This window comes from Macrosteles quadrilineatus, unplaced genomic scaffold, assembly GCF_028750875.1.
Source record: "Macrosteles quadrilineatus isolate MER2022 unplaced genomic scaffold, UCM_ALF_1.0 Scaffold_1__1_contigs__length_201487025, whole genome shotgun sequence".
NCBI lineage: Eukaryota > Metazoa > Arthropoda > Insecta > Hemiptera > Cicadellidae > Macrosteles > Macrosteles quadrilineatus.
In genome coordinates, this window is record NW_026542594.1 from 149,246,693 (window position 1) to 149,302,502 (window position 55,810).

Sequence of the window (55,810 nt, forward strand, 5' to 3'; positions counted from 1 at the left end):
ATTTGACACATAAGTCTTGTAGATCGGTCCAGTAGTCACTGAGAAAACAGACTTACAACTGTGTATTAAATATATGGATTAATGTTTTAAGTAAATAAGCGAACAACTGATTTTACGGCCTTAGGGCTCTACAAACCTGTTTGGCCCCCAAATGACGATGAAAGCTGGCATTTCAGCTCTGGACAGTAATACGTAGCTTTCAGCATCCAAATAACGTTTGTAAACAGCTAAAACATCGTAGTTCGGTGAAAAAAATCATTCAAATGAACAAAATTCCACTCAGTGTGACACTGTTAACAATAGTTATTTGTGTAACTAGTGGTGAAAGTGGCACTTTGCTGAACACGAGAGCAATGTTTACGCACGAGCCGCAGGTGAGTGCGGAATGATCTCGAGTGCAGCAAAGGCCTTTTTCACTCGTGTTACACATTATATTTTTCCTACAGTCACTATAAAGCATTTAAATAATTAGTCTTTCAAACACTATACAACACGTTTTTAGGTTCAGCTGGCAACACAAATGGTGCCCTAGAGAAAGTAGTACCCGCGGTCCGTATCACTCCGCTATTTTTCCTCGGCAAGAAATGTGCTCCACGTTTTGAGAATATAGTTCCGTATGTTTTTGTAATTTGAAGTGGTTTCCGTGCCTAAAAAATGCTTTAAAGGTATTTTCTTGTTTATTAAGATCGTAGGAATGTTTTAAAAACGTTTAAAAGATAAGTCCAAAAAGTTCAGAAATACCGAAACTATAAACACGAAATGACAGGTTAAATCGTAGTTATGATAGTCAATCAGCTGCTCATAGTATTATTATCTTTAAGTGTTGCCAACCTATTTCCAAGCGTATACGGATTACGTGCATAATAGAACCACGCTGTTTTGTGTCGTTTCGTTGGAATCCTGATGTGCGGCAAAGTATAAACCGTGCGGCAAAGTATAAACCGTACGGCAAAGTATAAATATGCAGCAATTAGCAGCTTTCTGTACTATAAACAGTACAAGGAAGCCAACTTTGTCGGGTGACTGTAGGAAAAAGTTATTTTTGCACACAGTAACTTACAGAGAGTAAAGCGGTATTTTTTTTGGCGTGCACTTGAGTTGAAAATACACTTTAAACGTAAAGTACACATTAATTTCTGTCTACAGTTGTTGGTGACAAAACTGTAAAATGTAAAATGTGACAGTTGAAATGTATCAACAGAACTGCGTTATTGGTTCATTGTCAACTTGGAAATTCAGCAAACGAAAAATAATTTCCATTTACATATTGTAATTTTCTTCTTTTTTATCTCACCGTGAGACAATAGGTCTATAGTGTTAATGAAAAACGTTTTCATCTAAAAGTTCTTTTTATGTTTATTCGCACCATTTAAAATGCACAAATTAGTGATTTAATGAAGATTAGGATCATTTCCTCTTGATTTTTCCATTAAAGTTGATGTTAAAATTTGTTAATAACATGTTAATAACTGGGAACATATTTGGCTAGATTTTATGGAATCTCCACATCCCAGCACACTACTACAGTGTGGTTTTTGGTAAAGGTATTAAATAAGAAACTGAGTAATTTTAAGGCATTTAATTCCTCTCTAGAGAGGCAAGTGTTCACTGTCAAACAACGTGGACTTTCTCTCTAGGACTAGATCATGTTGTAACAGGTCAACAGGTCGCTCAGTTCAGTAACACAACCAACATACAGTAAACAAAAGTTAACATACAGATAATCAATACAATAACTAACCATGTTTACACCAGTGAGAGGAAGCACTTTCCAACTAAACTTTTCCAAACAATATACAATCAAAATACAATACAAAGTTATGTGCAATGAGCTACTGTCAAGGATGGAACAAGGATGTACAGGATACTTTTATCCTTAAAACTGTACTGAACATTTTGAATCAAAGTTTTTTGCAAAGTATATTCAACAAAAATAATTTTCAATTATTAGAACATTTTAGGTAACTTTTCCATTTTAGGCGTTAGCCCAACTTGATGTTATGCTATGAAATTCAAAATATTGTTACGAGTTTTAACACATTTAAACTTAAAGTTATAGCTGTTATTTCGCTATTAAATTGAAAACAACATTTAGACAGTTTGATGGCAAGTAACTTATTATTTTTTAAATCTTCATATTACAGTATATCATTAGGAACCTAAATCCAAAGAAAACAAAATTGATGTAAACATCCATATAAAGGGAACGGGTTGCCCTTTTTGAAATTTTGATAAAATCAATAAGAATTTGGCAAGAGGTTGTGGCCTGCCAGAAGACAATAGTTGAAAATGGTCGGAGACGTTAAATTCTTCATGGGAGGCCCAGGGACGGGAACCAGTGCTGGCATTGTCCTTTATCTGAGAAATTTATCATTGAAACTCTTGCACACGTCCTTGGAAAGTGTCCATTTAATAGTCTTCTATGGAATACCCATCACTATACAAAAAGATCAAATCTGATCAATTCCGCAAAAAAAGTTACGAGGTCTACGAAGAAGTCACAGCTTTAGAAGAAGACGGCTCTGTGAGGTGGAGTGATATTATTACTATTGGCAAGGGAAGAGAATACGGTTTCATTATCGACCCAACAATTCGTCTCGAGACAAACGAAAGTCAGCCAATGGAAGTTTAAGAAGAAAAAGTGAGGATATATAAGAAAACTATACCCTATTGTTCAGAAATATATAAAGTATCACAATTTGAAGTTTATGGATTACTTAAATTGGTTCAAGAGGAACATGTCCAACAATTTTGGAAGAGATTCAATTTGGAAAATCAAGTGTTGATATTTAATATCTTTGGCAGCCATAAGATTTTCAATCAACACTATAAGAAACTACCTTTGTAGTAGTAGTAGTAGTAATAATAATAATAATAATCATAATTAGGTTTGAACAAACTTGTAAAATTTTTATGCTATTATATATTATTCTTTGATTTTCAGCGGACTAAAATGTGCAGTAAGTTGACAATTTAAAAACGTTTAAAAAAAATGAATTTGAATTTATATGTACAGTATTTGGAGGAGTTTTCGGTTTAATTCTAATTTGTCAAAACTGCTTCAAAATTTGTTAACTAAAAGAAGCACTTCTGTTATGTTTCTGCGCGAAGCATTACAACCAACAACACACATCTCCTGAGTACGAGTTTGCACAAAGTTGGTTGTAGTTTTTTAATAAAATTATCGGGAGTTAAAATTATATTTTGGTCTGCTTTCACTCCAGTAAATTGATTGTGCCTGAATATGTAGTACAATATCCCTCAAACTAGAAAAAAGGTGATCAATTTTTAAAATCCCAATTTGCTCCGGGTTCATCAGGATTTGATAGGTACCACTTGGTAAAGTTTATAAAACATAACATCAGATCAGGAAAGCAAGGAACTAACTCGATATAACAATCGTCACTCTCACACGTTTGTAGAGATAACAAATCATCCCTAGCTCACTAAATTTAAGTTTACGTCTTTGGTGTACAGCAAAACAAAACAAAACTTCACCCAATCATACATTCATATCTCAGTAATTAAAAAAAAAAAACTCAGATACATCGAAATAAAAAGCGTACCTATCACTCAATAACTTAAACGTCGAATCTTAAGATTCATAACAACACAAATCTTCTTATCATGTCTGTTTACAAGTTATCCACTGCCGTTTAAGATCAACACCTATCCATTGATTATGAAAAGATAAAAAACCTACCATTCTATATTCGCCCAACGGACACACATTACCACCAACCATCCGTTACCTAGACAGTGAGGAATGTTATAGCCTAAGCGTATCTACCGAGTCTTCAGCCTGTGTACTGCATACTGCAGACTGCAGAGTGTTTGCCTACAGAGTACAGCAGAAGGTGTAAACTATCACAAAACTATGCTTGTGGATTAATATCACGTCAGGTTCAAAGTTCAGCTGAAGAAAATAGAATGTAAAAGTTTCTGCAGTAGAACTAATTTCAAACATTTTTCCGTCTCGAGTTTTTAAAAGAATAAAATTAGGATTTGATTCCTACTTTTACAGTGGTAGCTATTACTCATACCATTGTTTCCTGCACTTAATTGACAGAAAAGTGAAATTAATGAATTAATAAAGAGTAATTGTATTTCGTGGGAGTAGGAAACCCACACAATAATATGTCATCTCATTTTTATTCTGTCAAGATGTGTTTGGTTTAATGTATTAAAAATAAACAAATGCAGTTCATAAATTCAAAAATATCTCCTCCTGACAATATTATAATTCATTTTATAACCTTGTTAGTAGGATGATTATGGATTTATTATATGCAATGAGACAACACTTAACAGCCTCCCAAATTTGTTTACATTTGTATGAACAAAGAATGTTCATATCTCATTTTATGAAATTGATAAAAAAAAACTCGATACCGTCAATTGATTGAATCCACAAGCACAATTTTAGAATTAATAGTATATATAACTCTTGAAATGGGTAATATTACAGTAGAATTAACCCACGTCTAGCCGTTACGCAAATAAATAAGTTTGAAATAGAGAAATACCCACATTGTGATTCTCGGCCCCAAAACTAACTAATCTTCACGATTATCAGGCATTCTGATGTTACATGAGAAGTAACTCGTATCTGTTATTCACAATGAAGGTACGATCCTTCAATTATTAAAACACATACGTTTCAATGAGCTATAAAATTAATGAGTTATTACAAGGATAAAACCGACGAGTAAATCATTAATAATATAAAAATATTTAGTTAAAATTGACGCTCGGTTATTTCTCCTGCGCTGATCACAAACACCACCGAGCCAGGGCAGCCACTTCTTATATAATATAGTTATTTACAAACATTCAAAAACTATCATCGCTTTTGATTTTCATACAAATTTAAACCTCAGGAATATCCTACGGTGCGATTTTCTATCTTAAAATTCCTTTAGAATACAAATTATGTACATCGCCAAACAAAGTTTATAAATTGTCTACGACTCCTAAATTAGTACAAACGTATTATATCGAAAACTATATATATAAAAGAATACGATGCCTGAGGTTTAAATGAGGATATCACAGATTTTCAACTTGACCCTGGCGCGAGGTGTGTGGCACTTGAAGGTCTCCAGCCCGTACTACAACTATCGGTGACTGTGCAGGGCTAGCGTCTGGCACCCTCCCTAGCCACTGACACTGACTATTGAGCAATTAAGCACCTCTTCTGACTCATGGTCTACGACAAATGCTAATCTGCAGACCTATACAACTAAGAAAACCAACAATTCTTTGACCATAAAAGTTAGTCAAAGGAATGGGACGGTATTTAGCTTAAAATACCAATAGGCTTAGATCTTAAACAAATAAGAATTCAGCAGTTTCCCCTACCAGTCGAGAGACCTGTCGTTGTGGTGAGACTGTACAGTGTCAGGGAGAGTACCAGCTAGCGGCGCGGCGCGGAGGATATTATCACAGACTGCCCGTGCACAGTGCCCTACGAGCCTACGTTTATTGGAATTGATTTAGAGATAAATAAGTGGAGCAGGCAGGTGGAAGCGAGAGATGAGAGAGGAGCCCGGCCGCGGCCCAACGCCCTCAGTCGTCGGTGGAGGTCTTGTCGTGCGGTCGCAGGATGGCACGCACTGTTTGATAGTTCTTCCTAAAGCCTAACTTGTGGTAGAGACTCTGCGAGGCGTCGTTCTCGGGACGAATGACGACGAACGGGACGTATCCTCTCGAACGGACGATTTTCGTGAGACACTTTGCTAGGTGGATGCCATAGCCCTTGCGGCGAAACTCGGGACGGGTCTGCATGGAGAACATGGCACCGTAGTAGGACTGGACCATCCACGCGGCCAGCTCACCCGAGGAAAACACCCCGAAGGCTGGCAATGCGGTGATGAGTCTTTCAAACACTTCCACCGCCTCCATATCGTTGGCTGGGTAAAGCTCGTGGATGGCTGTGGCGTGCTCCTGTCGTAGCTCCTCTATCTTCACCTCCTCTGGTGGCACCAGTCTGTAAACAAAATAGCACATTTACATTATATCCTCCACTGCCTACACAACAATGACTGCATAAGGCTTGTGGATAGCACATAGCACATTTACATTATACACCCTAATGCCTACATAGCAATAGCTGAACAAAGCATTTTGGCCGATTTTTTTAGTACAAAACTCATGGATTAAACTGAACCCCCTTGGATATTGGAACTACTTGTGAAACACCCAAATACAATTTGAGCCAAGTAATCATCGATCCAACCCATTTTGCTCTCGTCTAGCTAACCCCTAACGACATCAACATTTGATCCACATATAGTCCAGTCAAATGGTAGTTGAACGTTACAAAAAATAACTGTTACGAGATTTTTCCTTATCTTTATGTTTTTTGGGGCGCTGAATCCGAATCTGAAGAGATCCAACAAAAATTCCTTGTGCGTTTTGAGGTAGACGCAAAAAATATGAAAATCTTGGCACTTTTTTTAGTTTCTTGCTTATAACTCGGAAACTATACATTCTACTAAATTTTACCAAATGTGAAAATGAAAGATCATGAAATTTCCTACAAAATACATATGTATCATTCTTTATCAAACACACAATTAGCCCGCTAGAGTGCGCTCCAAAAAGAGAAAAATATCACATTTTTGTAAAAAACACGTTTATTGCCAGATTGTCACATTTATTATTGAAAGTACGCGTTTATTGAAGGTGGACTATGTAAGTAAATTAAGTTGAAATATTTTACATGTAAGCCCCAATTAGTGTACAATTAAAAAATATCTCATTTATTTCAGAACAAATAGAAGCAAAGACAATAATTGGGACCCGCTCCAAAAAGACAAAAATTTACATTGTTGTAAACAACCTTTTTTCCATATTTTCACATATATTATTAAAAGTACAGCGTTTCCACTCATCTTCCCTTCTGTAACTTATTTCACTATCTATTTAACTTAATTCTAGCTTCAAAAAAATCACTCTCAAATAATTACTTTCACCAAAAACACCTAAAATTTATCATGAACGAAAGGACAAATATTCTGTTAAACATAACTTGCCATAGTTAGACATTTATTTTTACAACTATACAGTAGCCTATGGTTGGTTAACCTCTAAGTTGAATAATAAAGCATTATCGTACACAGTTTTAACATAAACAGTTAATTATAACATATTCTCTTTTTATTTTTTACAAACATTGACGTGATATAAATCGTCAATTTCACTTGTGGAGACGCCTTCACAGTCCGTCGTCCCGATAAACTATGGTATGGCACCTTCATATACAAAACAATAGAGCAATTCCTCATGAGAAGTACTAAAATTGAGGGTAGATTTAGAATGTATAATATTTCTGATAGCATATCCTTTAGATGATTAATTCAAATGCACACATCCATAATTCACATTACCAAAGAGATGGAAAGGTTTTGTGGTGTTCACTTCGAAATCTCTGAGCAGCATGTAGGCAGTGTAGACAACAGAGAATACCGAGTTCAGAGGGACGACACAGAATCCATGAAAATCTTGAAATGGGAATTCTCATGTTGAATGATATTTATAATACTTAAATGTTCATTAATACGTGTCTCACATCACCTAACATTCCTTTTACATTATGAAACAATTATCCCAAAATGCGAATACCATATAATACTAGCTGTTACCCACGAGCTTCACCCCGTTTTACATCATAAGTATTAATAAAACTATTGATTGGTTACTTTAAGCTAAAATAAACAAAAGAGAATACAGTAATACAAACAAATAATCACATCTAATTTTAATAAGGTAAACAATTGAAGAATAACAAACAAATAAGTAATTTAGGGATCGAAGACAAGGAAGCTCTCGTCATATTATTTAAGTAACTTCCTAATATCCTTTCCCTTGCCCGTCAGGGCTTGGGGATGCTTAAAGTGTGACAATCAGTGTTTAAAACAAAACTCACGCGGCAGGGACGCCTAAAGCGTCCTCCGACAGTTTTTTTTTTATATTGACAACGCTCATTTATGCAGTGAGCTATTTTCTTATTTGTTATTTTTTCTCGATTCAATTAAATAATTTTGTATTCCAAACTGTTAACATAATTTCTGTCTTTGTACTGTTTTGTTTAAATATTAAATTCAGCATATAACCAGTGAACAACTAAATCCGTGTCTTAAATTTCAATTGTCCACCGATAACTTTAAACTCATTAAAATAATTTCATTAATAACTACCCAGCTATCAGCACACCAACCACAAGGAAAAGCAAGATATTACTGAACCGTATTGTACAGAAGAACACCAACCGCATTTGAGGGACTCCAAGCAGCGGTCTTCCACTGCAGTGGAAAAAGTCACTAAAAATAATATTGTCTTTGCTCTTATATGTTCTGAAATAAATTAGATATTTTTTAATTGTACCCTAATTAGGGCTTACATGTAAAGTATTTAAACTTAATTTACTTACATAGTCCACCTTCAATAAACGCGTACTTTCAATAATAAATGTAAAAATCTGGCAATAAACCTGTTTTTACAATAATGTGATATTTTTCTCTTTTTGAAGCGCACTCTAGCGGGCTAATTGTGCGTTTGATAAAGAATGATACATATGTATTTTGTAGGAAATTTCATGATCTTTCATTTTCACATTTGGTAAAATTTAGTAGAATGTATAGTTTCAGAGTTATAAGCAAGAAACTGAAAAAAGTGCCAAAATTTTCATATTTTTTGCGTCTAGCTCAAAACGCACAAGGAATTTTTGTTGGATCTCTTCAGATTCGGATTCAGCGCCCCAAAAAACATAAAGTTAAGGAAAAAACTCGTAACAGTTATTTTTTGTAACGTAAGGTAGATTTCCACGACGAATTGACTGGACTAATAGCCCAATGTTTAGATAATGTGCACCACTACATGTTGACTTACTCAGCCATCTGGTCGTCAGCTGGAGGCTCGTCACACACGTAAACGTCCCCGCAGACCTTCTCGATGGTCCCACGGTCCAAGTAGAACTCCTCCAGTCGCTCCATGATCTTGCAGTGGGTGAAGTTGAGGTAGATAGGCCGAGACCAGTCAATGAGCACATCCTCAGTCTCCACCAGCTCAAGATTGTCCAGACTGTCCAGGGGACAGAAGATGCTGAAGCTCTCGTACAATTTGCCGTTCGGCTGCAAAAAACATAGTATTTTGTAGAGCAAGGTTGAGCCGGTGCAGTAAAAGGAATAACTGTACTGATTAATATCAATAGAAAAAATCGACCCGCGAACCCACGACATCGCTGCAATGGACTCGTAGTCCGTCGTGCCACCGAAAACTGACAACAACTATATTATCCATGTCATACCATTAGGGAATCTAGAGCTTGGCACGAGATTTTAACTAATATTTTACAAAATTACACTAGCTATGTGAAAATCAGTAGAAACACAAACAGATATACTATACTATAATGGAAGTTTCGAAGACAAGTGGTGTGTATTAAAATGTGTTTCACTAGAACTAAAAAAAATTTGTATGGATTTATGCTAGAGAAACATCGCAGCTCATATTGTTATTATCATATCTAAAAACTCTTAAGTATTTATAAATTGTTCCGGGACCTACATGATATTATTTGCGCTAGTGTAATCAACATTTCGTGTTGAAAAATGGCACAAGAAATTCTATGTCAGATTCAAACACCCGATGCTGTAATTGAATTCCAAAGTGTAAAGTGTAAACTGTGGAGTCCGCAGTAGCCGTGACCTGACTGCAGTGTCCTGGCACAATTTGCCACTGTACCGGCGCCGCCGCCGCCGCCGCCGACACGTTATGTGCCATGTTGAGATATGCATTCCGCAACAACCAAACTTGTTATTACTGTATTGTGTTGTGTACTTAATACAACTGTTTCACGTTATACACTGTGATTTTTGTGATAGAACAAACGTCAAATTACTCGGTGGTTTGGTATAGTCGACCTATACTGTTTGGTACATGGTGGGTTAATATTATACCGTTGCGTGCAACTTATAATGGAAATATATGTGCACGATGATATCTAACGTTCACACTGGGATAGTGTATATAACGTTATGTACTTTCAAAATAATTATCTGGGTACTAAAGGGTATAAAATGTAGGATGAACATTTAATAACACGATATATGAGAGCGAAACAAAACAATTGTGACGTACTGACATTTTGTACTGTTATGCATTTTTGTCAGAAGTAAAAAACGAGTTATAGGATTACAAAATATATGGATGGTAAAAATATATATATAAGCGTATAATATTATTTTGAAGATTGTATATAGAGCATTTATTAACAATTTATGCTTGTACATAAGTTTCCGTGGATATTAATAATACTACAGTAGTATCAGTGTAATGTATAGCAACCTAACTGCTATACATTACATTTATTAAACATTAAAATAACATGTTTCACCATCAAAGCTGTTCTAGTTATCGTACCCCAAACTGAAAGTAATACATCGTTGAACGTCAGTCGCCATAAGTCAACAAGTTTTAGGTGCAAACCCTGCTTTGTCACATGAGAACTAGATCTAGTTCACTGCGTCTATTGATCTACTCCTACTTGACTGGTGAAAGTTTTACTCCTGAGCACCAGGTCTCCAGCGATTTGTTGAATAGTTGTAAAATATAATGAGTGTTTACTTTATATATATCGTTAAGATGAACTTTTGATAGCATTGATAATGAAAACTTACGGTTATTGATTACATTGATACAATGTTGTTTACTCCAAAAATATTACAACAATAACAACTTTTATTGTTATTGAGAAACGAATAAACGTCGAATTGTGTGTTGAATGGTGGTTAAATGCTGGATGGAATTAAGTAACAATAAAGTTTAATGATTGAGCTACATTGAACTTAATTGTTAAATAACGTTCACTTGCATGTCAAATCCGGTTAGTACAATTAATAAAAAGGCCTCAAATGTTCCAGACAACTGGGGGATCGTGCCCAGCGAGGTCTCTATTTTGCAAGAGTCTATAAATATACAAATAGTATTTATAAGCGCTTTACGTAAATTTATATTGGTAAACGCCAACTAATTACAGCCCTATCTCTGTTAGGCTCGTCTCTGTCAGCCATCAGAGAGTATCCAACGTGTATACAATACTAGCTGTTGTACCCGTGCTTCGCAACGGAGAGGGCACTGAAGCTAGTCCAGTCAAGGAATGAGGTGTAGAGTGCGTGAGCAGGTAACTAAGCGATTCCTTCAGAAACTTGTTCAGGGGGCTTAGGGTGTTAACATACCAAAAGTCCTGACTCCTAGGTGGTGAGCCAGGGGGTGGAGAGGGGAAAAAGGGGGGGGGAGAAAGGTACGCATTTTGGGTTTTTTGATTATATCTCGAAAACTATCAACTTTTTGTATACTATAGTAAATTATAAAATTGAAGAAGATTAAATTTTCTACTAGAAAAGTATAAAATGTGTTTATTTTGGTTCAACAGATTACGAGTTATAACTTAATTAATTGATATCTTATTAAAATCTTCTTCCATAAGAAATACATGTAAATTAGTATGCAAAATGGGGCGAATCCTATCCGCCCAAAGGAAATATAAATGATATTCTGGAAATCTTGACAAAATTTCCAGTAATTTGACACTTTAATCATTAAAATTGATCCAAAATTAAGGCGAGGGCGAGGTAACAAAATTTCGAGTTTTGGTGTTTTTTTATTGGAAATATAAAAAAACCTTAAATCATCCCATTTTTAAACGCTCACCCTCGCTTTATTTTTTGACAAAATTTCATGATTAAAGTGTCTAATTACTGGAAATTTTTTCAATATTTCCAGAATATCAGTTATATTTCCTTTGGGCGGATAGGATTCGCCCCATTTCGCATACTAATTTACATGTATTTCTTATGGAAGGAGTATTTTAATAAGATATCAATTAAATAAGTTATAACTCGTAATCTGTTGAACCAAAATAAACACATTACATACTTTTCTTGTAGAAAATTTAATCTTCTTCAATTTTATAATTTACTATAGTATACAAAAAGTTGATAGTTTTCGAGATATAATCAAAAAAACCCAAAATGCGTACCTTTTTCCCCCTCCACCCCCTGGCTCACCACCTAGGAGTCAGGACTTTTGGTATGTTAACACCCTAAGCCCCCTGAACAAGTTTGTGAAGGAATCGCTTAGTTACCTGCTCACGCACTGTACACCTACTTTTGGATCATTCATTGACTGGACTAAGCGAAAAAATTTGATCTTCAATTCTGTTGTATAAAATAGTTACACATCCCCCTTTGGTTTCAGGAACATAACTCAATTGAAACTCTTAATTTGAAAAAAATATCTTTCTTTAAGGCTAGGCTAACTTATATGGCTACTTAGTACGAATTATATGAGGCGGTGATGCATTTATGGAAATAATTTACCCATACGATTCGATTATGATAAAATGATAAGCTTACTTAAACATTTATTTCGTTGATAAACGTACATATAAAGTAAATAAGGAAAAATAATCGCAAAACATAAAGCACTGTAGTAAAAATACCGTTGTACCGTGTACCGTGTATGAAAAAACCCGTTTATATTGATTTCACATATAATTTATATGTTTTACCGTAGCTAATAAGCTTTTTTCAAAGTTCAATCAGATCAGTGTGTATTTATCACAACAAAAAACAAAAATAAACTAATGGAAAACTTGTATTACCATTTTCCCCCAATTTTACGACCAATTTTCCCAAGCTGGCGTGGATGTGCGAGAAGCCACGAGAGTGCCTGGTTGTCGGTTTCCAATAAAAACTCTTTGTGCTCCAAAAAGCGTCTGAATTTATTGACTCCAAACACGACAGCCAAACACTCGAGTTCATACACAGAAGAGCTTTTCTTTTCGCAGGGACTCAAAGTGCGTGAGGCGTACGCAATTGGCTGCCTAACACCATCCACCTCTTGTGACAACACAGCCGCAATTGCGACGGAGGAAGCATCTGTTTGCAAGACAAAGTTTTGATTGAAATCCGGCATCGCCAAAACAGGGGGCTGCATGATAGCCTCCTTGAGAAGATCAAAAGACGTCTGCTGCGCTTCACCCCAGACAAACTTGGCGCCCTTCTTCCGAAGCTCATTGAGAGGAGCCGCCAATTCAGCAACATTGGGTATGAAGCGTCGGTAAAAACCTACCATGCCGATGAACCTAGCAATACCCTTGACATCTCTGGGAGGAGGAAACTCCCTGATAGCCTGGGTTCTAGCGGGGTCGATGCAGACGCCTCTATGAGAGATAAGATGACCAAGGAACGAAATTTCCGGCTTTGCAAAACTAACCTTGTCAGGATTCACGGTAAGGCCAGCCCTATTCAATCTACTCATGACTTCTTCAAGATGAATCAGGTGATCTTCGAAGCTCTCACTGTACACCAAGAGATCGTCGAGGTAATTGAACACAAACTTGAACTTGACATCATGAAAGATGGAATCAAGGAGTCTGGTGAGAGTCTGGACCCCCACAGCAAGACCCATCGGAACTCTTGTGAACTGATACAAATTCCACGGAACGCAGAAAGCAGTGAGAGGTCGAGACTCAGGTTTCAAAGGAATCTGATGATAGGCCTGATTCAGATCAAAAACAGAAAAATACTTGGCCTTACCGAACCAATCAAACGCAGAATGCAAATCGGGGAGAGGCACAGAGTCGATTTCAATTTGCGCATTCAATTTGCGATAGTCCAAAACCATTCGGGACTTGCCATTGGGTTTTGGGACGAGAAAAGCTGGACTAGCGTAGCTCGAACGGGAAGGTTCAATGACACCATAGCGTAGCAGAACAAAAGTAAAGAACAATTAACAAAACTGCTTTGCAAAAGGTAAAGCATAGAAACAGATGTTAAAGGATAAATTTGTTCTGAAAATCCTCTGCGAGGCAAACGGCTCTGACGTCGCTGAACCTATCAGTTGCTGGCGGAAAGAGTAAGAAAAAGCCAACCACTATCATTGTTAATCAGGGCACAAATTTCATCAGTTTAAATATAAATCAACAACGTAATACAAAACAGTAATTATTTTAACTAGTTCCATAGTTCAAAACGTATTTGCATTAATTTACGTCATTATTTAAAACATCGAGTAAAAAAAAAAAAACATTACGTTACAGATTGTAATTGATTTTAGATACAAAAGTTAATTGCGTGCAGCTTAGTTTTGTCATATTCTCCATAGTCAAATTAAAGCAGCGTAAATTAAAGGAGATTTCTGTAAATTTAAAAAAGCGAATGTGAAGTAGATGATATAAGAAAATATAAGTAGTAGCTACCTCTGGACAGAATAAAAGTAGGTATAGTTGGAATTTAGTTTGTAAATTGAATTAAAACACAAATAAAAGTTTAAAAATTGAGTCAGTCAAATTTTTAAAACTGTACCGTTACATATCTCTTAGTTTTTAAAATCTATTAAAATCCCGATCCAAACATTTGTTTATTGGTTCAAATTTGTAAACATAAAGCTAGCATATCAAAATTATTCCAAAAAAATTATACATTGTAATGATTCTGTTTCCATGAAAATAAGTATATTTTCATGAAAAATTTAATCAAACTATTCTCATAATAATAAAACTTTAGAATCTTGGGAGCAGAACCTGTTCCTCTTAACCTCTGCTGTTTGAACTGTCAAATTATAGTATTTACAGCTTACTTCAATTAATACTTTTTACTATTAACATTCTTCCAATATGTAAACATTGAAACTTTGGAAGCCCATGGGGCGTAGCCCAAGGGAAATATAATAACAGGAATAGGCCTATATGTTAACCAGGTATATCAGCTATCTTCATAAAATATTATATTTCAATCGGTTCAGTGGTTCTTGCATTATTAAGTAACAGACAGACACACACACAAACACAAACCATCTCATTTTTATAATATTAGTATATGTGTCATTGACATCTACAATACTATGCCCAATCTCTGTATTATACATAAATAGATACTTGTGTGAGAAGAGCTTGTCATGGAAGGTCATACTCTCAGAAAAGTATCTGACAGGTGACATGGCGTGTGTATACCCAATCTCTGTATTATACATACATAGGTACTTGTGTTAGAAGAGCTCATCATGGAAGGTCATACTCTCAGAAAGGTATCTGACAGGTGACATGGCGTGTGTATGCCCAATCTCTGTATTATACATACATAGGTACTTGTGTGAGAAGAGCTCGTCATGGAAGGGCATACTCTCAGAAAGGTATCTGACAGGTGACATGGCGTGTGTATACCCAACATAGATACTTGTGTGAGAAGAGCTCGTCATGGAAGGTCATACTCTCAGAAAGGTATCTGACAGGTGACATGGCGTGTGTATACCCAATCTCCGTATTATACATACATAGGTACTTGTGTTAGAAGAGCTCATCATGGAAGGTCATACTCTCAGAAAGGTATCTGACAGGTGACATGGCGTGTGTATACCCAATCTCTGTATTATACAATACATAGGTACTTGTGTTAGAAGAGCTCATCATGGAAGGTCATACTCTCAGAAAGGTATCTGACAGGTGACATGGTGTGTGTATACCCAATCTCTGTATTATACATACGTAGGTACTTGTGTTAGAAGAGCTCATCATGGAAGGTCATACTCTCAGAAAGGTATCTGACAGGTGACATGGCGCGTGTTTACCCAATCTCTGTATTATACATACATAGAGACTTGTGTGAGAAGAGCTTGTCATGGAAGGTCATACTCTCAGAAAGGTATTTGACAGGTGACATGGCGTGTGTATAAACAATCTCTGCATTATAAATAAATATATATATATATATATATATATATATATATTCTTGTGTAAGAAAAGAATAGCACAACATGGAAAGTCATACTTTCACAGTATCTGACAGGTAACATGGCGTGTGTGTCTGTCTAATACATGCATTTTGTATACAGATACTTGTCTGAGATACTCGTTCGTGATGATACTAAACGGTTTTGAAATATGTTACAATTATCAGGAGAGTTGTTTGATGGGGTAGTACAGTACTATAATTAACTGTAGTTAATACTGTACTATCTATGTCAAAATTCTAAAAATTCTTGCAGGCTACAATTGGCAGGGGAGCTATGTGATTATCTAGTATTAGTACGTTGTAATGTTCTAAAGAGTTTTACAGCAGGCTACAATTGGTAGGAGAGTTATGTGGTTAAGTAGAGTATACCAGTACTATGTGAGGTTCGAAAGAGTTTTACAGCTACAATTGGCAGGAAGGCTACGTGATTCTGTAGTATAAGTACGTTGTTTGGTTCTTGAGAGTTTTACAACAGACTATAATTGGCAGGAAAGTTATGTGATTGAGTGGTACCACTACTATATGACTTGCAGTAAGCTGCAATTTGCAGGAACGTTATGTGATTGAGTAGTATCAGTACGTTTTGAGGTTCTAAAGAGTTTGACAGCAGCCTACAATTGGCAGTGGAGTTATTTGGTTAAGTATGCTAAGAAAAGTTATGTGATTGAGTAGACTAGTACTATGTGACCTTGCAGTATGCTGCATTTGGCAGGAAAGTTATGTGATTGAGTGGTATCAGTACTATGTGACTTTGTAGTTTGCTGAAATTTGCAGGAATGTTATGTGATTGAGTAGTATCCGTATGTTGTCAGGTTCTAAAGAGTTTTGCACCGGGCTACAATTGGCAGGAGAGGTACGTGGTTGAGTAGACCAGTACTATGTGACTTTGCAGTATGTTGCAATTTGCAGGAACGTTATGTGATTGAGTAGTATTAGTACGTTGTGACGTTCTAAAGAGTTTGGCAGCAGGCTACAATTGGCAGGGGAGTTATGTGATAAAATAGGGGGTCACGTGATCGCTGCCAATATCAGCACCAGACATAACACCGAGTCTGCAGTAGCCTTGACCTCCGCACGCCACCCTCGTACCCACTCCCTCTTAACATTTTTATCACCCCTAATTTCACTCTAATTTAACTTGTATATTCAAATTCAGCTTAATAACTTCTTGATTACTATTTTACTGTTATTAAATTTAAAAGTAAATAAAATACGTCTTATAACACTCTTTTAAACATATATTTACACTTACACTGGTAAAATAAACGATGACAAGAGGTGATTGATTTCGATTGGACACTCCAGTCATCCTCAGATTTAATAGGCAAATGACAAATTTGACAAATGTCATTCACTATTAGTAAAGCAACTTTAAGAGGCTTTCCAACAGAGTCATTATATAACTGTCCCAATTCATCACTATATTCTTTTAGGATTACGTGTTTTATAGTAAAGAGGATCCAAACCAACCCTAAACGATGACAAGAGGTGATTGATTTCGATTGGACACTCCAGTCATCCTCAGATTTAATAGGCAAATGACAAATTTGACATATGTCATTCACTATTAGTAAAGCAACTTTAAGAGGCTTTCCAACAGAGTCATTATATAACTGTCCTAATTCATCACTAGATTCTTTTATGATTACGTGTTTTATAGTAAAGAGGATCCAAACCAACCCTGTTGATATAAACTAAATCAAAATACTTACAACGGCTTATTTGCCTCTTTGATTTCTTTTTTCTAATTTAGATTTATCCATCCGACAGTTCTAGATACAAAACGGACAACACCATGTGCAATGCTGGATAGCAAATAGAAGATTCACGGAGGTAGATGCGATTGTTGTGGAAGTTAAATCACATGAGGCAGGTGTGTTATGTAAATGTAATATCTGTCGTGTTATTTGATAGAATATGGACAATACGTAATCATAGAATGCAATATTTATAAAAGAACCTTGTCAAGAACATGAAGTGAGCGAATATAATACAGTCATCGTACCTGCAGTACACCCTGTCACACAAATTCAGTTTAGTTGTGTGGAATTACTGCGCTGAGGAAAATATCATCTTTGGGATTAAGAAGGGAGGCTTTAAGACGTCTTTTTTTCGGATTCGTGTAAGTGATCTGTGTAAAAATAGGTATAAGAAGAAACGCAAGTGAATTCGGGAGTAAATAGGAAGACGAGCCAACGGCCAAGGTACTGGGTATTTCATCAACATATTTATGAAAGAACAAATATTTATGAAAAATTATAGTGCTGCACCCTGTTGGTAAATCTTATAACTTTTAATGCTTTTGCATATCATAGAGCCAATTTTGCGTTTGCAATGGGGGAGGACACAGTTTTTCATAAAATTTGCTTCTTTAAATTAACGGTATGATATAGTATTACACATCTACCATAGCCATAATGTTCTACCACTTCACACAAACAATAGGAAAAAAAAATATTAAATATACGCAAAATATCACAAATTATTCGTAAAATACAAAAAAACATAACCATAACTGTAAACAGATAGTTCTCATTGTTCTCATTCTCTCTAACTGTTGGTAAATCTTATAACTTTTAATGCTTTTGCATATCATAGAGCCAATTTTTTTAGTTGAAACAACTGACTAAATTCTTTAATTCCCTTCGAATATGAATACTCATAAGATTAACATGGGGAACTACAGAGCCACTGAGGCGGAGTCCGAGAGGATTTTTGAGGTAAGAATATGCCTAAACTTTAATCGGGAATGTGAGCTATCATCATGCCAAATTACAGCCCAATCCGTTAAATAGTTTATGCGTGATTGAGCAACACACAAACGCACAAATTCGAAAACTTTTCAGATTTATAATATTAGTAAGATTATTCATGAAACTAAAAACATAAACGTAACTTTGGCAGATCTTTTTTCGGATTTGTGTTAGTGATCTGTGTAAAAATATGAACAATAAGAAACGCAAGTGAATTCGAGAGTAAATAGGAAGACGAGACAAGGTAGGCTACTGAGTATTTCATCAAATATTTATGAAAGAACACATATTTATGAACAATTATTTTTATTTATTTTTTTTGTCCTAGGACGCTAAGCACGAGCCTGGGATTGTTTTTCACATTACTTCAGGCTAGACCTAGGGGTTGCAGCATTACCACTTAGATAAAATCCATTGGTGACTTGGCGGGGATCGAGCCCCTCAGGGTCTGAAGTCCCAGGCTCCTAACCACTATGCTAGCTCGCTCCCCATGAACAATTATAGTGCTGCACCCTGTTGGTAAATCTTATAACTTTGAATGCTTTTGCATATCATAGAGCCAATTTTTTTAGTGGAAACAACTGACTAAATTCTTTAATTCCTTTTGAATATGAATACTCATAAGATTAACATGGGGAACTACAGAGCCACTGGGGCGGATCCCGAGAGGATTTTTGAGGTAAGAATATGACTAAATGTTAATCGGGAATGTGAGCTATCATCATGCCAAATTTTAGCCCAATCCGTCCAGCAGTTTATGCGTGATTGAGCAACACACAAACTCACAAACTTTCAGACTTATTATATTATTAAGATTGGTGAATGTAGACCCACAATCATATTTTGAAATGATGAGGATAACCGTTCCAAAATGTGATTCGTTATTGGATATCGTATCACTACTGGTATAGAAAACTTGTTCACCTGTTGCTCGAATTCGAGAAAATTGTTTGCAAAGTATTACAGGCCTTATTTTTTTCAAAACAAATAACAGTCATAATTTTCAACAGCTTAAAATAGCCAACTCAAAGATAATGTAATCAATCACACAACTCCCAGTTATCGAACTATGTGTTTACTATTAACAGCTGTTTTAGTATGCAATCAACACAAATTATTCGTCTGTTTAAGTAAACTAAATCTTTTCTTCATAAGAAATACGTTGAGATTTTGATGGCCTATGGGGCAAAGCCCGAGGACTTTTATTACGGAAATCGGTGAAAGGGGGCGTCTACACAAAAATACTTAATTTTGACACATCGTTTGTAAAAATCCGTCCATTATTAACGGAGGAGTAGTGTTTCGTATAAATCGCCTTCACGTATTATATAAGGAATAGTGCACCTGTTGCTCGAATTCGAGCAATTGCAAACTATTACAGGCGTTATTTCAAAACGAACAACAATCATAATTTACGATGCCTTAAAAGAGTCAACTGAAAGATAATGTAATCAATCCAGTTATCGCAACTGAAAACGAAATCACTCTGAAAACGAACGCATTTGTGTGTATCATGTGTTTACAATGAACAGCTGTAATTAATACAAATTATTCGTCTTTTTAAGTAAACAAAATATTTTCTTCATAAGAAATACATTGGGAATTTGATGGCCTGAGGGGCAAAGCCCGAAGACTTTTATTACAGAAATTGGTGAAAGGGGGCGTCTACACAAAAATCAATCCAGCTATCGAAACTGAAAACGAAATCACTCTGAAACGAACGCATTTGTGTGTATCATGTGTTTACAATGAACAGCTGTAATTAATACAAATTATTTGTCTTTGTAAGTAAACAAAATATTTTCTTCATAAGAAATACATTGGGAATTTGATGGCCTGAGGGGCAAAGCCCGAGGACTTTTAGTACAGGAATTCGTGAAAGGGGAGTCTACACAAAAAATACTCAATTTTGACACATCGTTTGTAAAAATCCGTCCATTATTAACGGAGGAATAGTGTTTCGTAGAAATCGCCTTCACGTATTATATATAAGGATACCTCCACCGCAGCAAACCTGCAGACTAAGCAAATTTCCAATTTCTTGATTTGATTTTCACTTAAATATACTTGTATTACATATATTTTAAAAGAGGAAGGATTTACTTCTATATACCCGTAAACAATTTGTAGAGTTGGACGTGTAATACATGGAACATGTAAAAATAAATTAAACTTAGAATAAGGCTCATTTAACATGCAGCATATCAAAACTTTGAACAGCTATAACTTTTTCAGAATCATCCATTTTTCATTTTTATTATGTCGTTGTGTTTGTCTCATCAAGACCTTTAAAATGATATGCATAACAACCCATGCTTAATTTTAAAATTTTTCACCGACTCTCGGAAAGACCTATCAGTTTTCAAACATAGCGATTGCATTTTAATTTTTCTCGTAATGTATTTAAGTGTACAAATTAAGTGTCTTATGATTATTTTTGGAATAATAACCCAGGAACCACATTTTACATACACACGGATTAATTGTTTTGTAAGAGGACCAGCGAAGGAATAAATAAATCATATGTATTAACTAAAATCAACGATCTGTTTCTACAGTGAGTATACAGCAATTACTGTTTCTAAATGCAAAAACGAGGCCAGCAAAATGATGACTTAAATGACGGCCAATGTTATTTACATTCATGATAACGCGAAACCAATATCGAGATTGTCAAGGGCTGACATAATATCACGAAAGTTAATTGCAGTCAACGTCAATGTTGGTCATAACTACATTACAAATACGAGCACATTTTTATGGATGGATATTATAAACTCCATAACCAATGTATAAGGTTTGGACCACAGTGTCCGTCCTATGTACCATGTACGTTTTTCGGGTAAAACTATTTCATAAACAACGAATGTCAAAAAGTCCAATCTTTTTTTTTTGTTCTAGGACACTTGGTACGGGCGCGTAATTGTTTTTCACATTACTTAAGGGTAGATCAAAGGGTTGCGGCATTATCACGTAGATATAATCCATTGTTGATTTGGCAGGATTGAACTCGGGACCTCAGTGACCTATTTCCGTGCTCTAACCACTACCAAAAAAGGTTTGTAGACGAGCTCGCTCTCTCAAAGTCTTCGTCGGGAAGGGAGTGATAAATCATACACTCGTCCAGAACATGAATAAGCGATTCACGAGACTCATTCGCAGGGACGTGTATTGAAGGTCCGATTTACTAAAACATAAACCATATAACACGAATTTACAAAAAGCGCTTAGTGTTTAAGTGGTTCACTCATCGAATTATACAAAGTCATTAACCAAAAGGTTTTAGCGATAGAAATAATTGTAGAAAACAATGTAAACGATCAAACAAGTTGGCATTTATTTAATCAACCTAGGCTTCTTTAAGATCTTAAACATTGTAAACACAAACGAAATTGCCGCAGTTTTGAATTTGAAATTATTGCCATCACTTATTTGCTAATGAACATGTTTTGACAATCAAAGTTCCGTCGAATTTGGTTGTAAAAGTGCTTCAAATGTAATACCGTGCAAGGTTTTGGTTTAGTCGCTCGTTTTCAAGGATTTCGAAGTTTGCAAATTTACAGGTCGCCATTTAAAAACATAAAATCAGATTAAGTTAAATTTTATATCTACAATACGTCTCTGATCTCTTTAATTTTTTACATGGATGCTATTATCCATTAAGATCGGCCAAAATGACTTAAAAACATAATTAATAAAACAAATTGGAGGATATTTAGTAAATGAAACGTTTTAATGACATTTTAATTGTTTATTTATTTTGAGCCATGAAACCATGTTTAGGAGATTGACACCTACTGGAGACACTTTATATATGTGAGTACGTCGCTGCAATGTGTAATGATGTAGTAGCTGTTTGCTTAGAATTGCTTTGTAGCTAGGCTGTATGCAATGACAGCAGTTGTATATAGACAAGTAACCAGCAGCATTGTGTAATGACGTAGTAGCTGTTTGCTTAGAATTGCTTTGCAGCTAGGCTTTATGCAATGACAGCAGTTGTATATAGACAAGTATCCAGCAGCATTGTGTAATGACGTAGTAGCTGTTTGCTTAGAATTCCTTTGCAGCTAGGCTGTATGCAATGAGAGCAGTTGTATATAGACAAGTAACCAGCAGCATTGTGTAATGATGTAGTAGCTGTTTGCTTAGAATTTCTTTGCAGCTAGGCTGTATGCAATGACAGCAGTTGTACATAGACAAGTAACCAGCAGCATTGTGTAATGATGTAGTAGCTGTTTGCTTAGAATTCCTTTGCAGCTAGGCTGTATGCAATGAGAGCAGTTGTATATAGACAAGTAACCAGCAGCATTGTGTAATGATGTAGTAGCTGTTTGCTTAGAATTTCTTTGCAGCTAGGCTGTATGCAATGACAGCAGTTGTACATAGACAAGTAACCAGCAGCATTGTGTAATGATGTAGTAGCTGTTTGCTTAGAATTGCTTTGCAGCTAGGCTGTATGCAATGACAGCAGTTGTATATAGACAAGTAACCAGCAGCATTGTGTAATGACGTAGTAGCTGTTTGCTTAGAATTGCTTTGCAGATAGGCTATATGCAATGACAGCAGTTGTATATAGACAAGTATCCAGCAGCAATTGTAATGCTTTAGTAGCTGTTTGCTTAGAATTGCTTTAAGCTAGACTGTATGCATTGGCAGCAGTTGTATGTATAGAGAAGCCTGTCGTACGGTCACTGGCTTTGGAGGCTTCCTTTAATTGAGGTCGCAGAACAATAAAGTGTTTTCCGTTCACAAATTTGATTAGCCTGGAAAGGCTTAAGAATTTGTGACTATGTATTCATTCTTTAAAATTAATATTTTAAGAGTTACTTCATTTTCTTTCAAAGTTCCTGTATAACGTGATTTCACGTAAGGCAGCGATAGGGTCTTCAGACTCCATATGCCAACTTTTAGAGGTGAAATTTGTCTAAAAAACCAGTACAGTATAGTTCTTGAGCTTATCCATACGACATGCCTAATACCTTGTTATAACCTATGCCAGCGTTGTATAACATACCTGCCGAATGGCGAGTGACCTGTAAAATATTCAACTAAAATACAGTACTGCATGGTTTTGAGTGTGATGTTGAAAATATTCCACCTAGGTCCTTAAATTGCTTTTGTTATTGGTAGTGTTGAGTTTATATGGTTTGATTATTACGGAAATTTTAAATAGGTATTGACGGATTATTTCACTGGTATAGCGGGGTTCACAATAAATGTCCGATGAAACTTTGATGGAAATGCCTGAAATCAAATATATTAAAAAATTTGGTTTTTCTTTTACGAGTTCGTTTGGTTCTTCTACCCTACCAATTTCATGATTGAGGTCTCAAATTCACGCACAGATTTCGCATCAAGCATCGATACTTATCTACTGTATTTATCTATATTTATCTACTGTATTACTCGACCAAAATATTTTTTATTTATTTTGAAATTCTTACTTCAATTTAAGATGTATTTAATCAGTTACAATTATATAATTCTATATACTTTTGTTTAAGAACCTTTAGTAAACAAGATTTACTTAGAAGATTTACTAAGAATTACTTAGTGACAAGATGGCGGCAGGTGAAGATGAAGCTATATGTCCTAAGTGCAATTTTATCGTAGAAAATAGTGGTAAAGGCCTTCAGTGCGATGGTTACTGTGACAAGTGGCACCATTCGACATGTGTCAATATTGACACGAGGGAATATAAGAAAATCCAAGAACTTTCTACTAAAATCAAGTGGATGTGTGACGACTGCTCAGGTATGCATGAAGTTATGAAAGCAAAGACGCTAGGCCACCTACTAAAGCCACAGGACTGTTCAAACCTAGTTATCAACATTGAAAACTTAATTAAGGACCTTTTTAATGAAACTCTATTAGTCGGCATCAACAAAAGACTAGATCTAATTGAGTGCAACTATGAGAGGTTAAATTTACTGGATAAAGATAAGCTCAGATCGATTGAAGATTCGTTATCGACTTCGCAAATCGATGTATCGACCAAGCAGGTATCGAATGGGCAAAAATCGGTCCAAATCCCACCGAATGAAACTTCTATGCAAAACTACCACACTATGAGCGTGAATGATGAAGATAAAAACGCAGCACAGTCTATAAGCACAATTCAGAGCGAAGAAAAAAGCTCTAATATAAACGCAAGACGTAGTTACACAGAAGTTCTAAGATCAACTAAATCCAAAAGTGTCCGTGCTGGTGGCGGGCAGCTACATGACACAAAACGCTACCCACCATCGCAGCCGAAAAATGATAGGGTTGTACGGAGTAACAACAACCGAAACCGAAATGAAAATCAAAATATGGCTGCCGATCCCAAATCGGATCAAGATTCTCGAGTTAAAGAACGCCAAGATCGCCAAGTAATTATCGGAACAAGTACATGTACGAGTCTAAGTGCAGGAGTGAAGAAGGCTTGGGTTTATTTGGGACGGCTAAAGGAGGAAACCGGCGAAGAAGACGTCAAAAAATTTCTTCAAGAAACCTTTAATGGTATGGATATATCAGTTGAGAAACTAGAAAACAAAGGAATATATTCAAGCTTTAAACTGGGTGTTGATTTTGACCAAAAAGACGCTCTGTATGACAGTGCAGCATGGCCTAAAGGCTCTCTAGTGAAACGTTTTTTATTCAAAAGGACAAGAAACCCAAATCTGGGATAGCAATCTTTGAAACTAGTGTAAATAGTATCTGTAAGACTGTGAGTAGGCCTAGGCCTAACCCAAATTCAAATCAAACTGTTAGTATAAATAGTGCAATAAATAGTAGCCGTAGAGTAGGGCTAAAACTAACTTTCAGTAATGTCCAATGCTTGAGGACCAAGATAAATCTAGTTGAAGCATTTGTGAAGAATACTTATCCAGATGTGCTATGCTTATGTGAGCACCACCTAAATAGTGATGAAGGAAATTATTTTGCCAATATTGATACCCTTAAGCTAGCCTCTGCATATTATCGCTCTAATCATAAAAATGGCGGAACATCAGTGTACTTGAAGCCAAGTCTTGCTCACAAACCATTGGACCTTGCAAATTTCTGTAATGAATTGGATATAGAGTTGTCAGGAGTTATTTTACTAAAATATTCAATCATAGTGGTATCGCTTTATAGATCTCCGGATGGCATGACAGATGTTTTCTTCCAAAAATTGGATCACTGTCTAACGTACTTAAGTAGACTGAATATGCCGATAATTTTGGGGGGCGATGTGAATATTCATTTAAACGTGGAGGACAACTTGTGTTTTGCCTTCAGACACATTCTCCAGAGTTTTGGTATGTACATAACCAACCACGCTCCTACTCGAGGGATGTATTGCTTGGACACTATTGCCACCTCGTTAAATTCATGGGACTACACTGTCACCGTTGTAAATCCTGTTGTGGCGGACCATGATGCTGTTACTATGGACCTGAACCTCGATGCTGACTGCAGTTTGGTGAGTGACCAAAGTCTAGATTTAGATTGGCATAGTAACTATACTTGTACTTTTAGGATAATTAAGGAAGATTCTATTACACAATTTAAGCTAGCCTTGGCCGTTGTTGACTGGAGAGCCATTATAGAAAATCCCACTGTAAATGCAACCCCTGATCATTTGTTTAACTCTTTCTTTGATAAGTTCTTATCTGTTTTTGATGAGTTATTCCCAAAAAAAACAGTACCTATGGATAGGCAAGTGAAACCTCGGCAGCAGACGGTCAATAAGGATTGGTTCTCTCCAAGACTCGCCCAGCTTAGATCCCTTGTGCTTGCTCTTAATGACCGAAGTAAAGCATCCACGGATGGAAATGATAAAATCAGATTCCACGCTAGTTATTTAAGAGTGAAACAAATCTATAGGCGTGAGGTAGATCTGGCCAAGAAAGAAGCTAACATGTCGCTTATTGTAAATTCAACAAATAGTTGTAAGGCTGCTTGGAACATCGTAAATCAGATTGGTGGCTCCAACAAAGGTAAATCAAGACCAAAATTTAGGGAAAGTCCAGACCAGTTTAACAGTTATCTTATAAGTGAAGTACAAAACATTATTGATGAAATCCCCAAAGATAATGTGAGTCCGGAAGAACTGTGTAGGCCTATCTATCACATATCCAATGACGTGACTCCCTTTAGGCACTGGCGAAGGGTGACACCCAGTGAAATTATCGGCATTGTGACTAGGTTTAAGAAGAAACAGAGCCGGGATATCTATGGTATATCTGTAGAGCTTTTAAAAAAGATTATAGAAGTTATTGTACATCCTTTGTGTCATGTCATCAATGTATGCCTTGAGAAAGGTTATTTTCCAGACAAACTAAAGGTGGCTCGCACTGTCCCAGTTTACAAGGTAATCCCACGGCCATGAAAAGCTATAGGCCTATATCGATTATACCTGTCCTGGCAAAGATCTTTGAAACTGTAATGAAAAACCAGATAGTCTATCACTTTGAAAAAAATCATCTCTTTCTTGATGCCCAGCACGGGTTCCGTCGTGGTAAATCCACAGTTTCTGCTGTCCTTCAACTGGTCGAAAACATTCTAGACTCCTTTGAGTCTCAAGAATCCACAGCCTTGGCATTGGTTGATTTAAGCAAGGCGTTTGATTGCGTCCCGCATGGCCTGCTGATACAAAAGCTCTCGGCATATGGAGTAGAGGGAGAAGTTCTAGAAACGTTTCGTACCTACCTCCATAATAGAAAGCAAATTCTCACAATCGATGGGGCAAATTCTGAGCCACTTGAGGTATTTCACGGTGTGCCACAGGGCTCGGTGGTTGGGCCTGTGCTGTTTCTGATCATTATAAATGACCTAGGCCTACTGGGAAACATCCTACTATTTGCAGATGATACCTCCATTTACACTAGCGGCCATGATCCAGAGACAGCCTTGACAATAGCAGAGGCGAAGCTTGTTGCCGTAAAATCATGGTTCGACAAGAGTAGCCTAAGCCTAAATGAAGGTAAAACTCAAAAGATAGTATGCAGTCTTTCAAAATACCATAATGAAACAGATGAGGTGAAGCTCCTTGGCTTCCAAATAGATCCGAAACTAACTTGGGAGAAGCATGTTAACTACATCTGCAAAAAACTAAACCGTGTGATCTGTCTCATACGTAGGCTGAAACGACTTGTCTCCAAGGATTTTCTTGTTACAGTCTACTTGTCACTGTTTCATAGCCACATCATCTATGGTCTTGAGCTGTGGGGCCATGCCTCAACCTGCACTAAAATCCTAGTCCTACAGAAGAAAGCTCTCCGAATAATAGACTCCGCCAATGATGAAGAGCACTGCAAGCCCATATTCAAGAAATTAAGCATATTTACAATCTTCAACCACTATATCTTAGTCAGTCTTCTTCACATTCATCGAAATTTACCAACGCTACCAATACGAGCAGACCAGCATAGTTATAATACCAGAAGGAAGAAACACATTGACCTACCTTTCTGTAGACTTACCAAAAAGAAAGACTGCTACCCTGTCCTGGCTATGAAATTTTTCAACCTACTCCCGGCTGCCGTCAAAGAACTAGAACCAAGGACGTTTGAAAATAAAATTGGGACTTGGCTTAAAAACAACCCCTTCTACACACTTAATGAGTATCTAGAAGCCGACCACTCCTCAATAAAATGAAGTGACCTGCCGCCAAATTTTAATCAAGATCTAAGAATTAAATTTCTCAAAGTTTTTTTTGCTGTAAATATATGTTTTGTGTAAATAGTATTGACGCCATCTATCCAGTTATACTGGTCAACAATGAAGAGAAAAGTATGAAGTATGAAGTATGAAGTAAAATACCGGCTTTTATTTAAGCAGTTATTCAAATCGGACGAGTTTTAAGCAAATACAATGTGAACAACCAACATGCATAATTATCAGTTGAGTAAATTGATTAAACAGTTCATAAGAACAAATTAAAAAAAACTAGATACAATTTTATTGGCCCGGATGGGTCTCGAACCTGGGTCCTTCGCTCTTACCTTACCTCTGAGCTATCTGTGACATAGTCTTCAATTGGTGAAAGAATATTTTTGATACTACAGTGTCATATGATTCTGTTTTGGCATCAAGTAGTTGGTTGAGTGGAATAGTGCTGTAGTGAATAGTGAGTAGTCCCACAGCCACCTCTGGCTGTGGTAGTCCCCACGATACAAATACAGTAAACTACAAAAATTAATTTACACACTATGACAAATATTATGTAATTTATGACATAAGTAAATCAAAAACTTATTTTTAGAACTCATATACAACCGTAATTAGTTTCTTAAAAGGTCGCCAGTCACTAGCACCCTTTTCTAGCCAATCATTCGAGATTTCTATGATCACATTCATTGTCACATATTGTAATTAAAAAAATAAAACCCATCAACACTTTTTTCGTTTGACCCACATGTAGCTGTCGAACATGTATACTGCCTCTTAACTATATGCGTATTTTTTTCTTTATGTGCATGATAGAGTGAGTATGTTATTATTTACTTAATTTTAACGCTTTCACAATAGCAATTATCGTACAAAAAATGCATGCATAAATTGATAGACACTATAAAAACAAAAAGATGCAAATAATTTATTTACCAATTATAATAGATTATATATATTCTACAAAGGTATATTATTATTTTATTAATAAAAATATCTGACTTGTTTCAAAATATATTTATAATAACTTTAAATAAATAATATACTTTCAAAAATATTATATATATATATATATTTAAAATATTCTCAACCCATATTTTTTTTAATATTTAATAAGAAAAATATACATATTAAATATGTATATTATAGACTATATACTTATTTTATCAATATATATTATGAATCTATTATATATATTCAAAACTTATATTTAATTGATATTTTTCATTGCTTTTTGGTAATATTTTAATATATATTTGAATATATCAAACTATTATTGAAGATATATTTTATTCGAGGTTCCACTAAATACAACTTTGAATACATAAAATATTTATAAAATACATATTTGTGCTACTATGGTAGCTTTAATTTGAGCTATTGATAGTTTGTATCAGTTAAGTTGAAGATATTCTATTACTTAATTAAAAATCATAAATTTGATTATTTCTTGGATATGATATTTATTTGGGTCCTCTAGCGATCCTTTAAACAATTAAACCTCAGTCATTCCAATATTTCGTAACGACATCCAGATTTCTGGACTCAATCCAGGGATTTTAATAGAGTCGATTTGCATTCCTATATCAGAATTACCTCAGTTAATTACTACAAACCTTAAACTGACTATAAACTGTGACTTATAATAACATAATAACTGTGACGATAATGCTCAAGTTTGGTTTGCTTGGTGGTCAAAAGTTTCTAGTTGCAATAGACTGTCATTTTTATTACAGATATTTTATAATTGTAAGATGGTTTGCCTCAATGTCGTTGTAAAAGGTACATTCTGTGTGATTTCCATCAGGCTATGTTATCCCGAGGCGCGTCCTGACCGAATAAAGTTCACAGGCAGATTGCCGATTCACCTGCCAACATGGAAGAATCATGTAGCGCTTAATCCTGGACACGCCTCAAAAGTAGTTTGGTATGGATGATTGGATACAAGTCGACGTCTTGCCCTTCCCGCCCAAGCCTCAGCGACGCGTTTGGCAATAAGTACAATCAAACCATACATCTCCTAACTGAACCTTGCTTTGGAACCAATGAATGAATAATCATTATGTAATTAAATTACTCTATCAAGTATTTTTGGTAAATTACGAAAAATATTGAGTTGTTTAATGGGAGGGTAAACAGATTAAATACCTTTCAAAAGACTGATAACAATTCTAAATCTTTTTTTTACTATAAACTTATAGTAGAACAATTAACAATATAATATGTATTTACCGTTTGGGTCATTCCAGGGAAGTGGAGACAAACTGGCTGTTCCGGCCAGTCTGTGTTAACGTAGAAGTGGAAGTCCCACACGCGGTCGTGCAGATAGGTCCGCAGTGTCTGGTGAAACTGAAACACCGAAACACAGTATGAAGCTCTCCTAAGGTAATAACTAGAACCTATAGTAAAAGGTTCTAAAGTAGTAACAGTAATCATAATAAGGTATAATTAGCCAAACGCCAAACCTTTCATAGGACAATTTTACTCTGTCCGACACCATTTGCTCCTTTGTCGCGAGTGTACACACTGTACATGTTGTACGTGCTGTCATGGCAACCACTTCCATCGTCAAGAGTTGCCACTCCTAGAACCCCTACTACCACATGCCCGAGTATATCCCTTCCTTGTAACCCCTACATTCAATGGAGAGAAGGCAACACACGTGTTTAACCATCCAACCCCCATCGAAAACCCGCACTCTTAATCTTAAACAAAATGTTAACAACGTTTAATTCTGCATTATCCGTAAAATTGGACAATCAAGTTAAACTGTTAGTGATTGATTCCCCTGCAGTCACCTTGCCTCTGTTTGTCACAATGGAGGACAAGGTGTTGATGAAATAAGTGAAGAAAGTTTTATAATGCAAATCACGTTTAACGGTCGACAATAATCGGGGCATGTGGGATACGTAACTTTCGTGATATTTATGTACTGCACAAACCCTCTGGTCATTGAACTATTGACTTATATCTTTGACTATTAATACTCCAATAGTCAATGCTTGTATGTAGACGCGTTGTTATAAACTTAGATTTAAATTCTAAAAGTGTTCAAACCAAATTGTCGACTCAAATACAATATTATTTTAAGACCAATAATACCCAGGTACCGGTAATAACAATCTAACAAAACTCATTACAGTACAGTAATACGTAATGAAACCTCAGTTGATTATGCTGACGGATTTACGCCACACTACACTATTTTGACGAATTTCCCACGCAAGTATTTACTCCAGAAAACAGCTGTTTGCCGCTTAATGAAATGGGGTTTCATTGCGTACTAATGTAGGCCTACTGTAATGAGTTTTACCGGACACCAATCTGCTGATTATACTGTATTTGGGTGGCATTGAGTGGTTATAAACAAAAACATGACCTCTCTTAGAGGTTATGAGTAGTGATTTTTAGTCCTTTAGTTGGTGGTAATATATTAGGATTTGTACAGATTTAGTAGTATGGCGTAAACTATCTTACGTAACTCGTCCAAAATGTGCGTACCGGACTCGTATGGTAAACACTTACTTTCAGGGCTAGTAACGTAATATACTATTTGTCAGCTGTTTCAACTGCAGAAGTTGGTTCTATGATATGAAATAGAATTGAACAGTTATAAGGTTTACCAACAGGGTGCAGCTCAATTATTTTGTTGCATTTATTACAACAGCTAATTTGAACCGACTAGCAACAAAAAGCTGCGGTACACAATGAGAACTTTTATTTTAATGGCCATTATGGCTATGGTAGATGTGCTATACTAAGGAATACCGTATAAATTAAAATAACCAAGTTTTGTTCAACCGTGTCCTCTCCCATAACTGCAAAGCATTTTATACTTATATGCCAATCCCGTACGTGTACTCTGATAGTATGTAATAAATAGCTAAATTAAGGATATTTATTACGGTTATCAATATGAACGAATTAAAATTATACAAAGAACACATTTAAATACAACTACTGGATGTTATAAATACATCCATTTATAAATCCCAAAGTACCCATGAACTTTTGAGAAAACTACAAGTCACACCCCCATAAACCATATACTTAAAAGGATCGTCATGACGAGAAACCTTGCGCAAAACTATCAATTATTTCGTAAATTGCCCTTTAAGGTCATAATTCCTTTCTAAAGGGGACTTTCCATATACCTAGTTAAAACATACCTAGTATATATATATAAATATGTTGAAAATACCTCAGCGTACTTATTGGTTAACTACTCTTTCAATTTATTACCTTATTAAAAACAGGTGTTTGCTTAACTCAATCAATCAATAGTTTTATTAATCTATATATTAATTTGAAACTGTTTTTCTTTGTCATAGCTATTTTGAGAGAACGGCTGGGTGTAGAAACTCGGTAGAGGTGTCTAAAGAAAGGTCTTGGTCTGTAGATGAGCCATCAAAAGAGAAACTTGGTGAATTCCCTTGGGGCTCTGCCCCAGTGGCCTTTAAATTCCTATCCCATGTTATTCTTATGGAGGAAAATGGGGTTTTTGTCATAGCTAATTTGAGAGAACGGCTGGGCGTAGAAACTTGGTAGAGGTATCTAAAGAAAGGTCTTGGTCTGTAGACGAGCCATCAAAAGAGGAACGAGGTAAATTCCCTTGGGGCTCTGCCCCTTCAGATTTGTTTACATAACGACCATCTATCTATCTATCTATATATTAATAGGCAAGCATGTTTCTTTAAAACCTTTTTTCTCAGCTCGTGTGCATCGCAGGGAAAATCTACGCATACTGTTGGAAAGATATTTTCCTGTAGATGTGCAGAATGCTTTTAAAAATTAAAATAGGCTAACAAATAAGAACAAAAAATTAATTTGAAAACTTCAAAAAATTAACATGGACCATATGGGTTGCCATGATGGTGACGAAATAACAACAAAATGTAAACAGAAAATCAAAACAAATGGAAGAAATTCCAATCACATGTTTTATTTACAGTGTGGGGAGAAAATAGAGAAGTCTGTACATTAATTATTTTTGGTCGAGTTTCGACCACAGGACGACCACTAGTATGCATAATTCTACACTACTTTTTAATGAAACAGCTGTTAATATTTAAATTGTGATTTATTGAATTTGTCAAAATGAAGTACAGTAGCCTATTTGCAATGGGGTTTTCTGATTTTAAATTGGATTTTCTTCTGCATCGTGTCATGTTTTGCAATATAATGTTCTATTACCAAATCAGTGGAAAATCCTAATACCACAGTAACTCTTAAAATTATTTCTTATGGAGTTAACTTATATCTATTGTATGGCTTGGTTTCTGCCTTTTTTTTACCACTTCTTGGAGATTGTACGTAGGTGATATTCTTTGGCGTATTGCATCTGTAGACGAAACTTGGGTTGGTGAAATTATTACAATGGAAAAAAAGCGAGAAATCCTGGACAATTTGATATAGGCTATAAATAAAACTGAATTAACAATATGCTACATTTCTTGAGCAATCATTGAAATAATCGATTTGCAAACAATGGATACATATAAAAAGTCATAGAACACAACCAAGTAAAAGAAAAGAAATAATGTTTTTTTCATTTATAATCGTTAAATACTTCTCCAACCTAATTACGGGACAACCTAATGCGGCTATGAGAGGGAAAAATTTGTAGAAACACTAAAAAACAAGATCAGCTTTTTGAGAAAAGAAAAGATATTTACAAAAGATTTTGATTATATCTAACTGTTGCGTAGATCGTGAGTATTTCCATAATCTTTGTGAGTTGCCTATAATGCTTCCCAATTGCTCGAATTCGAGCAACAGGTACACTAGTACTTATGAAGTCAAACAGGGTGAAAAAGAGATCGATGGGTTAAGCCAAGGCCACACTAAAAAACTTTTGTTTTTTAGTGTGAAGCCCGTGGGTAACACCTAGTATATAAATACCTGTGTCGGCTGTTTTTATTAACTGCAGCCACAAAAAGGCATGACAATAACATATGGACATTTTAAAGGGCTGTAGGGCAGAAACTGGATTTTCCCAGTCTTGTGACCAATTCCAATCGATTTCTCGTGGCCAAATACCTCATTGTAAACAAATAAAAAAAAATCTCTGACGAAAATATAAATTTGTCCGTATACACGCTTGTTTTAGAATATATGATTCCAGATTCACCCCGGACCAATTAAGAAAAAATAGTACTAACAAGGAATACCCCCGCCGCAGCAAACCTGCAAACTAAGCGAATTTCCATTTGACTGATTGGATTTACACTGAAATGTCTACTTAAAAATATAACATTTATTCTTGATTTAAATAGAATTAGTTTAACAAGTACTTAGGTTTGCTGCATCAGGGAGGGTAAAACTGTTTTTTTTTTGTAAAATGTGAATAGTTAGTAAGAAATAAAAACATTTTCCAAATTTGATCAAAATATGTTTACTTATTCTCCATAAGAATAACATGGGAATTTTAAATTTACAATTTTTTGGAATTTTCTCCGTAACCATTAGCCGCATAATAACGCTTTTATATACTAAATTATTTGTTTTTTTAAGCTCTACAAAATGGTTTGAAAGAAATTGCTAAATTTTATGTTTTTTGGGTCAAAAATGGGAAAAACCTATTTTTACCCCATAAAACCCCCCGTAAACCCCCGTTCCAATGGTCCGATCATGCTGGATCGCGAACTCGTTTGAATAAACGTACGTTTACATGTTTGTACCAAATTTCATCAAAATCGGATCATTTTTGCTCGAGTTATCGTGCTGATGGACACATATATATATATAAATAAATAAATATAAATATATATATATATATATATATATATATATGAATTTGAACGGATGGTGTTTTTGGCCTCTAGGGACCTCAAAACGGAAAAAAATCGGTCCCGTGTCCAGATCTTACCATGAGTACTACGGTAATAGCTTATTCCCTATATGGGAAATTCGCTAAAAACTAACTAAAGCTAATTATTCGTTACTTTGAGAAATCATAGGATTATGCTCACATGAAGGCTGTTGAATTATAAAACATTTTAAATAATGGCATTTCTAAATTATTATTTAACTGGTTTTTCTGAAAATAAATTTACATTATTCCTGGAATTCTTCATACAATTAAATCTTTAAGAAACCGCACCTCACCATGGCACAAAGAAGGGAGGCCTTAAAGGCAAAACTTCTGGAAAGAGGTGAACAATTCAACCCTGACAAATGGTGCAGGGGAAAAAAGAAAACCCCAAAAGACCACATGAGGTAAGAACACCAAGCCGAACTGCGGGTCCAAATGTCGAGACGAGGGTGACCAAGCGCCCCAGAGGTGCAACGGTCACTCCACCCTCGGCAGAAGGACCTCCAAAGAAGGCCAGGTGTTCTACCCAGAGGTCTGAGGGGGTGAAAGACGCAGGGGAACCTGTAAAACGCCCAATGAAGCATCCTAGATGGACATCACCGCTACCGAAATTGCCATTGTCCCTGAAAACTATCCTGAGGCTAAGTTAAATGACGAGCAAGGAGAAATAATTGAGGAAGCAATCCTGGAAAGACTCCAGCCCTTAGAGGGTGGTTCAAGTCCAGCGTTTGCTGGAATCTATATGGAGAAAGGCACTCATTCAAGAACCATTGCTGCACCAAGGAAGGGTTGCAGGCCTGGGAGAAACAAAGGGTGAGTTAGTTTACTGCGCTTTTCTAAGGAATGTCAGAACATGTATTCTCTTGAGAAAAGGCTTGAACTTTCTAACCTTAAACAAATTTTGCTCCAGAGATCTCACTGCGGTGTCAATAACCTGGAGAAATGCTGGCAGGGAATGGAGCACAACACGAGGCTCGGTTTACCTGCCATACGACGCCAGGGAACCACCTCCATCGACAGAGCTTGAGCTCTTGGTGGGAGCAACCAGCGCTGGTGATCAACAGCTACTCCTAGGTTGTGTTAGGACATCCGTCACGGTTCCGTCAGTCACTCTGCCGACGTCCGTCACTCGATTTCAAATTTCTTCTCACCGATATTTTTGGATTGTTTGGACGGACGTGTTTGAGTCTAGAAAATAGTAATTTTTTATTTAAATGATCGAGTTATTTTTTAAGAAATGTTTGTAAAAATAAACAAGACGGACTATGAAAATTTGATGGAATATTGTGTTTTAATTAAACACTTTTGACGGTAACAACACTGTAAATAAAGTTACGGAAGAGTGACTGAAACCAAATGACTATCAGGTTGACTGAGAAATTGCGGATGCAACTAAGACTGGACTGTAACGGAACTTTGCCTGGACCGCTCGACCTTTGGGGAAACAAAATAGGTACTTCCTGAAGAACATCAGGCCTTGTAATTCTGCAATTAATGCATCCAACCAAAGGATGTAAATTGAAGCAAATTTACTTTTGACAGACAGATAATGCAGGAAATCGGGTAGTACTTGAGTGTAACTCAAGTACAACTTGTGTATTATTACAAAAAAAATATAAATATAAATAAAAGCTATATAAATTGTACACAACTTGTGTACAATTTATATAGCTTTGAAAAATGTCTTTAATGTGTATTGATACTGATGATAATGGTGGTACCATGTAAGCTACATTATGAATGGCGAAGATACACATGGACAACTTTTGCGGCAATGGGTAAGTCGGAAAATATTTGTAGAAAACACTAAAAAACAAGGTCATGTTCTAAAAAAATGATAAAATATTTACGAGAAATTTTGATTTACATCTAACTGCTATGAGTAGCGTGAGTTTCCATTAAATACAAGCTTTGAGTTGAGTCTTTTAAACTTATACAAAATTATGAACGTTATTAATTTTTAAATTGCTACTGTAATACTTGGCAGTTGTTGCTCGATTTTGAGCAACATTTATATAGCTACGTAAGGTGTGTAAACAAACACAAGAAACATTATAACGGGAAACTTACTCTAAGTCTTACAGCTAGAACAAAAATTGATTGGCTGTAGATGAATTTGGTTGGCAGTCCTAATTCTACATCTCACAAAAAACCCTCGACGGTACAGAATTAGTTTTGGCATTCTGGTGCATTGCAGCCCACCACGGAAATAGCGGCTAGGCCGCAAACTGTTATTAATGGGTAAATAGTAAAAGTCCAGTGTTGTTGGACACACAGTACGCATGTTGGTTGTGCTCGACACCGGGAACAGCACGAACTTGATCTAAACTGCCAAGCCAAACCTTTCTTATACGGCATTATAATGAGGAAATTACGCTGTGACACAACGTCTTCAAAATTGATTTTATAGATTTTACTTGATCATTCACCGTATTTATTTAACGTCTAAGCTCTTGTGTATCATTTTCCTGACGTAAAATTGACGGAAAGAATAACAAACTAATTTAGAAACTTTGTACCTTTTTGTGGAAGGATAAACCTAAAAACATGTTTCTAGTTTCAAGTCTCTAGCACGTTGGGAAGTTAGTTTAAAACCGATTTAAAAATCTGTACCGAACGGAGATAATAAATCGTTTGAGTAAAAAAAAAAAAAAAAAAAACTATATATACTGTGCTGGCTGTTACCCACGGGCTTCGCCCCGTTTTCTTCATAAGTATTAATAAAACTATTGATTGTCGTAACAGGTTGCGTGGTATTTCGATGGGCATTTATGGTTAAAATCGAAGAACAACAATGGAGACAATTAGAAGAGTATTAACATATTAAATGACTATCTCAATTAAGCCTGTGGTTATATTGGATCTATTCATGGAACACATCTGCTCAATTGGTCAAGTAGTTTTCACATTATTGACATACTCCAAACATTCATGTCTATAATATTAGTTCATTTCATCCAAGTCAATACTTCAGTCAGTAATGCACTAAATAATTATTTCCCAGACAATATTTTTGGGGAAAACAAACACGATACTTTTTTTATAAAAAATGAAAAAAAAGTCTAAATGTTGATGAATTATGCGGTTAAAAATAAAATGTAACTTATTCGACAACAATATTTAGTATTGTATACAACTATACAATTTAATATACAGGGTGTTCATTTGAAAACTTTCCATATGTGTTGTGTGCAAAGGTTAAGGCTTTTAACACTTGTTTTTTCTCGTTTCCCACTAATTTGGAAATCCAATAAATTATTTTCAATTTTGAAAAATGCCCCAAAAGGGCCCAATTTGGGGGTAGGGGTGCTTTTTGAGAAATTTTCTAATGTGGGTTGTGCGATACATCAATTTAAAGGTCTAATCACCCCGATCATTTTGGTGCAAAAACAATTTAATTATCTTTAACCGTATTTACAGGGTGGGTCAAAACGTTTTTAAAAAGGACTTTGAAGTACCGTATTACCCTAAATACTGAACGGAACAGCGCCAAATTTCTTTCCAATCCTATTCTTGAGCTACTCTTTAAGATAACTTATAGTAAGGGTTCCAATTTTAAAAAATCTCAAATTTGAAGAATAAAAGAAAGCGGAAAACTCAAAATTCTTAAATAGCAAGGTATAACAAAATTCATATCATGTGAAAGGTCCTTTTTTAACAAATATTTACGTACTTAAGTTTTCTTTCCATCTCTTACCGTTTAAAAATTGCAAGATGTGCTATTTGAGTACAAGTAGTCTTCACAGGATCGTAATATAAATTTGACAGACAATCAACAAACAAGGAATGGAGTGTAATCATGCTAAAACGTTTGTATTTTATATTTGAACAAGAAATTAGGCTGAACGTGTCAACGGTTCTGGAGAGCACAATTGATGTGTGTCTTTGTGTATTAGTCAATAAAAACCATGTTACCATGCGTACGAACCTTACCTTCAACGAGTCTGGAAGATAGTGCGAAAGAAACTCTAATATTTCTGGAAGTTCGTCTTCTTTGACCAATCTGAAGTTTTTTCCTTCGGGCAATACTTCCATTTCTTGGAACATGAAACACAAAATCTAAATTAATTTTAATAGTAAAATTAACACCTTATGAATTTATTACACAATTTATTATTTCGTTAAATTTAAATATATTTTAGTATTGTTTGCTTTAAAAAAAATTAAACTGTTACTATGGGGTAAAAATCAAATGGAAAACAATGAAATGTTGTTAAAAAGATATAACACTATTGTCGTAATCACTACATATTTTGGCTGGACTTTTTCTAAATGTATAGCAACAGTTTTAAGAAAGATGAAAAGCCCCGCCACAACAATCCTGTGAACCTAGCAAATTCCCATTTACCAGCTAATATTTAAAATTTTTTTAACATTTATATTTTAACAATGAATTGATACTTTGCATAAACATACCATTATCCACCATTGTAGCACACTCAACAAGAAAAATAATTATGAACTATCCCATTAGCTGTATCTTTAACAAGCCTAAAAATCAATGATTACTTTCTAGAATGTTTTTACATTTTAAAAACCGACACGATGAAACATGTTTAAGAAGTGTTATAACATTATTCATAATTAAAAATTATACGTGACAACTGTAACAAATATGTCGAAGGCTATCTAAAAGCTAGCTAAAAGAGCTAGGCTAACTAAAAGAATGTTAAGTAGGCTATCCATTTTAGCATTATGTTACTGAACGGTGCGACGCGGCGCGCCCCTCAATATAGATACAGCCATGTGCTGCGTGTATTGCATAGCGGCCGGCGCAAACAGCGTGTTATGTTAACATACTGTATGTTACTGAACGGTGCGGCGCGGCGCGCCCCTCAATATAGATACAGCCCTGTGCTGCGTGTATTGCATAGCGGCCGGCGCAAACAGCATGTTATGTTAACATACTGTATGTTACTGAACGGTGCGACGCGGCGCGCCCCTCAATATAGATACAACCATGTGCTGCGTGTATTGCATAGCGGCCGGCGCAAACAGCATGTTATGTTAACATACTGTATGTTACTGAACGGTGCGGCGCGGCGGCCCGGCGTGCCTCTCAATATAGATACAGCCATGTGCTGCGTGTATTGCATAGCGGCCGGCGCAAACAGCGTGTTATGTTACTTCACACTCTATATTGAATTTTCTCGACAACTCACAACATTCTTGGAATGGAAATACATCCTATATTATCAAGCTTCTGTTACTATTCTTCATGTCATCATGTGTCACCTATCTTGCTAGCACGATGCAACAGTAATGCTACTGACATAGCCTGGTACGGTACCCGATTGGTTAACTATATTATAGGAGTCTATTCAACTTAACTTACTACTAAAAACCACACTGCAGAGCCCAGAATAGTTAGGGGTGCTATGTCATCACCAAACTACATTATTGAACAGACTTGTTAAAGTAAAGGTGGAAATCGGAAGGCGAGGGCATAGTACCCCACCACAAGAAACCTATGTAAGTTATGTTCCATTTGCTTGATTGTATCTAAACTAAAATGATTTTCGTAAGCAAGTAAAATGTATTCCCTATTCATAATAAAACATATAAAACATTAGGTTTAACGAAAACTCCTGTTTTTCTGCTACATATAAGAAAAACGTGTTTTGTGTCATTTTAGGGTAAAACAAATAAAGTTGGTCTAAAGATATCCATAAACAAAAACAAAATATACAACAAGCTTATTACTTGCTGTTTATAGATACTTTAAAATAATAACTTTGACATTTTCATACGTACTTTTTTAATTTCCTCTGTAACCAACAGCGCTTTAACATACAATAATATATGTTTGTACACACAAAGTTGGCAATAAAACCCGTGCATTCTCATGTTTTGAGGGTAAAAAATGCACAAAACCAAATTAAGGAAGAGTAATAATAACAATGTCTAAAATATTTAGCATTGCTCCGGAGACTGATTTAATCTTTTACTCATGATTTTATCTTTCTAATATATCATTAAAGTAAGTTTAATTAGCTTAACTCCTAGGGTAATTCCCATATTAAATTCGCTTTATTAAGTACCTTACTTGTGTTTTGGACATTTTAATTTAGCCTAAGTTACACGGAGAGACAAATGTGTTCACTAATGGGCAAGATTTCGTTATTCTCGTTGACTAATGTTGTCCACAGGCGGAAGGGTGCTTATTTTTAGATATCTCATTTGATACTGCCGTTTCATCCACGGTGAATTTTGTCCATTAAATAACGTTTAGTTCTACGTCCGTGCTGTTCTGTGCTGAATTTAATTCAAGGAGCATCCTTAGTCTCTTGTCAAGGAAATTTGAATTTAAATGTAACTTATGCTAGAACAAAAGTGATTTACACAGTACATTCAAGAATTGTAATCTTTGTTCATACAGACTCCATAAAAAGAAGTAAATATTACATTTGGTAATTAAATCTGCAGCTATATACTGTATAACATAAAAATAGGGGCCGCTTTCCCCAAATCAAGTTTAACTTAATCTCGGTTAACTTTAATCGGTGGGTTAAACTTAGGATGGCTTTCCCCACTATTTTGTCATGGCAGTTTAGTTTAACCTAGCTTTTCTTTGCAAGCAACAATGTTGGCAACACTGTTATACAATTTTGTCTGCAATATTAGCTGTTTAACTTCCCACTATGACATATCTGTCATTAATTTTCTCGTGTTTTGGTTATTTGTATTAGGTTTCGTGTCATGGTCTCCAATTGTTGACATTAAAAAGAAACATTTTTATTTGCAGGCGACTGCTATTATATAAGCATTTCATTTCTTGTGTTTATTTAAGCTCAAACTTAATTAAACAGTAGGCCTAATGTACGCATCAAATAAAAGCATTTACAATCATGGGAAAATAAAATGTTGGGAAAGACGCAAAATTAATGTTTGTGGATTAAAAACTAGAGCCTATCCTTTGTAATGGCAGGCCTAGGTTACTCAGCATTAGACACGTTCGATTTTTCTAAACTAAATTTAATTTTAGGCGTACTACAGTAGTTGTTAATTTACACATGATAATAATAGACTAGTGGTTGGGCCCGAATGTTTAATATTTACTTTTGTGTAATGTAAGACTCGTGTTAAAATAAAATCAAACCAAAAGGCTTCTTATGAGCAAACTTTCCAACCACTGTTGCGTTGCTGTGGACAAGGTAACCTATCGATTGCACACAACTACGATACTACCTACCGAAAATATAATAATTTAGGCCTACTCTACGCATTTAAAAACCTTAAAATCATTACTGTATATCTGTAGCCTTATATCTTTAAATTTGAAATAGTCACGAATTAATTGTCTACATAGGTTCTGGTTTGCTATTTCCCAGTTCAATTTATTTTAGGTTATGTCTAAGGGAGTATGTTTTATCTATGGTTATGTTTAACAAATGTCAAACAAGGATATTTGCCAATGCCGTTTGCCGAACGTAACAAGTCAGCCAAGAGCCAATCAAAATCAAGCTATTATTCTTCTCTCCTGGGTTAACCCACGGATCGCCAGTTAAACCAGCCTCACCCCTAGGGTTAACTTAAACCTAGCTTAAACGGAGAAATTATTTTGGGGAAAGTGAATCTGAGGTTAAACTAGAGTTTAAACCGCGATCAGAGTTAAACTTGATTTGGGGAAAGCGGCCCTGAGTGAAATGATATCGAATTAACTTCTGTCGTAAACATCAACTACCACTAATTAAAGCAAGACTGAAGGATCTAATTTTGGTGGACAATAGCATATTTTGCTGTAACATCAATTAATTTTGCGGAGCGAGCGAAGCTGTAATACGTCGACTATTATGCATTTCTTCGTACGCAAACCATGGACAACTGAAACAATCATCTTCAATTTTTGCTTGGTCATAAGGACCATATCGGTAAGTTAGTCCCAAAATCAATGGCGTTAACAACTTCCTCAGGGATCCGCCCCACTGGGTCTCAAGGTTTCAATGTAATCTTTATGGAAGCATTATTGGATACATAAACAAAGGCAAGATCATCAGTTTATATAAATACAGTAAGGGAACAGATTTTAGAGTTATTGTAACCGTTAATCACACATATTAGCAAGGAAAGGAATGGATTATAATCTTTAAAAAAATACATCACTAGTTTGAACATTATACTAAGTGTTAAACTAATGTTATTTAAATAGGGAATAAATATAACATTTTAAAGAAATGTTTTAGTGAAAATCCAATCAATCAAATGGGAATATTCTTAGTCTGCAGGTTTGCTGCGAAAAAGGCATTTTAAAATTACTATTATCATAATACCATTTATTGAATTTAATATGCACCCACGTTCTTAGTAACTTTAACACTTAACAATGATACAGAATTTCCTTGAAAATACTAACGTGTTTAAACTAAACACTAACACAATCATACGATATTCCAGGAGTAGCCCTTCAGCAACTTGAGTGTGACACACTATCAAAAGCCTTTAACCACCACGATACCACTATCGATGAAACTTTAGTATGTAATAGCCCCTTAAATTTTGAACAAAATGGTATAACTGTCATTTTTGTATGAATTATGGGTCTAAAGTTATTTTAACTTATGTTATTTCCCCATAAAACCCGTAAAGTAAGATTTTCGAAAACCCGTTTTTGATTAAAATAAGTATGTTATGGTCCCTATAATTCTAAATAAAATACTGCAATCTCCTATTGTTATAAAAAATACGGGTTAAACGTTATTGCAACCTTCGTGATTTTCCTTATATAATTACCTGAGTAACTCCCACCGCTTACCCATGGTACAGGTTGTTGACAAGCTAATGGGAGAAAGTATGTGTCAGATTGCTGATACCGTTTGTATAGACTAGTGGAGACAAAAGAAGAACGACATACTACTATTATGAACCAAAATTTTGGAATACTATAACTTTTATAGAATGGAGTTAGTTAAATATACATAAGATTCAAAGTGTGCGTGATTGCATCTTTTGCAGTATGACAACAGACTTAGGGTTATAATTTTAAAAAAATCACATATACATACATAAAAATAATGAATGAAGGAATTAGGAATAACATCATTCATCAGGAGTATGTCAATCAGGAATAATAAGAAGTGGTCTACTCTCCTTGCTATAATCACCCTAATACGAGAATGCACTTTAGCAAATTTAGTTTCTGCTGGTAGCCTAATGAAGACTCTGCTAGATTATTCATTTTCCATCACCTCAAAGAGCCAAAGAAAGCAACAAACCCATATTGTTGGGGCACGTTACATATTTAACAATTTATTGTCTTAAATAGGTTGTCTCTTAAATAGAGGTGTTGGTTTGATTACTTACAGGGTTACAATTTAGGTTTCAGCTTCTTAATAATTGGTTAAATTTTTTTAAATAATTTACTGCCCAAATTGAATCATTCATTACGCAATTTAACAAAAACAAGCTGATGCGAGTATGTAGATATTAGTGACTGACGTTGCTATTAACTAGATAATATCGTAAAATATAATCTTTCAATAACTAATATAGTTTTACATTATACGCGAACACACCCCGCGAAGCTATTTTGTAATTGTACGGAATTAGAATGAAAGAATAACATATTATTCAGTAATATGTTCATCGCACGAGGGCATTTGGCAAGATGAACACTACACTAATGATGATAATTGCCCAAAATATAACCGCGGACGAGGAAGGGGTAGCGGCAAGGCTGCACGTTGGTCAGAGTGCTCTCTCCAAGTTGTAGTCGTAACAATGCGTTTTGGCTCGTTACTGGTCGATTTTACGCCCCATTCAAACAGCACTATGAACGTGTCGAGTCATAACGATCGCCGTTTAATTTACATAGTACACGTTTTATCAAACGACTAAATCAAACGCAGAAAATTGTAAACTACTCGAATAAATTAATTGTGTTGTGATTTTAGAACGTATTCGTGACAACATATCATTAGATACCACAGAGTATTTTGTTACTGAAACTCCCTTTCATAGGTTTGTAAAAGTATTCGTTTTTTAAATAGAGACAGAGACATGTCAACAAGGCTACAGGCTAAAGTATAAAAATTATGATTTTTTGTTGTTAATGACCACAAAATAGTTCGCAAACTACTTGAGTTGCGGTATTGAGGATGGGGCTATTGTCTCTATTACAGTAAATGCTTTGATTATTATTATTGTTATAAAAAACATACTAGCTCATAATCAAACATAACAACAAATATATAAAATAAAATATTATTTATATTATAAATATTATAAGTATTTTTATAAACATATAAAAAAAACAAAAAAATGTTATAGTTGTTTATTATACATTACTAGCTTTTGTACCCGTGCTTTGCAACGGGAGGAGGACACAAAATAGAAACATTCAATCTTTACATTTGTTGCATATAATAGTTACAAATCCGCCAACGCTTTTAGAAACAAAATTGAACTTAAATTATGATTTTTAAATCTGGTACCGGTAAGTATGGGAAAGTAGTGGATACACCATTTTGGTTTTGATTAATTTTAAATCTTGTGCAATCTGATATGAGAAAAACTATCCATATATTCGAATAAAACTTTGACATACATGATTTACGTTAATTTCCCTTAATTACATATCTTTTAATCTATTATTGTCACTTTCAATTTCAATTTTGAAGTTGCAAAAATACTTATTATTAAATTTAAATGAACATTTTTTTTATTTCACTCTTCTTTATATTAAATCAAAAATCCTTCCATCTTCAGTTGCTTCACTCACAATAAATCATATGCAAAACTAAATCAGCTGTTATAAACTTTAGAAATATTGCTGTGCCTTATCAATACAGTCTTTTGAAATATTAAAGAAACTACATCTATAAGTACTATAAAAACATGCAAACAAATAATTTAGCATTAAAGACAGCAGACAAAAGACAGCAGATTATCAAAGCATCAAGGACTAAAAAATGTAATAGCAAATACAGTATATGTTTCATTGCATCTCTGATTCTATTCTACAAAAATATCAACAAACAACTTAATATACAAACCAGTTCTTTTAATCAGTTCCATGTCCATTGCCTTTACATTTTCACCCTTACCATTAAGTAAACATAGTAACAGATATTTCATTGATTTTAGAAACAAAAGAACACTGTGTACTGTTTAGTTTTATGATATTTTCCTTGGTTTAATTTAATCAGTGGTGTGGCAAAACACAAATAATAAATGTATCAAATAAAGTAAATGTGAACTGAAAGCTATGTCAAGATAAAATCAGAGTATTTTGTATTACCATTTGATAATTAAATATAGTTACACATATACAATAGATTTTAGAAAACAAAATCAACGTACAATTTAGTTATTGATGATATTCTTTAGTTTAATTTAAGCATAGGTTTAGAAAAACACAATAACTTAATTTACCGGGGTCACATCATTTGTCCGAGTTTTCAACTGTCCGAGTTTGTTAAAAATTACAAAATATTTGAAAAATCATTTGTCCGAGTTTTCAACTGTCCGAATTTTGATAAATAACTAATAACAATCAGATAAATCAACTGTCCGAGTTTTCATTTGTCCGAGTTTTTAAATTATTAAAAAAAATATCAAAATATCATTTGTCCGAGTTTTCAACTGTCCGAGTAGGGGCAACATCAAAATGTGACACTGCGCGCCGAGACTAGCGTGTCTAAAGCGCCTGTTCAGAAGTCGATGTGAACCCCTTCTGTGAAGGAGTCCGGCATTGTGCGAGCCGCGAGAGCCCCTCACGACGAATTAAGAAAAATTATTTTATTTTTATATAAGACTAATTTTACAATTATTAATTATAAAATTAAACTCTCATCACCTAACACAACCAACCAAACTTGCTGATAATATAAAATACCCCCGCCATTATTATATTATCAGCAAGTTTGGTTGGTTGTGTTTGGTGATGACAGTTTAATTTTATAATTAAAAATTGTAAAATTAGTCTTATAATAAAAATAATATAATTTTTCTTAAGTCGGCGTGAGGGCCTCTCGCGGCTCGCACAATGCCTGACTCCTTCACAGAAGGGGTTCACATCGACTTCTGAACAGGCGCTTTAGACACGCTAGTCTCGGCGCGCATTGTCACATTTTGATGTTGCCCCTACTCGGACAGTTGAAAACTCGGACAAATGATATTTTTATATTTTTTTAAATAATTTAAAAACTCGGACAAATGAAAACTCGGACAGTTGATTTAACGAAATATTATTATTATTTAAACCATACTCGGACAGTTGAAAACTCGGACAAATGATTTTTCAAATATTTTGTAATTTTTAACAAACTCGGACAGTTGAAAACTCGGACAAATGAACCTCACCCAATTTACCTATATAAAAAACAATGTGATGTGCAAGTTATGTTAAGTTGATCTAACACATGTTAAGCAGTTAGAGTTTATTTAAAGTAGCCTCCAAATTCATACAAAACATCTATACATTGTAATTTTTATACTGTTTCCATGAAAACATATCAATAACATTATTTTCATTAGTCACTTTACAAAATCCAAAGCAGTGCCGGAGTTGATACAGCAATGGTTATAGAATCTTTTAGCGAATTTCCCTATAGGGAAGTAGCTATTACCGTAGGTGGCACGGTAAGACCTAGACCCGGGACCGATTTACTTTTTCATTTTGATGTCCCCAGAGGCCGAAAACACCATTCGTTCAAATTTTTATATATGTGTATATATATATAGATTTATATATATATATAGATATAGATTTATATATATATATAGAGATTTATATATATATATATATATATACGTCCGTGAACGCGATAACTTGAGTAATTTTGGTCCGATTTTGATGAAATTTGGTTTAAATGTGTAAAGCGAGATAAACTTGAATGAGTTCGCGAACCAGCATGATCGGACCATGGGAACGGGGCTTTACAATCGTACGGGGGGTTTTATGGGGTAAAAATTGGTTTTTCTCACTTTTGACCCTCAAAACACAAAATTTTCCAATTTCTCTTTAGACCTTTTTAAAGAGCTGAAAAAAACAAATAATTTAGTATATAAAAGTATTTTTGTTCGGTAATTAGTAACGGAGAAAATTTAAAAAATTTAAAATTTAAAATTCCCATGTTATTCTTATGGAGAATATTGTCAAATGTTGTAGTTTGCTTGTTTATGGATATATTTTGATCAAACTTGGCAAATTTATTTATTTTGTACTAAGCTATCAATATTTTACTCAAAAACACACTTTATTAGTTTCCTTGTAGCAGCAAACCTAGGTACTCGTTAAACCTAATGTTATCAAAATATACTTAACTGAAAATCAATTCAGACAAATGGAAATTCGCTTAGTCGGCAGGTTTGCTGCGGCGGGGGTATTTTTTTAAATCATTGACATAGTTTTAGAATAAATAATCCAAGATAAGAGGTTAGATTAAAATAAACCTACCTCATAGTTATGGAAAATATTATACTTAATTTCTTTCTATCAGCTGTCTGAAATTGTGAAATATACAGTTCTTCTTATATAGCAGTTCTTCTTGTTTACATTTAAATGCCAAAGCAAATATAAACAAACATTGTTAGTGTTCTCATCGCAGCCATGGAGACCAATCAATGTTTACTTATAAAATGTTCACTTTATAACTTTTAAAGCCAAAGGGGCAAAGCCTACGGTCAGTATCGAAATGTGAATAGTACTATAATGGTCCTTGGTATGGTAGCTATATTTTTGTAAAATTTAAGCCCAGTTGGTTCAGTAGTTTTTGCACCTATTAGTAACACACATACAGACAGACACCATTAGATTTTTATATAATAGTATAGAAGTATAGATTTAATCTGAAAACAAATCAAATGTATTTATACCCTACTATGTACATGTAAAAAAGATTATAATAAGGTAATGAGTTTTTCTCTCAAATAGCTTGCAGCTAGAGAGGTATACAAGGCGCTGCGGTGTACAGCGAATTTTCGCATGCAAGATAATAATAAACAAATTGAAAATTGAAATTGAAATTATTATTATTATTATTATCTGTATATTAATTACGTAAGCCGATTCTTTGCGTCAAAATTTTCGGCGACTGGGAAGTCGTAGAAGGACGGGAGAGGGCTCAAATTTAAGGTCTCGATCCCGTGACGGCGGGAAAAATAATGAAATTCCCTCAATTTTAACACAAAATAGATATAACGTAAAATGTTCTCCATAAGAATAACATTAGTAGCCATTTACTGCTGATTTTTGTTTACTTCAATACAGCTGATCGTTATTTATCATCAAACCAGTAAGCAATATTACATTTGGATTACTTATTTCTATTTGCCTATTAATTCTGAAGTGTACTGTATCTATAAGTATAAAAGAGGATGTTTGTATATATATATATATATATATATATATATATACGTTTGGCAGTGATAAACTCAGACACCGCTGAACCGATTGCCACGAAACTTGGTACATACGTGTAGAATTTCATGGAATATGTTTATACACCATCAATTTCGTGATCCGTCCAATCGGCTCCGCCCCAGTGGCTCTGGAGTTTCCCATGTTAACCTTATGAGAAATGGAATTAATGAATCTTAACCGCTGTTTCAATTAAACAAGTTGGTTCTGTTCTATGATGTTCAATAGCATTAAAGTTACAAGGATTACCAACAGGGTGCAGCACTATTATTTCTTTTACATTTATGACAACAGCTATTTTGCAACCAAAAGGTGAGTGGGCATAGCGAACGAACTTTTCAACCTGGAGGCGAGTTAGCGTAGTGAACGAGCTAACTTGAAGGCAAGTGAGCGTAGCGAACGAGCTAACCTGAAGGCAAGTGAGCGCAGCGAACGAGCTCCAATCTAAAGGTGAGTGAGCGTAGCGAACGAGCTCCAACCTAAAGGTGAGTGAGCGTAGCGAACGAACTTCAACCAGGACGTGATTGAGCCATACGAACGAGATCATCTTGAAAATTAAGAAGTTAAACGGGGCAAAGCCCGCGGGTTACAGCTAGTACTATATAAAACCAGGGATAACGTTACCTATAAGACTTAATAAGTTACGTCTTAGAATGTGGAAATAAATTATTTTAATGTGCAATTTGCAAACTTGTGTACTTTTAAGTAAATTAGTTAAGCGTATGATAAGTAGTAGAATCATAGGAGTTGGCTCAAATCAATGGAATTAAACTTAGAATGGCTGAAAAATATAATGAAGTTTTTTCTTCTAATTTAAAGGTTATTGTTGTGTTGAAGGAATGTTTAACATGAAATAAATACATTGACTAAATAATAAACGATTCAAGAGTGTGTAAAACTTCTGCTTTTTTTATTTCAAAACTTATGTTAAAGATTTATTCTACACTTTTTTTGTATATTTACAAACTTTTTTAATTTTTGGATTTATTTTAGTGTTTAGTCAATATTTTGTATGAAGTGGAATAATCTCAACGGCCACTCTTAGAAATCAACATGGGAATAAAGGTTCGTACAGGCAATATTTGCTCATTAAGTACTGTGACAAGTTCCAATGGGCGGAAAAACGATATTGTTTGGAGGGGATTTTAAACAGGTACTGCCATCTACTCCAAGCAAAAAAGGTTAAAATAATATAGCCTAGCATGCACGGTGGTAAAGGGAGCATCCATACATAACAGTAAAATCTAGAGGTAGTTTCCGTTTCTTAAAACTAACCAAAAATATGCATGTCAAAAATGCTGTAAAAAGTATTTTCGGAATTGGTTTCGATAACTGAGTAATGGAACCCATATCAGTCGCAAAATAGTTAGGAATCAGCCGTTGATTAGACCCTTTTTTAATAGAATACTAGAGGACCCATGCTGCTCCGCAGCGTTAAAATAAATATAATATCCATGAAATAATCAAATTTATGATTTTTCATTAAGTGATTCTTAATCACTTAAATAAAAGAAAGTTCTTAGACCAAAATATATAGGATTATAATAATTATAACTGGTGAAATACATCTTAAATTGATGTAAAAATTCAAAAATTAATCAAATTGTTTTTTTAGTCGAGCAATACAGTAGGTAAGTATTCGCCGATGATTGATGTGAAATCTTTGAGTGCATGACTTTAATTTGAGACCTAAATCATGCAAATTGATCAGGTAGAAGAGCCAAACGAACTCGGAAAAGAAATACCAATTTTTTTAAATATATAAGATGTAAAGTAAATATTTAGGGTTGTACCGTTGATTGTTATGGACAACTCTTAGTTTTGGATACAAATTGTTTTGACAAATCTCGCTTTGTGTTTTCCTTAAAAATCAATCAATTCCCTGATTGATTTTTAAGGAAAAAACCAACATTTTAAAAAGAAAAGTATATTATCATTGTAAACATTAATCCACTTATTTCGCATTGCTTTATAACCGACTTCCCCACTACCAACAAAAGGAGGAGGTTCTCAATTAGTTTGTGGCAATGTTTTTTTCTATGGATATTCACAAATTTCTCTGCGATTCTTTTACCGATCACCGTGGTTCCACCACCAAAATAACCAGGGGAGTTTCCCTTTGGTACCATACATAACATAATTAATGTTTACGTGTAATATTTGTTTCGGTGAAAAATTCTGAAAACCTCAAATATTCAACATTAATTTTATTTACGTTTGTGCAGAGAAGGGAATAATAAAACATATATGTAGTTAAGGGAGATAAAGGTAAATCATGCATGCGAAAATTTTATTCGTTATTTGTTTTTCTCATATCAGCCTACACAAGATTGAAAATTAATCAAAACCAAACTAGCGGTTTCCAATAATTTTTAGATTTAAAAGTCATAAAGACGATCTATGCCATCTATATATAAAGCCAAAAGTACCCATGAATTTTTGAGAAAACTAAAAGTCACAACCCCATAAACCATATACTTAAAATGTTCGTCATGACGAGAAACCTTGCGCAAAACTTTCCATTATTTCTTAAATTGTCCTATAAGGTCGTAATTGCTTTCCAAAGGGAACTTTCCATATACCTAATGTCAAAAATACCTCAGCTGTAATGATTGGTATGTTATTCTTTCAATTTATTATTTTATTAAAATCAGGTGAGATTATTTGTTTGTATTACTGTACCTGTTCTGTTTTGTTTATTTCAGCTTAACCTAACCAATCAATATATTATGAAGTCAAAAGGGTATTATCACTTAGATAAAATCCATTGGTGATTTGGCGAGATTTGAACCCGGGACCCCAGGAACCTGTGTCCAGCGCTCTAACCACTACACCAGCTTGATCCCCAAAATATACTGTATAAGGAGTAAAAAACTATTAAGCAAGCTCTTATTTTCAAATTTTTATATGACTTGGGAAATATAACCAAGAAACGCTTTATTATTGGTGTGTTGCTAGCATATTGGTTAGTATCTCAGACTTCGGTGAGGAAGTGTCGGGTTCAATTCCCAGCACACCCACAAAACTGTAATGGTTATGAACCGCTTTCCCTTAAAAGCCTTTAAACTAAACTAACATTTACTTAAATATTTAAAAAGACATTGGCGTAGAAAAAAAAGAAAAAACTGCCATTTCATCCTAGAAGCCAATTTGGACTTATGGAATCCAACTGTGGGGAACATCCAGTATGTCGAACATAAACATCATCCAACGATTTCAGTCAAAAGTTTTAAGGTTCATTCTGCAAGCCCCGTGGTATGTTAATAACAATATCCTTCACAAGGACAGTGGAATTCCTACGGTTGAAGAGGAAATAACCAAATTTAGTGCAAAATATCTAAAGAAACTTGAAAATCACCCTAATCACCTGGCTCTAAACCTCTTGGACAACAGTACCAGTATATACAGGCTAAAAAGGATTCATGTTTTGGATCTAAGCACACGTTTTGTTTGAACAATTTAATTTTCCCTTGTTTATTTACATATTTATTTTTTTCATTGAAATATTTTTAAGTTAGCTCTGTCAATGGACAGAGATTAACTAACGTTTTATTAAAAGTTGTTATTGTATTTGCTAAATGTTCTAAAAATGAACAGATTGTAAATAAAATTGTGAAAAAAAGGGGTGAAACCCTTGGGTAACAACTAGTAAAGGTTAAATTTTGTTTCTAAAAGCGTTGATGGATTTGAAAGTATTTTATGCAACAGATGTAAAGATACACACACACACACATATGTTTATATTTTGTGTCCTCTTCCCGTTGCAAAGCACAGGTACAACAGCTAGTTAAGACATAAAACTTGTATACGACGTCCTGTTTAACAACAAAAACATTTATCAGACGTTAAAAGTTTCATCTATGACAATTCAGATTCCACGCCTGTTTGATCAAAACATTAAAATGTTCATTTGTATAACCATTGATTATGTAACCTGAACAGGTGACCCAAGCAGTTTTACAATATAAAAACGTGTTCTGCGACGTATTTGATCAGTCCAAACAATTTTGCATTTCAAAAAACCTTAAGTAATTAATATATGTATAATAAATTATATAGTAAAAAAAATCATGAAATAATTTTACTGTTGGAAAAAATCCCGACTTCAAACGATCTAAAAAGAATGAAATAACTTTAATAAAGTAAAGTAATAATCAAGCTCGCGTGCAATGAGGTCATTTTCTTTAAATTTTGAATATGTTGTTTCAAAACATGAGCCGCACCGCCTTAAAATACGTGAGCTTGACTATTACAAAAGTTTACTTAATTAACTTTATTTCATTCTTTTTAGAGCTTTTGAAGCCGTTTTTTTTTTTATAAAATCATCCGACTTCAATATTGAAGGCCATCTGCATTGTATTTTCCCTACACAAACGTCAGTCCTACAAAGAAATGTTCTAAAAGTTCCGAATTCTAACCTTTCCATCCATATTCATTTTTGAAACATCATCCTTAACTAGAAAAAATATATCTTCTTTTTGTTCACAGCTCAACAACAGATATCCATTTCGTAATTCTTCCGACCTTGCAGTTCCAAATTACTCAACGTGATTCTTCCCAAATAATTTTCAATACAATGCCGTCAAGCTTTTTAATAACCTTCCTCCTTCCCTAACTTTTCTGAATAATGCCTTCTGCTATTGACAGATTTAATTTAGATAAGAGATAGTTTTAGTTTATGTAAATATTTCCGAATGTTTTTGACGTAGCTAATGCATTTTATGTCATTTTTGCTGAATAAACTACTTATGACTTAAACAATGTTTATGCAAGGTTTGGCTATTAAAAGAGTAAATATCAACATCGACTGTAAAATAAATTAATGTGTTGTGAATTGCTAGGCCAACATGCCTATCCAAATAAATTAAAATTTCACTGAAAATTTAAAAATTAAAGGCAAAATTTGTTGTAAATATAACGCGAGTTTCCATTATATTACTTTTACAATTGAAGTAAACTACACCGAGCCATGGCTTGGTCCCCAGGTACTCAAAATATAAATCTGTAATCAACAATCTCATTCTAAACTCGTTATTCACGTGGTTTGTGATTCGTGAAGTCTCTCTCTCACAAGAGATATGATTCTTTCTGAAACCCCAAACATTTCTCGAGCATAACCTCAATTTCGAATTGCTGGGGTACGAGTTCTTGCAGACACATCAATGTCAATATGCCGTTTGCTCTTGCTGATTATGAATGGGCGCCTCACGCCTGATGCTAGTTCCCGATTGATTTTCCGTGCGTAAGGTTCGTTGGTTCAACACGTGCACGATCCTCCCCCACCCTAAAACACGTGCTCGTCGATACTGCACCCCGACAACGCATCCATTAGTTAAACATTGCAATTGTTGGATGAATACTTAGGCCTACGTATATGTTCGAATAAAATGTATTTGTGATACAATTTATTAATTTCTTATCAACAAAAGATACCATAATTTAAAACAGACAGCTTTTTGTTCTCTTGTTATCTACCATGGTAATATTTTTACAGGATTAATTTCAGAGAGTACTCAGAGGCTTTTAGGGAAAGCGGTCAAAACCCATATGTTTTGTGGATGTACCGTGAATCGAACCCGACCCTCCCACACCGAATGCCGAGGTATTAACCACTAGCTAGCAACACTAGACGTTTGGTAAGTCTGAGGCCTGTAAATTGATTTTTTTCGGAAGAAAAATGAAGAAATTGGTTTGTTTTGAAAAGGAACATCACGCGTAGACTGAAATCGGTGCAGGACAAGTTGGTGTTCTGCTTGTTTCTTTTAGGGTTAAATATTTATGCTATTCTGTATGCAATATGTGAACATTGTGGATGTTTACCTCGCCTGTCTCGGCTAGGTGTCGTGCCGGGACAGACGACAGACACTGCAGCCACTACACTGACACAGACACACACACACCACTGCAGTACCTTCCACCTACCACTCAATACTGACTCTAGCGCACTGACGTCTTGACGCGGCGCGACCCCTTGCGCAGGCGCCTCTGCCCCTCTACCACTGCGGGCCATCAATATGTTGAAAAACTTGACGTTTACACACAAAAGTTTAAAAAATACACTCGACACTACACGAAGGAGTTTCTTTGTTATATGAGCTAACAGCACGTTTTAAACGTCGACACGACCGTAATACACAACCAAAACAAACCTCGTAACCTCAACCTTAATTGGACGCCATGATTTGATATGCTCGACGGAGCAATCAGCAGAACTTAATTTTGGAAACAACTATTTTATAAATTAGGATGTTAAAAAGCACAGAAGTATAAAGAAATTAAATGGTCTGAATTAATATTTTGTAACGTGACAACCTATCTTTTTTCCTTTATCTTCCTATTCACAGTAAAAAACCAGGAAGACAATCCTGGGTCTAGGTCTTCCCGAGCTACCTACGATGACAGCTACAGGGGATACCTATAAGAACATTCCTTAAAACTGTAAATTTAAAAT

At 35.0% G+C, this 55,810-nt stretch overlaps 1 protein-coding gene across 1 annotated transcript; it reads right to left on the reverse strand.

Annotated features, from left to right (window-relative positions):
- Nucleotides 1–1,564: 1,564 nt before the first annotated feature.
- LOC128987265 (uncharacterized) lies at nucleotides 1,565–55,289 on the reverse strand. The gene is made up of 5 exons (XM_054408027.1): nucleotides 55,180–55,289; nucleotides 38,934–39,037; nucleotides 30,419–30,535; nucleotides 8,893–9,134; nucleotides 1,565–5,989 (listed from the first exon to the last, which is right to left on the reverse strand). Exons 2-5 carry the CDS (start codon nucleotides 39,033–39,035, stop codon nucleotides 5,569–5,571), a joined length of 882 nt encoding a protein of 293 aa, XP_054264002.1. The 5' UTR covers nucleotides 39,036–39,037; nucleotides 55,180–55,289; the 3' UTR covers nucleotides 1,565–5,568.
- Between the last annotated feature and the right edge of the window lie 521 nt (nucleotides 55,290–55,810).

Excerpts from the sequence above, each read along its gene's own strand:
- LOC128987265 (XM_054408027.1), bottom strand. The coding sequence starts at position 39,035 with ATGGAAGTATTGCCCGAAGGAAAAAACTTCAGATTGGTCAAAGAAGAC. Across the intron at positions 30,536-38,933 it reads ATCTTCCAGACTCGTTGAAG|TTTCACCAGACACTGCGGAC; the intron begins GTAAGGTTCGTA and ends TCGGTGTTTCAG. Across the intron at positions 9,135-30,418 it reads TCCCTGGAATGACCCAAACG|CCGAACGGCAAATTGTACGA; the intron begins GTAAATACATAT and ends TGTTTTTTGCAG.